The 70,936-nt window shown below is 43.0% G+C and overlaps 8 protein-coding genes across 8 annotated transcripts in view; 2 read left to right on the forward strand and 6 right to left on the reverse strand.

The window, feature by feature from the left end:
- The first annotated feature begins 4,358 nt into the window (after positions 1–4,358).
- LOC128300926 (uncharacterized) lies at positions 4,359–5,507 on the forward strand. The gene is made up of 3 exons (XM_053037179.1): positions 4,359–4,376; positions 4,478–4,787; positions 4,888–5,507. The coding sequence occupies exons 1-3, from the start codon at positions 4,359–4,361 to the stop codon at positions 5,505–5,507; spliced, it is 948 nt and encodes a 315-aa protein (XP_052893139.1).
- A 4,930-nt stretch (positions 5,508–10,437) lies between these two features.
- LOC128300928 (uncharacterized) lies at positions 10,438–14,590 on the reverse strand. The gene is made up of 4 exons (XM_053037181.1): positions 14,561–14,590; positions 14,021–14,125; positions 11,030–11,202; positions 10,438–10,945 (listed from the first exon to the last, which is right to left on the reverse strand). Exons 1-4 carry the CDS (start codon positions 14,588–14,590, stop codon positions 10,438–10,440), a joined length of 816 nt encoding a protein of 271 aa, XP_052893141.1.
- Positions 14,591–17,193: 2,603 nt separating this feature from the next.
- Positions 17,194–18,368, reverse strand: LOC128300927 (larval cuticle protein LCP-30-like). The gene is made up of 4 exons (XM_053037180.1): positions 18,298–18,368; positions 17,670–18,232; positions 17,429–17,594; positions 17,194–17,330 (listed from the first exon to the last, which is right to left on the reverse strand). Exons 1-4 carry the CDS (start codon positions 18,310–18,312, stop codon positions 17,259–17,261), a joined length of 816 nt encoding a protein of 271 aa, XP_052893140.1. The 5' UTR covers positions 18,313–18,368; the 3' UTR covers positions 17,194–17,258.
- A 2,197-nt stretch (positions 18,369–20,565) lies between these two features.
- LOC128300934 (endocuticle structural glycoprotein SgAbd-2-like) lies at positions 20,566–21,157 on the reverse strand. Its single transcript, XM_053037188.1, has 3 exons — positions 21,146–21,157; positions 20,838–21,020; positions 20,566–20,754 (listed from the first exon to the last, which is right to left on the reverse strand). The coding sequence occupies exons 1-3, from the start codon at positions 21,152–21,154 to the stop codon at positions 20,566–20,568; spliced, it is 381 nt and encodes a 126-aa protein (XP_052893148.1). The 5' UTR covers positions 21,155–21,157.
- A 3,351-nt stretch (positions 21,158–24,508) lies between these two features.
- LOC128300933 (endocuticle structural glycoprotein SgAbd-8-like) lies at positions 24,509–27,254 on the reverse strand. Its single transcript, XM_053037187.1, has 3 exons — positions 27,243–27,254; positions 26,930–27,139; positions 24,509–24,703 (listed from the first exon to the last, which is right to left on the reverse strand). The coding sequence occupies exons 1-3, from the start codon at positions 27,252–27,254 to the stop codon at positions 24,509–24,511; spliced, it is 417 nt and encodes a 138-aa protein (XP_052893147.1).
- A 5,314-nt stretch (positions 27,255–32,568) lies between these two features.
- LOC128302629 (pupal cuticle protein 36-like) lies at positions 32,569–34,624 on the reverse strand. The gene is made up of 4 exons (XM_053039495.1): positions 34,565–34,624; positions 33,552–33,855; positions 33,238–33,487; positions 32,569–33,169 (listed from the first exon to the last, which is right to left on the reverse strand). Exons 1-4 carry the CDS (start codon positions 34,622–34,624, stop codon positions 32,569–32,571), a joined length of 1,215 nt encoding a protein of 404 aa, XP_052895455.1.
- A 15,852-nt stretch (positions 34,625–50,476) lies between these two features.
- Positions 50,477–53,281, reverse strand: LOC128300929 (myb-like protein Q). Its single transcript, XM_053037182.1, has 5 exons — positions 53,261–53,281; positions 52,874–53,191; positions 51,933–52,173; positions 51,519–51,809; positions 50,477–50,670 (listed from the first exon to the last, which is right to left on the reverse strand). The coding sequence occupies exons 1-4, from the start codon at positions 53,279–53,281 to the stop codon at positions 51,619–51,621; spliced, it is 771 nt and encodes a 256-aa protein (XP_052893142.1). The 3' UTR covers positions 50,477–50,670; positions 51,519–51,618.
- A 16,563-nt stretch (positions 53,282–69,844) lies between these two features.
- The window catches only part of LOC128300931 (endocuticle structural glycoprotein SgAbd-2-like), a 2,756-nt gene continuing 1,664 nt past the window's right edge, over positions 69,845–70,936 (forward strand). The window contains exon 1 of the mRNA XM_053037185.1: positions 69,845–69,976. Coding sequence (XP_052893145.1) covers positions 69,968–69,976 — 9 coding nt within the window. The 5' untranslated portion in view covers positions 69,845–69,967. The remainder of the gene's footprint in view (positions 69,977–70,936) is intronic.

Here is a 70,936-nt window from a genome sequence, read left to right on the forward strand (position 1 = left end):
CGGTTCACATGCCCGCCCGGTTCCGCCAGTTAAATTTGTCCAGTTTTTCCAGTTTCGACGTTGATGCTGCGGCTGAATTCTTCGCTCGGTTCGCGTTTTTCGGCACGCTAACCTTCGGTGGTGCCCTGGTCGCGCGATGCGCTACGCCGGGGACAGCGCTGGTGTGCCTTTTGCATGCCGTACCGTGGCATCGCATCGTGTTCGCGTTTTGAGAAGTGTGCGTAATTAACAGATTGATGACGGATTCTATCGTTCGGCAGCGTGGACCCGGGTGTGATTGGGAAACATTTCTCCAAACCATCATGCTCCCGATCAGGCCGTCATAGTTTGGCGACCGGCACGCATTTCGTCACCTAGCGGGCGGTCCCCATGTGCAGGATGTGGAAAATTAATTGTAACCTACTGATTAGAAGCTTCGTCGTCAGCGGCTACTAAACGGACACGCGTAATTTATATTGTTTTGACCGAAGAAGTTTTCCGTTTTTGGAGGATATTGCATAAATTAGTGCGACCGATGTGCGAAGATGCTGGCAAATATTTTGCATCCATTTGGCATGGGCTTAATTTGAAATAATATATAAAATATGTTTAATTATTTTACCATACATTGAAACGCTTTTATAAGGTGACATCATTCCGTTCCGTGGGTTCGTTGGTAACAGATACCGCGAAACCGTTTGGAGGATGAGTCACGTAAATGTCAGTGATGATCTACTGAAAGTTTCAACATTTTTAAGGTATAAAATAGTATACCAACGTTATCAATTGTTTCTTTTATTTAATTTTTAAACGACAGAAAAAAAAGTGAGTCTATTGCAAATTTTTTTTACAAACGATTTTTACAAAAACCTCTTCACTAAAACTCCCTGCTCCACATCACACCATTAGCCATCAATCGTATTGCGCTGATCAAACAAATCCAATAAATGTAAATTGATAAAAACCATTCCATTAATGTCGCTCTATCTAATCTTGTCCCGAGTGTGTTATTTGAATATCGTTTCATCATTTCGATTTTCATCATTTATGGTGTGTGTATCTGTGGGACTCGATTCTAGGATGGGTCCCAACCTACAATAAATGACGGCCCGTGCCCGGCCACACTTACGATCGCAAGTTGGCGATGGCGAAAAACCCGCGCCTTCCGAGTACTAGTATCGGACGGCATATACTAAAACCAGTCGTCCAATTATCAAAGGTCATGGAAGTTTCGTGCGAAGAATTCAGCAGATCAATGCCGATCGATCAGGTTACCACGCCGGCCGGTCTGGCACTGTGTACACCCGCATCCGGAACCGCTGCCAGCACTTGACTCGCAAAACATCAGCGGGATGCGCGTGACGCTTCGATAAATTTCTACATGAACCTGCGAATGTTTGCAAAACAAGCCGAGATTTCGAAAGACGCCGGGGGAGCAGAGGGTTGATAGAAATTAGCAAAAAAAACACCCTATTCCGGTCAGCGATCTACCGGGTGCGTGTCAAGGCGAGGGACAAAAGCGATGGTGTACCTCTGGTCGGATGCGAATTATCAGCGGAAAAACTAGTTGGGAATTGGGAAGGTGCACAAAACGAGATGGATGGACTGGCGCCGGTCAGAGTTGGCGAGAACAGTCTCGGGCATTCTTTGCGTTGCCTTTTCTCGATTCCCCGCTTTGTATCAGATGGTGCGGAGGTATTCTTGTCATGAGCTGTATATACCCGGGCGCACAAATAAAGCTGTTAATTATAGATGCAAAATAGCTGTAAAATCGGTTTAGTTTGTTGAAGAGTATTTTAAGGGCTTTAAAAGCAAATCTTCAACGTATTATAAAATGTGTTTCAGTGACGTTAATGTTGTTCTTGTTTGCTTTTGATTGAGCCATAAAAGCATTTCACATTGATACCTGGTGGTTTGGAGGATTCCAAGTCCCATCTGGATCGTTTCTTCGTACTAACTTCGTATTATAGAGCTGCTATCGAGATCAGTCAGCAATGCCTGGTAAAGGCTCTCTGAGGTCTCAAAACTCAAACTTCTTTGAACTCTCAAAACGTGACTTCATAGCATAGCATGAATAAATGTTTGGGAATTAGACAATTTTTCAACTCAATATTCAACTCAATTCATACTCAATATCTATTAGCTACAAAAATGTAAAGCATAATATGTAAAACGAGCACGAAAAGCTGAAATATTGAACAAAATTAGTGTTTTATTGTTAGTAGTTGGACAAAACCTGGCTAGCACACTAAAAAGCTTGAAGAATCGATGTCGTCAATGACCAGAGCTGGATTTGGGAACATTTACAAGTTGGTCTACGATCTTACGGATGAGAAAAAAAACATTGAGTTTTTGAGGATGCGACTTGGATCTCTGGAACAGATAGCTGGAATCATGGAATTACCTTCCAGATTTTGATAAACTGAAGTGATTTCAAAAAATCTCCCAGCCTACTATTATATCTTTCTTCTTCTTTAGCGGCACAACAACCTCAAGTGGTCCAAGCCTGCCATTCCTGGCTTTTTTGACTCTTATTTATCTATACCCGGATAGTCAGTCCTGCGTACGGAGGATTGGTCTGGACGGGATCTTGGAAAGGTCTTGTCGTGTGAAGACCGGTACCACTACCAATATACCACCAGCCCCCTGTATATTTACAGAATTCTTTTCAGCAAAATGTTTTACTTATACGTGATCGAAACCTCAGTAAATGGTCACTTATGAGAGCCGTAACTGGATTTAGATGATCTCGTTTACTTTTCCTCAAGTCAGCGCAATTGGTCCAAAATCCTTTATGGCCTTTATACTCCCTTTAATAAGTACTGTTTGGTGGTTTTTAAATGTCTTAATATCTTATTCTGTTTCTATAATATTCTGTTCTATAATATTCTGTTTCTATTTCTCTCCATGGCAGTTAAATAAATTCTAAGTAAAGGTTAACGAATCAGTTACCATAAATCGAATAACAAATGAATCCGTTCTAAGAGACAAGGTTCAAATACTCTTCTCCTTTTAAAGAACTTTACCAAAACTCTAACATGATCTTATGTTTGTTATTTCGTATTTCGGGTTGGGATATTCAGATGTGCTAGAAGGTCAACGTTTGATAAATATGAACGACATTTTTAACAACATCATTAACACACCATTCCTTCCAGCACAGAATCGGCTTCAACTTGCAACCTTTATGACCGGCCAGCGTTACATCACATCATCGTCCCGAAACGTGTGAACTTGCATCGATCGATGGATGAATGAAATCGACGATAAACGCACGCTAAAATGCAAAACCCGTGTACCGTAAAGTTCAATGAAGCCAAACACCCACTGGTACGGGTTTTTCTTTTTGTTCTGTCCACGTATGCGTGTGCCTGTTTTGGTTTTTTTTTGTTAGCGCATCCAATCCCGTCGAAGATTCCCGACCGCGTTTTGCAGTGAAAATCAAGATCAACTCGCTTCCATCGGTTTCCGTCGGTTGCGGGAGAATTCAGCAAAGCACAAAGAAAAAAAAAATACCTCATGGTTCAAGGACTTGACCGTGGTACGCACCTGGAGGCCGCTCCGGCGCATCCTTGCTCCGTAAAAGCATTCCCGAAATGTAATGGTGGAACCGCCAAAAACCGTGAAGTTGGATTTAGTTTTTTTTGTGCTATTGATGGTTGGTTTAGTTGGTTGGCCGGCCCATTTCCATCCCACTCTCGCTTTCGTTCGGAGCGGGTGGCGCGACTGGACGAGATATAATATATTATAATTGATATTATATGTAGATCAGGTGGCTTCTTCGCGTGCGATCCTGCGGAGGCATTGGAGACAGTTTTTTTTTGGTTCCTCCAACGAACGGACAAGAAAGAGAGTGGGAGAGATAGAGAGAGCGAGCGAGAGATGTACCATTTGGCTAAGATAGTGGCAGGCGAACCGATAGTGGGGTTAAGTTCGTAGCATCATCCCCTTACGGATTTGGCTGCTAAACGATCCAAAAAGTGTAGATATGTGTGGATATTTGCTGCTGCTGTTGTTGCTTAGTTGGTTCTCGTATGTGGCGTGGCTGTTGCCGATGCCACCGGTTCGGTCATTTTATCTGGTTTGATGATGCTGATGTGTGTGTTGGTCCTCGCGGCCGTCGGTCTGATGGGCGGATGGGGACGTAGAGCGTCCAGAGGGGGAACGACGCTGGCACGCAGAATCTTCGCGTCGGAGTTTCGGAGCACATTTCGGCTAAATCGTACTATAAAAGCTACGCGTGCGCGAAGATGCTACAACATTAGTTCTTCTGCTTTCGGCACAGTCTAAGCCTAAGGGAGAAGAAACAGTAAAAGTGTGCAAAAGCAGCTCGAGTTGTCCAACAATCCAACAAGCGCCGTAACTAAATTTTTTGCACGATGAAGTGTGTTGCATTGGTAAGTGGTTCGTGGCAGGATCGTGTTTGTTTAGCGTGTGTATTTTTTTTTTCTGCATCGACTAATTGGCGGTGTGTGGTTGCGTTTCTCTGTCCGTGCAGTTGGCATTGGCCATGTTTGGCTGCGCCCTCGCCCAGGCCCCCGTCCCGAACGATGGCCGTTACTATCCGGAGTACTACGAGACGAAGTGGGACGATGGCCGCTGGCGTCCGGACGGTCGCGGCAAGTACGACGATGGCAAGTACCGACCGGGCAGCCCGGGTAAGGTAGGCGGTTCGGGCGGCTTCGGTGGTGCCGGCGGTGCCGGTGGATTCGGAGGTGCCGGAGCTGGCGGTTTCGGAGGTGCTGGCGGTGCCGGCGGTTTCGGAGGTGCTGGTGGTGCTGGTGGATTGGGTGGTGCTGGCGGTGCTGGCGGTAAGAAAACGGACCTTCGGAAGATTGGCTTCCTGTGGGGATGGTTCTTTGATTGGTTTGATCGACATGGTTTTTTTCCGGGGGACGCCTCTTCCAGGCGCTGGAGGTAGCCGTTTCGGTGCTGGATCGGGCAGTGGCAACGCTGGAGCTGGCGGTTTCGGTGCATCTGGTTTCGGTGGTGATGATGGCGGTTTCGGAGCTGGCGGTGCCGGAGGTGCTGGCGGTGCCGGTGGTGCTGGATTCGGTGCTGGCGGTGCTGGCGGTGCCGGTGGTGCTGGTTCTCGTTTCGGTGCTGGCGGTGCTGGTGGTGCCGGAGGTGCCGGTGGTGCTGGCGGTGCTGGATCTCGCGGCGGATCGGGCTCGGGTACTGCATCGCGCTTCGGCGGCAACAACAACGGTGGCGATGCCGGATACGAAAAGATCAAGGAGCAGGTGAAGCAGTTCAACGATGACGGATACTACTACAAGTACGCCAACGAGAACAACATTGAGGCCGCCGAATCGGGCAAGATCGATGACCGCAACACCGAGAACGAGACGCTCCGTGCCAAGGGTTACTACGAGTACGTCGGCGATGATGGCCAGAAGTACCGCGTTGACTACGTTGCCGATGAGAACGGATTCCAGCCGCAGGGTGCCCATCTGCCAACGCCACCACCGACGCCCGATGCGATCGCACGCTCCCTCGAGTACATCGCGAGCCAGCAGCGAAAGTAAGTTTGGGCGCCACTGGCTTGGAATACAGGGAGGTATCAGCGAGCAGTCAGAGGGGAGCAGTCAGATTGAGCAACAGTCAAGTCAAGTCAACTGGGAGCACATGAGGGTTCCCGTGGGGTGCAACAACAACATTTTCCAACGATCGCACACAACCGATCGATGCCACAAATGAACTGTGTTCTATTGTAAATTATTAGTTTTCAACATCGAATAAACGAACCGTTAAGTGAATTTTTTAACTACTTTATTTGTTTATCATTGTTGCATTTTTTCCTGAGAAATGTTGGAGCCGGAAGTCTGAAAACCAAAACATTTCAGAACAAGTCTCCAAAAACTTCAATCTCCAACTTCAAATTACAATTTCGTCATTCTTGAGCTTATATAAAAGGTGTTGTTGTATAACTTTTTATTGATCTGCATTTTACACACATCAGAATGTTATTTCCTGGATAATTACTTTCTGCAAAAAAACATTTCAAAAATGACTATAAAATGCCCATTACTCTCATCAAATGAGAATGTTCTAAACCATAAATATGACACTATACAACCACAATTTGGAGGCAAATGATTCGTCTAGGCACTAAAGAATCAACCACAATCCAGTACAAAAAAAGAACCTCCACACAGCAATAGCCATTAGTAAGCAAAAGGCGAATGACAAAAAAAATGTATCAAAATCAAAATTTGCATTTATCGATCGCGATGATGTTTTCCGCATTGATTCGGGGCACGGATTTCGCGAAAACCAATGACGATTTGTGCCGGTGATTAAACACAAACGATATATTTCCGACCGAACATCCCGAGCGGCGGTCGGTCGGTGTTATCATCGGCATTTGGACGCCTTGATGTGATGGTAGGTTGTTTTCCGATGAGTATCGATTTAAAAGCACTCAACTGGTGTGGAACGGCACGGCACGTCACATACGACGTGTGTGTGACAAAAAAGGGGGGTAAAGCAGAGCAAAACGTAGCAACATTGTGACACGTTCCGTGGCGAACCGATGGCGTGAAACCGTCGGCAACGAAATGATAATCAATTTATGCGTCTTTGTCTACGGGTCATCCTCTTCTTCTTGTGCCACTGCCTAGGTGACCTTGGAGAGAAAAAAAAAACAATCGTTGCTGGAGGTTTCCTCCTATCCAGCCGATATCATAATTAGCAGGTGTGTTTGCATACACGTCAGGCTTAGCGTGTGGATTAAGGCTTTTGTTGCCATCCACTCCACTCCAGTGCATTGTTTGCTGTTTAGGACAAAAAGGGTTGCAACGGACCGCACCCTTTAAGCTGAGTGGCGAAAGCGAAACGCACAGCATCCCACCGGCGACGAGTCTTGCGATCATTATGAGGTTGATAAGTAATGAACCACGCACAGCGCATCGGCCTGGCATTGTTTAGCGTGTGGACGAAAATGTGGTGCTCGATCGATATCATACCCCAATCCAATTCCGGAACCCGTTTCCGTTCCAAGGTCACCGTGCTATATACATCCCTTTTTCGAAGAAATAGCACTTTTGTCACAAAAGCATCCCTGCCGCGCACGGCTAGAACTGGCATGAATGGTGGCAAGAATTCCCAGACCGTTGACATTTTCTAATGAGAAAATTATTAAAATCTTCCACGCGGTGCGGTTCTGGGCAGCAGCGAATTCCGGCAGCTAAATTTGAATGGAATCCGGCCTAAGATCATTACGGGGTCCGATCGAATGGTGATCGAATTTCGGGGCTCGTACACCACGCCAGCACGGTAGGGCTATAATTTACGGGTCCGAAAATGAAACCTTCCCCAGCATCGCGATGAACCCGGTGTGCCGGTGACGATATGATAATGTGACATCGTATTTTATTGAACCATTTTGTCAGTCCGACCGAGAGAGATCGATTCGACCGGTTCATCGAAAAGGGCTTGCAAGCTCCCCGCCCTCCGTACCAGGTGGTTTATAAGGGCGGGTGGAATTCGGGTGTTTGAAACCGATCTAGTTTCGGTCGCCTCCAGCCTGTCAGGACGGGCCGTAGTGACCAACCCCGGGGGCACATGTAAGCTGTAGCTGTATCTGATAGGTGTTTGTGCATGCATTAGCGTGTGTTGCTTACGGGGAGACGGGTGCGCGATGTACGAGGCCACGACTCGACTAGTTCGACTGCTCTTTGGCTGCTGCTCGTTGACATTGAGCGGTTATTTATGGAGTGGCCAACCCAGCGGCACGGGTTACCCGCATCGTTGGCGCATCGTCTTAAGAGGGATTTTATTTATGGCGTCCAGTTTTGTGAGCCATCCCCTAAAATAAAAAACAAGATGATAGGCCGAATCTTTCCCTCACACTGTTCCGGAACGCAAATAACCGACAGCAGCAACTTTTCCTTTTCCTATGGTGTGCGATTAAAGGGTTGAACACCGCAGTAAATTAGTGCACCCGATCGTACATCATTGGAATGCAGGCTATTGGAGATGGGTTCGGTTTACTACTTAATAGATTACATGACAGCACGGAAATAGGATTAGTGAGCTTTGGAAAATTGGTCGATCGTGTTTGTTGGAAGGGTGTGATCTTTATATTGAACAATATTTTTCATCATTTGACACTCGTTCAAGATATAGATCGTGGGTTATTTATTATGGACAGTTTGATAACAAAGCTATCTTGGAATTTAAGACCAAGGTCATTGCTAAGCATTAATAATAAGCATAACAGTAGAAAATTATAATGAAAAGTGTACAGGTATACATTTTAATTATTGAATTTAATCATAATTGTTTTTTTTTCTGTTAACATTTGAATTATTTCTTACGGCCCTCGGCCGTTATAATGGAAATAAATAAAAAAACAATACAAAAATAGATTTTTTTTATTAAATACCGATTATATATTAACCTCCAATGTAGCTGTTCCAATAATCTGATGAATCTGTGCATATTGATTAATTAAACACACTGTAATTATTAAGTTCATGGTCTGGTAACGATGTACACTACGGATTAGACTATGTGATATTAATTATAGCCCAGTATTTATTGTTGATTTTGCATACCCAAATTATCTATGAAATTCTTTATCTAATTTCAAATTAAATAATGATTTAAGTTGTTTAAGGTAATTTAAAAACTATGCTCCGATTGTTTCAGTATTATTTCTACAATCATTTTATATTTTTTAGATATTTTTATATTTTCATTAAATAAGTCAAATTGTATAAATTTTGAAATAGATTAAGTTAGGTATGAGAAATCAAGCCATTTTCCAATAAACTTTAACGCATTTTTATCTCTTACCATACTAAATTAAGTAATAGAGTAAAACAAAGCGAATGGAACAAAAGAGTTGAATGAAAGATAAGAAACGAACGCTTTTTCTTATCGAACCATTATACACTTTAATTAATCCAGAAATAAAAGCTAAGCCTCATATAAGAATTTTTATCAAAACCCTCGTCAAAGGTTTCGTAAAAATAGAGCAAAACGAACGAGCCGCCCGAATGCAAATAAAGCACTAAAAATGGGTACTATCAAGACCACTAATGATGGACGATGCGGTGGAACAGGATTCTGGACGTTGGCATACACAACGAGTCACTTGGGTCCTGGGATTGGTTGAAAACAGAAAAGGTGAAACCATCCACAGCCGATGCGGACAAAGAAACGGAATGCCGAAAAAAAAACCCGCGTACGGAAACATAGATAACGGCCCCGAGGCAGCGGAATTCTAACGATCGCATATAGACGATCTTGTTTTTCGACCTTTGCTTCGATGATCTTTTCACATTTCTTAGCGCGGAGCATCGTGGGGAAATGCTCTCGCAAAAGGTCAGGTGTCGAGACCTGTCGAGTGAAGGTGGACCCGGTTGAGTGGCTAAATGTGTGCATGCTTAAAATAGTTACCTTTCGGGTGATATTTACGATACGCGTAGCGTTCTTAGCGAGAACCCGCCGCCGGGGGAGCCGACGGTGGCCGAGTGATGAATTTTGCATCACCAATTGAATTTTGATAAGGCTTGGTGCGCGATGGCATGTCAATTGCTTTCACGTGTCGTCCCTGTCAGACGGTGATCTAGTTTGGGCGAAGAAAAGCGAAGAAAAATGCTGATGTGTGTGCGGGTGCGATCTTGACATTTAAGCTATCTGGTGCGGATCTAAGCGACGTTCGGCATCATCGCGTTTCCTGGGCATTGCTGATTATGAGCGCTCGTCTTCGCGGTTAGCGGCGTGCAGAAAAAACATGCAAATCAACCAATATTAACCATAATGATGTAGGCGTATTGTTTGCGACAAGCACGGCACGCAGTAGTACGAGCAAATGGGCGACGATCGCCCGGTAAAGCCGCTCGCCAGCAACACCTCATCAACCATCGTTTCGGATCGGATCGTGCAGATCCTTCGGCAAAGCGTGTCGCGATCGCTTCAGTGCCATCACCGAAACGCTGCACAATGGAGGCACTTCAGGGGTGGATTTGCATAAATCAGCCCTCGAGTCAAATGCGACACCGTTTATCTTGTCGTCCAGTGTTACTCAACTCATTAGGCCACCGCAACCGGAAGCGGTCAATTAGTCACCGTACTTTACGATGCCCAGGTGGCCGTTTTCCCCCGATACATGCACATACCGGGCGATTGGCGCATCTTCGCATTCATTGGTGATATTTTGAGGTGGTAATTTTTCCTTCATCTAAACAAGATCATCTTCCCCTTTCTTTTCCCTTCCCTTCCCTTTCCTGCCTGTCTAAAAGAAAACCATTATGGAGCGGCCCGTGGCGACAAGGTCGTGTCGATCTTTCATCATCAGTTTGACTTTGTGGGGAGATGTGTTTATGTGGGGCAACAACTTTCAAAAACATACAGATCATTCGCTTATCAGACTAACAAAGTGGATCACCGGCGGTAGTCCGCAGACGCGCGGTAATCCGAAAGCTCGCCGAAGCTTTCATTCACACGTCACGCTTTGGTTAAGAGTTTCAGCGGGCCGCTGGTAGCGAAACAGGGTTGGTTGTGGAGCGAACCATCGGTCGTCTGCTCGGTGCCTATATTAGGGCCAGTAGTCGTCTCGATCGGAGGCTGTGTCGTTGTGGCACGCAACGAGCTATCATGGCTCGCCGTCGTCAGGTGGTCGACTCCGTCGATGCTGTTGGGATGGGGCAGAACTTTCGGTCGCTTTTCGGATAAACCGATAGTGAGACTCTGCTCCTCGGGCTTTAGTACGGGAAGGTACGCTGTTCCCGGGCCGGGAAGAAGCGATTTACGTACATCAAGCTCGTCCGACTCCGCCACGGGTAGATACGCCGTACCTGGACCGGGAAGTAACGATTTCCGGACATCAACTACACTGGATGCGGTGTTTGTTTCCGACACAGAGGGAACACCGTACTCGAGGTAGATGGAAGGTTTCTGAATGTCGTACGAATTCGCTCGGTACGGATCGTACGAATACTTGTTCACTTGTTCGCTGTAAATATACCAAAAAAGAATACACGATCAAGAACGACTCCAAGATCTTGAGCTGGTTGTCCATCTCGAAGGATCTACTTACGCGTACTCTCCCGCAGGATCATAAGGTGGGTAACGGTAAGGTTCGTGTCCACCCTCATAGTTCCCAAAGCCTCCATCGTACGGTATGTGTATGTGGAAGTACTTGCCCCGATCGCCATCATCGTAATGCACGTATCGGTACCGGTTCACGTCCTCCACGTAATCTCCTGTCCCAAATGGAAGAAGATATCATATTCGCTCGTTAAACACATGTCGCCTTTAAATTACACGGATTATCGAAGAACCATAATTCATCGCCACCATATATTAATCGACTACGATTTAATTCAATTTTTTAACATTACTATTAACATTAACAACGTATGGTTGTTAGCAGCGAACGGCGCACCGCGCACCGTGAAGGAAGCGAACGGAAAAAAATCCTGTAAACATAAATGTTTATGATGTCCAATCAGAAACAAATTATGCAAATTTTCAGCAGCCGACAGACGTCCGCTCCTACCAGTGTTCACCGGCATACACGGGGCCCGTTCAAAAAAGGGTTTCCAAACGGACCGGGGTCTGCCCCGCCGGCGATCACATTATCTTGATTTGAAACGCTCGGCCACAACGTGGTGGTTTCACATCAAATAAATTCGTAGTTTATCTACTTTGTTGGTTTAGGTGAAATTAGATTGGTTTGCGTATTTCCCGCGGCGGTGGAAGAAACCGGACGTCTGAGTTATGGTTAATAATTTGGAACAAAATATTGGCGTATGATTTAGCATGGGGACAAGCGTCATTCGTAGTTCGCTGCTGAGATGTACCATAGTGTCACCTTTTTGGTGACTGGCAAGCGAAATCACGAACACAATCTTTTGAATGTGATGGTTAATGGTTGCTATAGAATATAAATTTATGTCGAAAGTTCTAATTGAATTTCAATACCACCTGTTGCTAGGAACATCTGCTTGAATTTATTTGATTCTAATCTTCATAGAGTTGTTCCGCATGTGGTTTATCTAATGAAAATATCTAACCGTATTACATACATTTCACATCATAACATGCTTCAGAGTAAAGTTTCAGACTCAATTAAATAGAATAATCCATGAAAAATACAACGACCTTCATATAAGTAGAATTATAAAAATAAAGGGTTTCTAGTCAATAACGAAAAAACTAAAAAATACACCGATTTACGAAACAGAACGTAAAAATATTACAAAAACCGTATCAAATGAAGTATCAAGCAAAGTTTTAAAATTATAAACTGGCGAAAAAATGTGGAAACCATCCTGTGAGGCAGATCGCCGTAAAATTTTAGATGAATCAATATCAGAATTCGAAATATTCAGTACATTACTTTTATTGCTAAGTGTAGGCTTGTCTTGAATAGCAACAGGATGGAACTCGTGAAATTAAAATACCAGATACGCCAGGCACTTATAGACTTTTACAAAACCAGAACCTAAGGTCATAGAACACTAGCGATTAAACGCAGATTAGAGAAACCCGAATAAGATATCGAAAGCTTTAAAAAATATTAGAAAATTAAGAAATTTTATCTTATCTTTTTTAGAAAATTAAGAATTTTTAAAATATCTCAAAGAGTGAGAAATTTCAATTAAATATAGACAAACTACATACATAAAGACATATCCGATACATAACACTTATGTATCAACTTATGTAAAGCGAGTAGAGAAACAATAATATTATATAAAATAAAGTGAAAAATCAACACAGGATATAGTCACTCAATGTTGCTCTTAAATACTATAAGCACGCAGTCCATCGTTGGAGCACGGCAAATTACAAAGTGTTCTTTATCATTAGAGTATCGAGAGTTACCTATATTGAAGGTAAAGCCGTGATGACTTTAACGAACTTCATAAGATCCTTGATGGTCTTCAAAAAATAACATAAGGGATTGTCCAGAAAATTAAGGCTTCCGTGTGTCGCAGAAATCATACAATCATGAGGGCGATAAAAGTATTCAGGGAGAGTGTAGGTTGGCTTCTACATTTGACACCGGTTTCAAAGCAACAATTTGCAGCAAAGTGAATAGTAAAACATATTTTAAGTTACGTGGATGAAATCTATTGAGAATCCTTGCAACGAATGCAACGAATAATCTACAAGATATCTAGCTATAGACACCTATTGCTAAATGCAGCAAAATGGAGCTGAAATGAGTGACAGCGAAAGCTGAGTGAAGTTAGCGAAAACGATTAGCATGGAATACTGGTGACATAATTACATATTTCCATAATTAGTATTAGCATAAAGAAAAAACAGCAAAAGCCGAAACCATTCACGCACATATTGTTTGCCCGTGGGAATCCAACTGAATAAATATGTATGAAAATCAAATGTTTTGTAAATGTCAATCAATCTTTATTAGTTAAATGAAATCCAATATGTTATCTAACATCTCAAATAGATGTAACAAAATGTATCGAAAATTTAAAAAAAAATGTGAAAACATGGTGAAAGAAAAATGATAAGTGGCTCTGAACCTGCAAAATTTTGGACAAAACTAATAATTTGTACCGTCTTTGAAAGTTGTTTTCCAAACTAATAGGTTTTATAACAAATGTTAAACGATACTGCAGTTGGCAGGACATCGCCGAGAAGGTAAAGATAGTGTTTCTGGTACACTAAACTTAGGAAGGAGTTTTCCAACTATTTCGTTCTTTATCAATGTCATTGTTTATCCAAAATTTCCTTTTTTTATGTTACTCGTTACTTTTTCTACTGATTGCTTAAACAGTCTTCGATCAGCAAGGAACAAGAGCGTTGTTTGCAAACAGTTTTTAGTACTATTTTAAACAAAACATGCCCAGTACAGCATCCGTCTGTAGGCATGCTGATTATCTACTCTCCACTGTCTGTAATTGTTCATCAACTTTTTTGCGCTATGAATCACTTTAAGACAAACTTCAGGCACTACCTTTGGCTATTTGATCAATTGCGACAGTTTGCCCTCATTTTATTTTCCGTTTCTTCGCGCTAAAAAGGCTAGCACCAATATTAAACATTACTCACCTTCACCTCCGTGTACATATTTTCCATTTTTGCTGTACTTTCGCGGGTTATATTTTCCGTCATTCGGTGCACCACGAATAACACTGTACACCAGAAAGAGGCAAACCTGCAAATCGAAACCAAAATATCAAACAAAAAAGAAACCCCATCACAAACGCAATTCCGCGAAGACATTCCACACATTCCCGGACACACACTGATCGCATCGGTAGTCATGGTGACATGCAATGGATCTAAACGCCATGCGGGTTCATCAATTCCGGAGGCACATTCAATCAGTCAAACACACAAACACATTACGTAAATCAACAGCGCCACTACGGAGCCACCAGCACAAGGTCGCTCACGCTGAGCTCGATCGGTTTCCGGGCCTGGGTACCCGGGGGCTGAAAGTGCCCTATGACTCGTCCCGGACGGGAAAAAGTTTTCACCATCCCACGCATCCCACTGCCGTTGATTGACATTCTTGATGCCCTGGCATGGACCGAAAGAGGATCGTAAACTATCGCGCATTATTATCGTGCACACTAGAATGACTCACTAAGATCAAAGCTGGACTGTAGTACGGCATTGCGACTGGAATCACGGATAGTCACTGGCACTAGTACGGACGTACGCTCAGTTACACAAACTCGCCTGCCGCAGCGCGTACTTGCGGTGTTCGTAATTGATTAAATCAAACTAAACTGAAGCTGCGGCAAAATTCCTATTAAATACGGCCATCCAAGCCCTGTCTCCGGTGGGAGGCGCCAGTATGGTCACACTGTCACACTGCCCAGGAGAATGCCATGCAAAATAGTGGCAGCACGGGTACGACCTTCCCGCCTTAGGATGGTGCGAGAGGCGCGAAAAAATATGACAGTAAAAAGTTTATGTTTATTGCCCTCCGAAGACCATCGATCGAGGGAACGACACATCCCCACTGTCGACCCTTGTGGGACTGTGCGTTCCCAGGCATTACGCGTCCGTCCGTTTGTGCGCGTAGACTTAAACATGGTAAGGATAATTGCACGCAATCGTTTCTGTCCAAAAAGGGGGCACGGTATTGGTGGCACCGATGGGGGCTTCCTACTGTTCAATTTACTCAATGAAAGTTAGGGCATCTTTGGGACCCAAAAAATATTGCGCGCTCTCAGGAAGATCGGGGGAACGGTAGTTGAAGCTTACCGATAAACCACTTGCAAGGCCGCGCAAGGCCGCCGAAGCGAACGACGGTCAAGGCAGCTATGGACGGATCGACACATCCGAACATCGAAGTAGAAAGTAGTGCCCCTTCACAGCGCCATATCCGTGGCCACCGGGAATGCACTCCGCTTCGGTGTATATCTCTAAAACCTGTGCCAAACAAATGCAGAAGTCACGCGTGTTTAACACTTTTTTATAGCTTTATTTACATATAAGGCAAATGAGCGGAAGAATAAGATGTGTACGGGTTTTATGGGTCATAAAATCGTTCAGAATTATCCCTGGCATCCCCCGCTGGTATGCGCCTCGGTGGGGTCAGCAGCGATAGTAACATTTATTAGATACCCGGTAGCTTTGGCTGATCATTTTGCTCTGCGATTAGATGACAAATCATCGAGGAGGCGAGTGATGAATGGGTTTGTTTTATGCTGCAAAATAGAATCCACTTCTTTACTCACTTTTATTAAAGTACATGGATGACCTTCACAGCGAAAAGATGGGTTCGTTGAATTTTCATACATTGAATGTCCAGAGACATCCTTCACTTTGCCTACCTTCGATCGATTGATTGTGGGAAGTGCGCTCCAGCACACATTAAGCGTAAATGCTGTAAATGGAGGCACATTACAATTGTGCAGAATTTATCTCCAATCCGGGGGAGGTCTTCCTCCGAATGCGTACATCAATTTACAATCCTTGAGCCGTACCTCATTTTCGATGTGACTGTTTCGCGTTTTGAAAGTTGTGTCCCCAAACTGACGCTTCCTTACTTGGGTGATACGGAGCACTCAACAGCTACAGCTGGTGATGTGTGGCTGTATGCGGTGGTATTTGACTTTTATTACGTAAAGATAATACGTATTTCATCCGAAAATATGCAACCTTATCCATTCGGTTCGGTTCGTTCGCTTTCGTCAGGTCAGGCAGCACTTGTTTTGGGGAAAATGATCAGTGTACCTTAATGTGATATTCAACGGCCTTGAATTGATTTTGCTATTAAATATAATGTTTTATTATTTGTATAAAGTAAACACGAGTATCCCATTAGTGCATTTCAAAGTGCATGGACACGTTTAAATGATCGTTCAGATATCTTAAAAATTAACTCATTTGGAAGAAAAAAAAAATTACAATTTAAAAAGAGGATTTTCCTCATTACATTTCTTGTTAACTTAAATATGATCTATATTTCAATTAGTAATATTTTTTATAATATTACTGAAAGTATTAAATAATGCAGCTAAGGAAGCTACCTAATACGGGATTTCCTTTTGTCTGTTGGATTAGAAAGCACAATCGTTTTTCATGTCATGAGAATCTAGCAAATAAAAGCATACATTTAGGCGCAAAAAAGTTTGCTATTGCAGGGGTTGGCAATCAGCGATCGTGGTAAGCTTTTCGTGCTGTCGTGTTAAGCCCCTATTACACTAGTAAATTTTTATAAAAATTCATGAAGTGAGTAATAAAGTATAGTAAAGTAAGAGGCGAGAACAGGAACAGGTAAAAGCAGTGCAATTATTAAAATCCCAAATATTAAATACATTATATATAGCTGTCAAGGGGATAAGCCAGCAGTCTTTCGTTGAAGAACAGCAAAATGCAATGTGTTCTTTATAACAAGAGTATCGAGAATTTACCTATACCGAACCCATGATGTATTAAACGAACTTTATAAAATCATTTCTTGAAGATCCTTTCTAGGATTCTTCTATCCCCATTAAAAAGAAGACTTCAATGCGTGTCACTCAAGGTTTAAATGTCACAGTACCACGGCGATAAACGAGCCCAGGAAGAGTGTGCATTGGCTTCTACGAGTGACACAGGTTCGAATCAAACATTAACAGTCGCGTAAATTGGGCGTGAGTGTTGCTGATCAGTTTAATATTAGTGATAATGGCAAACATGACATACATAGCGATCATAAAACAGGCTGATATGCTTTACAGTTGCTTTCAAAGGACAAAATTTTCAAAATTGATACTTCATTTTGTTCCTTTATTAATAACTTTACCACAAATAAACATTTGTCAGTGTCACTGCTCACGTAAAACTGTTCACTTTGGCTGTTCGGCTAAATATTTCAGCAGTTTTTCGATCGCTGGCGGCACCTTCGGTATATGATCACCCTGTGCGCGGAAGAAAACGGAAACAATTAATCATACATCATTTGCAATCAACGGTGTACATTAGTCACGGAATCGCGTAGACGATTGACTCATCGTACCTGCGGCAGGAAACCATTCCCATCGGCGACATAATCGACACGATAGACGACTCCATCGTCACCGACGTATTGGTAGAAGCCTTGCGAACGAAGTCCTTCCGCGGCCGTGCCCTTGTCTTCGATACGTCCCGCCTCTTCGGCCAAGATTCCGTTTTCTGTCTCAAACCTGAGGAAAAGATTTGATAAAGCGCATTTTTACAGCGTAAAAAATGCTTCCGAATTTAACATCTTGTTTACTCACACATAGTGATAGCCATCATTTTCGACTTGGTTTTCTAGACGAATTATTTTCCATCCATCTGGAGCGTATGCTGGCTTTGGAGCGACTTTAACCTGAGCTATTCTGGCCAACGTAGGTACAGCGGTCGGTGGTGATGTAGATGGCGGCGGAATAGTTGTTGCGGGTTTCGGGGGATTGGAATCAGCCGCATTGGCTCCTCCTGCTCCATTAGCTCCTGAGGCACCTGCTCCACCACCGGCTCCACCCAGCGAACCTTGACGACCCGCCCCACTGCCACTAGGTCCTTCAGTGTGCTTATATCGGTTGTCTACGTGCACGTAACGGCCATCGTTCCTAGGTACGTATCGTCCATCGTTACCCGGATTGTATCGTCCATCGTTTCGGTTGTAATATCGCTGATCGTTCGTGTAACGATAAGGGCTGTACGGATACTGGAGGAATCTTCCATCACCATAGGGCCGATAGCGTGGCCGCTGAGTTGTTATTTCGCTTGGCGATGGTCTATATTTCCCATCGTTCTGTGCTGACACTAGTACGAACACAACTCCTAGAAGAAAAATGCTCTATCACGCAAAAACTAAATAATTAGGGTCTCTCATAACGATCACAGCGCTCTGATAGAACTTACCAAATGGAGACGCATTATGTCAATGACGAGGTTTAACAACGAGTTACAAACCGTACACAACACTTCTTTGCTCCATGAGCAAAGTGAGTTTAATATCCGTTCGAAATGATCTTCTTTTTTATATACTCCCGAGCTCAACTAGCGAAAATTATCCGTAACTAGGAAAATGTCATATTTTCCAGAGTTGATAAATTTATATCATTTGAAGTTTATGCAAATATGTTCGCTGTCAAGATCGGTATAGGTTCTTCCCGGTATCAGAGAACAGCAGCGCCCAGTCGGCCATACTGGCAAACAGAACATTAAAAGGACGTTAAATTTATTACAAATATGCTCGATATTTTTCACCTTTTTGCTCATGCCTCCAGGTGCAAGTATGAGTTATAATCCTGCCACCGAATGTCAATTGACAAACCAGATTGACCTGTTGCCGGAGGCGTCCGTAAACGACTCGTAAAGTGTACTAACTTAATGACGATTGGATAAGACTGGACCACACATCGATGTGCATGAAAGGTATCTGGTGTGTTTACCTAGTACCATTGTGAGTTAGTTACTCTGGAGATTTGATTGTAAACGTACGTGCATTATCATGTGTCCGTGAATATGAGTTTCATTATCGATATAATTTTTTGTAATGATCTTAAAGTGTTAGATCTTCTTGAAATTATCAAGTGCAAGTTTGATAGCTCATCGATCGTGATTGGTTCCAGTGAAAGTTTCGACAATAATGAAAGAATAATGGTGTTATGGATAGTATAAAATTAGTAAATTTTACTAACAAAGGCTTAATATTGTGGCCTGGTTGGCAGGAAGCTTATTAAAGTTTAGATATTCTAGACAAGACTTGCTTGCTTGTTTTACTGAATATTTATGAATCAAGATTGTGCCAAATTTTCCTAGAATTCAAACATATTTTACCCCTGGTTTATAAAGTAACTCAACAGATACTTGAATAAATAAAAAATACACTTTATTTCTTTATCTGCCCAATAAAACAAAACTCAAAATATGAGATTTATAGCAAAACTTACCTTAAACTGAAAAGAAATGTTATTCCACCATTTCTTTCATGGTGTGTGTTGCCTCAAATGACCTCATAACACACCAGTCACTGTATGTCCTATCCAAAATTGGCAATCTTTTCGCCAACTCAAACCAGTCAGAATTATAAATAATTTTACGCTACACAGCTCACTTTCTCTCCCATGTACTCTCGCGATTCTTTCCTCCGTTTCTTTCCTATGATCGTAAGAACATCTTTCAGGATCTATTTTTAATCCCCCGGGGGCTCATACGATCGAGCTCGTACGATAGCCGCCCACGAAAACACAAACCAAACAAAAATCTCCCGCCATAGTTTGCAGATGAAGAACGGCGAACGAGGTCCGTTGTCGCGCCACCATCATTCACGGGACCGGATCTTTGGCCGAAATTCAAGGTTGGGTAAGAAATTCATGGCCTCGCGTCCTCCATCCGTGTGGTCCGTCGAGCCGCATCTTCGGCCACTCGTTTAGCATACGACGTATGATACGCGTCGATATGCGCGGGACCGGAAAATCGAAGGCCACCCATTTCGTCATCATCGTGATACGCATTATTATTACTACCATACGGTGTGTGTTTTTTTGGATGCTGTGAATATAAATCTTTGTGGGTCAGTTTCGGACGGGGGGAGCATAAAATTAAGCTCCGATACGCGCAAGGTCGTCACCCGATTGCATCGTCTTCTTCTGGATCAGGGGATTTAAAATCGAAAACTCATCTGCATCGAAAAGCACCCAAAACGACAACCACGTCACGCAGCCATATGTTTGCCGAAGCGATCACCATTTTAAGCGATGCTCAATGTCAAGTTCAGGCGGGTGGGTTAAGCGATTTTTTCGTGTGTGAGTAGAAATTCTTGTTTTTGTTTAGCCAAAAAAACACAACAATATAAACAGCTTACAAACACCGAACAAATTAAATCGGGAAGTAAAGCTTTACTTTCTTCCAGTAATGAACAAAAGAGTTCAACGATCGTATCGTAACGATCGTATAAGCGACGAACCCTGTTATTTGTTTGTGGGAGCGACAAGGAAGCGTCTGACGTAGTACGAGCTGTTTATGAAAGTTTGTAAGCTTGCAAATCATTAATCGAATGGTGGTTTTTATTTCCTTGTCACTTTACGCTTCAGAAACATGACTAGTTGCTGCCAAGTGCTCGGGACCTGTATCACTAACCTAATTCACTATTTACGGCACACGGTGTGTGATTATTGCTATTTACTATACGGAACCACGCTTGTTTCGGCTGAGGTTTGCCAACAGTCGAAGCGCCCGTTCGATGGCCTCCGGGATTGGTGGTGGCGTTGGCAGATGTTCACCTTGCGGCTGGAATCCATTTTCGTCTGCGATGTACTGCAGGGAGATGCGGTTGCCGTCTGGATCGGTGTACGAGTACTGTCCCTGTGCAACCTTTAGGTCGATTGATGTAAAAAAAATAGGTAAATCCATAAGTGAGTGTTCTGATGCTTAAAGGTCTCGTTAAAAGTATCTACCTGGGCCTGTTCTTCGCCAAGATTCTTCAGCGTACCCTGTTCCTCGGCCACGATTCCGTTGGAAGTTTCGTACGCGTATTGATACGTACCATCTGGATTCACTTCCGAGTCTTGCCTTAGCACGGTAGCATCCTTGTCAGCCACCACAGACGCAATTAATGCAAGCACGAGCACATAAGCGAGCTAAAATATCCATGGAGAGAACAAACATTCGCACAGTTAGTATCATTTCCGACACGCGAAATTGGCACAAAAGTTCTTGGAGAACAAATTCTTCAGAGTCACTCCGCACTCACAACACTACGCACCTTGTTCATTTTGTTCACTGTGGGGTTTTTTGGGACGCGGAAAAGGTTTCTATGCTTTGCGTCACGCTAGGAGAGATCGAGCACAAACACACTACTGTTGATCGTCGGGCTTGGTACAGAAATCTGGCAGCAGCCCCAGCAAGGCGTTGGCTATTTATATTGCCTCGTACGACAACGGTCAGTCGGGGTTTTTTTTGTTTCTATGTTGTGTATCTTCAATCTTTCGTATCGTCTACCTCGCTCGAACGTCGGGTTTTTGGGGTTGTATTTGGAATCGTTTCAAACGAGCCAGCGTCCGGTTGTGTGTCCTAGCAAATCACCATTAGGCGCATCTAACGCCCTCCTACCCGGGATACTTCTCCAGCCAGATCCATGAGTTCGCAGAGAGAAAGAAGCAAAGCCGAGTGTGAGAGGAGGGAGGGGCCTAGAAACAAGCTGTTCGTTAGACAAAATTTGCATAAGTTTCAACGACACCCTCCACAGTCGGAAGATTTGATTACCACCGGATCAATGGCAGATGGACCATCACCGTCAGGGGCTATTGCATCATTGACAGGTAGTTGTAGTAGCAACAGCACCAACAATAGCGCCGATAGAAGAAGATCACACAAGAAGCCAAACCGAAATCGTCATGATCTCGGTCACACGCACATGTGAGCATGAAGTGGTTGTTTGTGGGGTTAAGCTATTCTGAAGTTGATGTGTTGTCTGCAATTGGAACACCATTTCGAGGGTATGCTGCCAATGAATAGCATAGGAATGCAGTTTTCTTCACTGATACACAAAAGGCCATCATCATGTGATGTCCTTGGGCAACTAATTTTAGCTTCTTGAATGCAATCATTCAAGGGCACGCAGGTAAAATATGCGTGCCGGTGCCATTTTTTTCGCTGAACCATATCGATCGGTTCGGTTCGATAGCGCCAGATGAAGCCGTGTTGAAGTCAATTAAGTTAAACGATGTAAAATATTTGCCGATTAGCGGATGGATCGGAGTACGGTGGTGTGTGGTGTACCTGTACCTGTGTCCAACCACATCCTGGACGAGCACAAACGCGCATCATCGTTAAACCAGTGCAGGATTACAGGGGGTTCGGAAATACGCAGGTAACGCCCAGCCGTAAATATTCTTTAGGGCTCATGAATATTCATCCCACCAAACACCAAATGCGGCGGATGTACAGCCCCCTCGTGGGCATAATCAAAACAATTAATAAACACCGCAACGATTGGTGCCGCTAAATTCATCACGCTTCTAAGAATTTTATCCGAAAATGGTGTTGAGCCGGTGGCGGCGGTGATGGGCTAAATTTAGTGAAGAAATATTTCTTATAGAATAATTCTGTTTTCACGCGATGCCAAAGGTGCACAATGGGAAAAGTTTTGTGTTTAATTTGTGTGTAAGTTGTCTGAAACAAAGGTTTTTTTCTCAAATTTATTTATGCTCAATTGTTGTTAATTATGCATATTTACGATTTATTCTTTTACTAGGATAATGTTACGGTTGACGCATTAAAACATATCAACCAAGATCTCAGAATTTCTGGCGAGTCACAAACGACGTGTGTGATCAGCCATTGTCTTGATGAAACTTCACTTCTATTGGTCAATTCTGATCGTTTCTGGTCAAACGCTTACTGCATACAGTCTAGTTGTTAACTGAAAGGATCTGAATTTAATGTTTGGCCACATGAAAGCAACTCATAATAAATGATTTCATTTTATTCCCACCAAATACCAAGTAGAACTTTCCTGAACGACGAAGTTGAAGTTGATCGTTTTTGCTAAATATTGTCGTATATGACGCATTTCTTATTTTATTTTTCTTGAACTCAATGGGCTTTATGTGGCCCCTTTGAAGCGTTTTTTTTAAATTGGTTTAAAAAACAAACAATTTTTTTTTTTTCGTTAGAACGGCCTGGCCGTATCGACTTATTTTACCACGTAGCCGGATAGTCAGTCCTTGCTACGGGGGATTGGTCCGGATGGGATTTTGGTCCGGTCCGTTCGTGTTAAGACCGGCTCCGCTACCATCATGCCACCGGGCCGCCCCAAAAAATTACAAACAGAGAAAAATAAACAGTAAATTGAATGAATGAATTTGATGAACAGGAAAAAATTACAAACAGAGAAAAATAAACAGGAAATTGACCGCACAGCACGGATACAATTTAATAACAAATAACAGTTTAATATAACTTCGATTTATTTGTGATGAAGTTTCGACGATTTCTTTTCTGAAAATATAAATTGTATAATCAATCAGTATAAAACTGTTACTTGCGATGAATTAAACACTTGCACTAAAAATTTGTCACTATAGCTGAAATATTAGTCCTGCAAAACTAAAGAACCCCTGTAAAGGATATTTTATTCTCTGTTATATCGAAATAAAACGACTGGATAGTTAAAAAGTTATACAATACAAACATTAGCGTTTGGATTATATATCCTACATCACAGTATATAGACGATCCGCAACCTATTGATCATAACAATGTTTTGAGCATTATTTAACTTTAACTTCAAATCTATGTACAAAAGAGAATAGATCAAAGCAAAGCACATCAAAATCCCATAGTGCTTCCTAACAGTCCACTGTGTGATTAGCAGTTAGTGCCGATAAAGGCACCTCATAGCAATGTTTCCACAGGTTCTCACCCCTAATGAAAACCACAGAGAGGTACGAAAATCGATACACCTTCCAACATAAAAAAGAACGAGCCAAAAACCACATAATCTTAACCATAGTTCATTCATCCACCAGCGCGATGCCCGATGCTACTTGCCTTGAGATTAAAATGTTCCTTTTTCGCTTCGCCATGCTTTATGGTGTGGATTGGGCGAACCGAGGGCAGGTTTTATGGGCAGATGGAGCAGAGGGAGTCCACACGAGAACAAAGCTTGCACAAGCGCGCTTAGAAGCACGCGCACGAATCGAATAAAGGATGCTTGAGTGTGATTAGTTTGATGGGCAACCGCAAGCCTATCGGTCTGTGTCAGGAATTAGTTAAAAGCTTGGCACGGTTGAAGGATAACGCAAGCGCGCCGAACCGGACGATTGATACGCACTGTTCGATAATGATGAAGCCATGTTTCGGTCGAAGATTAGCCATTTCATATCGCTTGATTTGTGTAAAACAACGTTTTATGAGAAGATACATCGTGCGGAGAATAAAACTAAACGATTATTGGATATAAATAAAACGAACGTTATGATTTATTTACATACCTCGGTGTATGTGAATGTATTGAGTGAGCATTACATTACTCAACTGTACCTGTGGCTAACGCTGTGTAACGCGTTTGATGAGTCTGTTTTAGGTGCTAGTTGTAGTTTGAGCGTGTTTCGCCTCTGTCCGATCAGTACCTCCGCGACGCATCATCGCTCGGGGGCAGACTGGCAAGGTACTCGAGCGCACGCTGGATGGCCGGCGGGATTGGTGGGGGCGTAGGCAGATGGTCACCAAGCGGCTGGAAACCATTCTCGTCCGCGATGTACTGCACCCGTATGAGCTGCCCGTCCGGTGCCGTGTAAGAATACTCTCCTTGAGCGACCTGCAACACGAAGAAGTTGGTTAGTGGTCAAGCGACAAACCCGTGCCACCATTTAACCTTCCCAGCCCAGGACTAGGCGCGTCTCACGTTCGAAGGACGAGCCTCTGGTTCGGATTGAGCGCCGACACCGTCCGATATCGGCAAAAGCCAGCCCGATACGACAAAGTATCAATTAATTACTCATCCTCACTCGTGGCGCACGCATCGTACCGGTTCAAGAGGGTTGTTCTTGTCGTCGCGATATGCCACGCAATTGCAATCGATCTTTGACGGAGGTTTTGCGTGTTCGTACCGCTGAAGCGCTGAAGTGTGTGTGCATGAGGCATTCAATAGCTGGTAAATAAATGTGACGACGGAGCAAAAGAGGCTTTCGCAATTCATCGACGGCGATAAATGCCGACCAACTTCACCTGGGTAACTGTTTCATTTGCACCGGTAAGATTGTGCAATTAAATATCAGCCTTACGCTTTGGGCTATCGAATTGGATGCTTGAGTGTGAGATTTTGTCCAACCGATGGTTTCATCATCTAGCATGAGAATCAAGTGGATAGCAAATAGCAAATGGGAGACAAAACATCAATCAGCTTTCGTTGAAAAAAAAACGACTTTGTCACAAGCCGTCGCGAGCTTGTTGCACTAAATTTGCAACACCACTTTTATTGGCCGGTGCCCAAATATCATAACAAGATTGAACCGTATCGTTCGCTTCGGGCGTTGCAGATCATTGTCCTCCCTGCTCAGGGTGGCAATTTGGATCATCAAAATATTGTTTGGCCAATATTTGACACTAAAACGACAGCAACTGTTACACAAAACCTAAATAAAAACCCGCCCGCATCCAGGCATCTTGCTCGTCTCACCACGCACGTCCCAGCAACAACAGAAGGAAGCCAATTAACCTTTTCCGAAGTGCTGCTGTCGTTTATTTCGTTTATTTTTGCACCAACCCACCATCCCGTGCCTCCGATACCGTGCTGACGGGTCAACAACGAACTCAGGAAAGAAAACGTAGTGATCGTTGCGCAACCAGAAGCAACCCCTAATCCGTGCGACCATACGGATCTGGATCCTGTTCGATTGTGTCTCGGTTGTGTGTTGCACGATCGAAAAAGGGAATCCGTCCAGGCAAAGGCATTCGGTATCGGTTAGCTCGTCAAAAGCATGTCAGCTGATGGGGTGGCGTGTCACCGGTAAAAGCGTCACCATCACATTTTCGCCCGCGGGACTGGCAGTGACATCCGTGACCTAGGAACGCGCCCTCAAACAAGCTCAAGAAATTCCAGCGCAACATGGCAAAGCGGAGGATGGCCGGGCCAGGGGGGGTTTGAGGGAGTTAGAAAAAAAAAAGTTCACCTCCACTGATGAGCTTGCACTCTTGCGGTTGGGTCACAGGGCAACTAGGGGAGACTATAAATATTTGCTTCGTAAAGCGGATTTGATTAATGGACGGCGAGCAATTGAGGGTGGATTGCGCTTTGGTGAGCGTTTTGGGGCGGGGGTTTCGGGGGTTTTGCTTTAATCGATGCAATCAGTGGTGCGTTTCAAATTTCCGATAACTCTTACATAAAGGCGCCAGTGTCGTTGCCAGCAAAAAGGGAAACTAGGTCGTGCAAAAGTTTATTTTCTCTTCTATTTTTGATCTTTATTTAGAGAATGCAATCAAAGGTGATTATTAAAAGTGAAATGTTTGAACAGGCAGAGATGGAAACTCGATATTTTAGACGAGATATTATAATATCCAATATTTTTACCAATATCACTGCACAGCTTCTTGTTTAGAGATTGAGCAAACAAACCGACGGAGTTCTTTTTCAAGAATTTGTTTTTGTCTAAAGTATAAATATATTATAAACTTATCGAAAATTTTCCAGCTTTCCTACATTTCCTTCGTTTAAAATAAAGGCATTATTTTACAATAATTTTAATAGACATATTTCGTTATTGCATTTAACACTTTTGAAACTTTGAACTTTGGGTTTCGATTAAAGCTCAAAAATATTCAATAGAAAAGACTCTACAGTTTCAAATGAAACTCTTCGAGTTCTCTTTCATCTGAGTACATCATGATTTTCTTAGATTTGTAAGGCACATTCGTGGTACTATATGAGAACCCAACTTCATGAGCCTTCCCTTAGTAATTTACTGATTGGGCAAGCACTCCAATACCTCAAGGATTCCTAGGATCGGCTACAGAGGCCGGGAATATGTGGCCATTTTCATCTTACCTGAGCTTCTTGTTCGGTTCCGGCATTTTTCAGAAAGCCCTGCTCCTCTGCCTGAATACCATTTCCCGTCTCGTAGCTCCAGCTGTAGCTACCATCCGGATTCACCTCCTGCTCCTGCCGAATGATGGGAATGGGCTCGGTAGCCGATCCTTGTGGTGCACAGTCCACTTCACTACCACCGAACGCCAACAGCACCACACAGACGATAACCTATCCACGAAAGGGAAAAATATGCAACCAATCCAATTATAAACACTTGGATACACTTGGATCCTGATCTGATAGGTTGTTTTGCTCCCTGCACAAAACTTACAATCACTTTCATGTTACTATTTTCTCGGGTAGGTTTTCCAGTCGTTTAATCCTTGTTGAATTTTTTGCTCACACACTCACTGTCTGTTTGGTACTGTAATATCACACTCCGTTTGACGAGCCACGCTTGAGGCACACGCTGAAGGCGTCGAAGGCTGCGATCCTGCTCGGACGTGGTGACGTTTCGTTCTGTCGATGGGAGGCTTCTCCGTGGGAGATATATATATATCCGCACGCTGTCTGGCACGAGGATCACCGCCGAATATCGCCGCTGTTCGTGCAGTATGCGCGGTATGGTGTCGTTGATATACCTCCACTACCTGGTGCTGGTGATGTCTGCGCTGTGCAAGGGCAGGGATGCTGTGGAGTGGCCCGAATGGAGTCCCTTCAGCAGTGTGGTCGACGGTGTGATCTTCACAGTGACTCTCGTACAGTGACCGGTCCCCCACACCCCAACTGACCACGAATTCTTCCACAACTCCAAACCAAATTCACGCATACACCGTACCACTTCCACTTACTTCTGCACCAACTCCAACTTTTGCCGTAGTCGCACGCGAACCGGGAGGTACTTGATTATTGTTATTATTACCATAGTCGCATCGCGTCATGAAGATGCCGGCCCAAGCGACAGCAAACTGCAGCTGGACGGAGCTGGTGAAGATGATCTTTCCCACCTCCCGTTTTCGGCGTTTCTCTTCAGCGTTACAAAGCTCACTGGGGCTGGTCGTGGCATTTCGGCGTCATCGTTTAGGTCGTTTGCAGTACGTAGCGCATGAAAAGTGGGCGCTACCCGATGCCATCACCGTACCGTATCCCACCATACCGACCGGTATGGCGCTTCGGTGCGATGCCGAGGGGGTTGCACCTAGGGGACAGATTGAACGATACAAACGGGTGCTACTCAATGACGGTGGACGGTTAGGGAGGTAGGGAAGGGTGCAGGGCACTAGTAAGTTAAGCCACTTTTATTTTCATTTTGGATGATCTCGGCTGTTTGGGGGGTCATGATAACGGGTTCATGGTGGGGTAAGTTGCAACCGGTTCAGTGGTAGGGATGGCGTCAAAATATAACCATTATCGATTTTGTTTTATTATTTTGAGGGCATTATTACAATAACCTTTAAACGATTATGCATAAAAATTAGGTTATGGGGAGATTAATTATAATAATTAAAAATTTCGTGCTGCATTTCGTTTTGTTGCTCGTTTTTATTATTTAAATATTGTTTCACCAATTACTTCATACGTATTTTAAACTGAATTTATTATAAATTTTAATTTCTTATAGCATTATTCACCTTTTTCCTATATTTTCAGATTGTTAACTGCAAGCTAATAAAATTTAGCAATAATCAAATATTGATTAGCGATCAGGAAACCATTAGTTTGTTGAAAAGAAATAACAAACGATTATCGCACTGTTCTCGCACAATCATGTGTCCCATGCCATATAAAACATTCATATCTAAATTAATGATGAATTCTAATGGACGTTTTCCAAGATGAGGCCTTATTTGTCCTTCCTTGTGCGAATACAATTCGGGCCATTCATGGGGAAATACCATCGGCTCAACATCACCATCAACATCATCGTACGACAAATTATTGCCTTCCGTTCGTTCCGTCGGGGGAATTCTAATGCCAAATAGGTGTTTCCATCCGACTAATAGACTCACCTTCGGTATGCTCACAAACCAATGCTCCTAACGGTAGCACACCATGGTGCGAGTCAAACGGTGTGCGAATGTGAGAATCTTCCAACCGAAAACGGATGCTGCTTGTAGCCGGGCCGGGCCGGGCCAGAAATCAAGTTATCAATTACGATCGTTCCGTTCCAAAACGTTATGAGTGAAGCAGCCCGACGCCCGCTGCGAACGATCGAGGCTGGAGATGTCAAGGAAGATGCGCGTACTGAGCCGATTGGACGAAACCAGTTTCACCTTTACCAGCCTGCCGGGTAAAGAGTTTGTCTGCGCGATCGCTTTGCAAAGAACAAACGGTGTTAACATGCGTTTTGCTCCGGTGCGGTTGTGAAGATGCTCCGGACATCTGCGAACTTCGAACTCGTTCCGATCCGGCCGGTACCGGAATGACCTTATGAAGTTGTGACTCAATGCAGAGGTATAAAAATCCCACATGACTCCATCGTGCGCACTCGTCCACACGCGTTCGCTTGAAGAAACAAAAAAAAAACGAACTAAAGGATGTCATCTTGTCGGTGGTAATCGGAGGCCGTACAGTTCTGGAAGGCGTGTATTTTGCCGACTCCATGTACTCCATGGTCAACAGAAAATGATCATCATTGTTGCTTGTGCCATCGACTACCGATCGGTGGAACGCGTTCCTGGCTCTCCTTCGGTGTTGCAGGGATCGTTCGATTGTTCGTTCGTTCCACGAAGGTACGACAGCTCAACGCTGCTACAATGAAGAATTGATTTATTATCTTCAACATAATTGACACCTTCAAAGACGTTTGGCTGATAAAGAAACGCCTCGCTTCCTCCGCTGTAATATGCATCGGGCGTCACAAAAACCCATATGTGACGCGATGTGTTTGTAAAAAAAAACGAAACGTACGTGGCATGAATGAAATTGTTTACAGCGATTGCAGCGGCAAACGGTATGCGGCTAAGACGGCTGCTCGACGTGTAAAAGGTCCCATAATGCGAGCGGAATAGGGCACACGAGTCATAAAACGGATTAAGGCTGAGAAGAGAGAAGCAACACAACAAATGTCCAAAGCTTCAGCAACTGGATTAACGGTTCGCACAGGGATGACCTATGTTGGGTAGAGCGTGTACTAAAGGGAGATGGTTTTATGAGGATGTGCTGTTGTTGCAGGAGATAAGGTAGAGTAATTATGCGAAATGGGGTGAATGTTACACCCGTGAACTTTGCATATTTTTAGCCCACGGGTGTCAGGGTGGTTGTAAATGGAGACGCCTTACCAATGTGTGTTGCAGTGGAAACAATGATGCGTGAGGTATCTCTTGAAAGTAGACATTAAAAGAGGACTTGTTCATTGTGGTGAGTGTAACTGTTGCTTTTTCATAAATATTACTGCATTTGTTGGATTTACGCCTGAATGCATACAATCATTGGTTTTAGGAAGATCATAGGGAGTGTCCAGCACTACTAGACAACAATGTTGTAATATAATTATATATAATATAATAATTAATCATTTTAAACATTCGTCCTCCAAAAGTCATTATTCGATTAGTCATTAGTCCACCAATCGATTTATTCTGGACAGATCCAACTCTAACCGGAAAAAAGACAATATGGAAATAGTATTGCATACCTTTAGGCGTTTATTTCTCATGGTTTATTTTAGCGGCAACTCCTTAATTTGGACAATATCAATTTCATTGTCTACTTGATATACTGCAACTAAATTTTTCCTAGAGGGGATTTGAATCACACTATGTTGTTTGTTACAGTTTGTTTAAAGTGAAATATATCTATTTGTGGAATTAATTACAACTTTATTTTATATTTTAAATTATAGTAAATTTTTGTCATCATATAGGATGAAACATGAAACGTTGTGTTTTAAATGAAAATGAAGTCAGTTGCTAAGAATTGCGATCGTATCATGGCCTTGGTTGTCTGGAAGAATCATATCTGTTGCTGAGTATTTAGATGAACTAGTTTAAATTTCTTGGAAAATGTGTCACATGGAAATAATTCGGTGGGAAAATCCAACTCAAAGTCGAGTTGAATTCAAATAACTCAAATAGGTTTACAGTTCATGATAAACGGATGCAACAAAATCAACATTTCATATGTAAGAAAAATGTATTCGTTTACAGCAAACAATCGACATGTGTATCAAAATAGTCGATTATATTGAACTAATGTTTTAATAAATCACTTAACCACTCATAAAAAGATTGAGGTTAATGCTTAAAAATAAGATACGATGTTTGTTGGCAATTGTAAGTCATATTTACATCGATAAACAATATGATCGAACTCCTTATCGGGTGCTACAAGTACGATTCCCAATAATGCGAAGATATTACTCTCGAATGCAAGCACAGTGAGCAAGCGATAATGAATGCCTAATAAATATCGCTCAATGTAAAGTTTTGCCCAGTTAGCTTCCGCCACCGATCGATCGGTTGCTTTAATAGTTTCCTTTTGCAGAGACCTACCCTAGATTTTCTTGGCACGGTACAGCCGTGTCACGACTCTGTGTCGGGGCGGGTGGTAATCTCGGTGGGCAATAAGTTCCGATCAACAAAAGCATACACAATCCACATGCGGATGACATTTCAAAGCCATGGTGATCGAAAGCGCTAGCATCCTGAAGAATGTTCGTGGAGCTGCAAGATGTCATGGGATTCCGAGGGTCAACCGAGCGTCTTCCTTTTTCAGTGCGCAAAGTGTATTGATGTGTGCTTTGCAGGCGATTGAATCTGTCACGACTTTTCGACTGATCCGTCGGATTAGATCCAATATGCGATGATCCGACGGATGGTACTTCAAAATTGACTTGTACAAATTATGCTCATACCGTCACATAATGTGTTCGTCTGCAAGCCGCGAGTGAAGTGAGCTTCTATTCAGACACTTTATCATCACGCCGCTGTTGATGGGAGGGATTTTCTACTCGATCGGTGCTGGTAGCATTAAACATAAATCAATCCGCGTGGTTGGTACGGAGCGTGGCACAGCAATTAGGGCCGCGGCGATGACATTAAATAGACGTGGCCATAATTTATGATTGAGTTTGATCGACTTATGAGGACCGATTTCGTACAACATTACTGCTAAAGAAGGTTAATAAAGATACGTAAAATTGAGGTTAACAAGGCGTCCAAAACAAACATTTTTATAACGTAATTTAATTTATTTCAAATAAGTGTTATCCAACCAAATTTGTTTGTCGTTCAACCCCATAGTAAATCACGCAGGCGTAACCCTGCATGAGCTTTTTTTTCCAACAGATTGGTGAAGCTTTTAAATCGACTCCTCAAAGTCGACATCGGCTACACTGACCGAGCTTTTGCTGTTCATTCATCTCCAACGAGATCTCGTTGCACTTTACACTCCGCCGGCCTTCATTTCAAGATCAAGTTCAAACCAGTTTTCCTCCCGCAACTACATCCATTCATACTGTTTTGCAAGCCCACATCAGAACTGTACTCGAGGTGGTTTCTGTTTTCACTTTTCCTTTTTTATTACAACCGTTCACCATTTCACCTTATTTACAGCGAGTGAACCTTTGTTCCGTTTGTTTCCATCTTCTTTTTTTGTATCTTTTTCTGCTTAAATGCATGTGACGTTTGCGGCCTTAATGTGGTAATGGTGGCATTTTAATACTGATAACCGGACTGTGGGTTAAATGACCCATTGCCCGAGGGTCTTCCGGGGGCGCTGGGACGTGGGGCAGCGGGTACTCCTGGACCACCGGAAGGATAGCCAGCGGGACCGCCGGGAGCGGCCGGACCTCCAGCAGCAGGATAGCCAGCAGATCCACCGGCTGGTCCACTCGGATAGCCTCCCTGACCAGGACGAGCGCCCGGACCGGTAGCGCCTGGTCCACCAGCTCCCGAAGGATATCCACCAGATCCGGTTACCGAACCCGGATAGCCTTGGGATGGTTTGCCGCCTGCTCCAGGATATCCTGCCCCACTGCTAGGACCTCCAGGACCGCCTACGGCAGTACCGGCAGCCTGAGCCGCAGCGATCGCGTCCAGCCCCTTCTGGATCTCTTCCGGAATCGGTGGTGGCGTTGGCAGATGATCACCCTGCGGCTGGAATCCGTTCTCGTCCGCGATGTACGTCACGGTTATGACCTGTCCGTCGGGTGCGGTGTACGAGTAGGAACCCTGCACGCTTGGGATCTCGTTTTCGGAGCCCTTGTTTTTGATCTCACCCTGCTCCTGGACCTTAATGCCGTTAGCCGTTTCGTAGCTGAAAGTGAGGTCAGGACCTGCAGGAATTGGGCGACCAGAATTTATCAGTGTTTGGGGAATACTCACCTATATTTGTAGGTTCCATCGCCATTGTTCATGTTTTCGTAGGAGATAATTTCGATCGGTGGTTGACTGGGACCGGCTGGTGCAGCACCGGGAGATCCTCCGCCGAATCCACTTCCACCAGACGAGAAGCCACCCGAGGGAGCTCCAGCTCCGCTGCCAAAGGATGATGGAGCACCGCCTCCGAACCCGCTGGATGGAGGACCGTAAGCTGGGGCAGGAGTTCCTGGACGACCACCTGCTGGACCACCCCCTGGAATTGGAAATCAATCAGACTCGTTCCAATATGGCTTCCATTCGTGTGCCGAGGAACTTACCAACTCCACCCGGTCGAGGTGCCTGACCACCGAAACCACCAGCACTGGGACCCGCTCCACCGAATCCAGCACCGGATGGTGCACCACCTCCAAAGCCTCCACCACCCGGTGCCGTACCGGGACCACCGAAGCCTCCCGCTCCACCCGGACCACCAGCAGCCGGACCACCCGGACGGGGACCTCCACCTGGCGATGGAGCCGTCAGACCGGGACCGCCACCGGCCGCAGCCGCACCTGGCGGTGGCAGATAGTTGTTGTCCAGACGGGCGCACGAGCACGCCGCCACCAGCGTCGCGAGCAGTATCTACAATGAAAGGGTGCAGAAATGAAGATACAATCGACCATAACCTTAGCCCGGGCACGCGCTCTCGCAATGATACACTAGCGCTAGTGCCGCAACCGAGTGACCCATTAAAACTGGAGCATCTATGCTGCGCGAACCCACGGTTGAGTGGTCACGAAATTATCATAAAAGCATCTCGACCAGCCGAGGCCTTTGAGTGTCTTTCAATGCGAACATTGTTGTGCATCCAATGGTGCTTCCCCGCGTTAGAGCTTTCTTATCGTACCCCAAGAATGGTCTCGACCGGGATGGTATTGCAGCGTCAATCGCACGTTGCACAAGTGGTGGAGTGTACCATCTCTGGGGGGAAACGCTTTGTGGGAGCTTCGAGTGCAGTAAGTCATGCACCGCAACATTGTGCCCGTCGGTGGGCCGTTGGGGTTGCGGATGCAAAACTCGAACACACATAGCCCGGATCGAGGACAGCAAGCGAAACGAGCAATGGCACAAAATGGCAACCAGAGTACCGCCACCACCGTTCGGAATGTTTCGATTGAATTGAGAAATGAAGACGCTCGAAATCACGCCACGAGGACGCAGGATTTTTTTTTGTTGCTGTTGTTTCGTTGCTGTTTGTTTCTCTTCCAGCGCACTGATGCTGGAAGTCACGCTTGGTGACGAAATTGTGGTGCTAGTACGAACAGCACAACATAATTATCGGCGACCTTACCCTTAGGACGTTGGACGGGGAGTGTTGTTGTGCGGGTCGCTTAACTGATAAACCTTTCATGTTTTACTTCGGTTTCCACGTTCTGCGACACCTCGCTGGTTGAGAGATGAGCATGGGAAAAGAACAACCAAAAGCAAATAAAAACCATCGAATTTTGTGTGTTTGTGTGTTGATTCCTCAATCAAATCTTTCGAGCAATAGAGGCAATTGCAAAAATGGCTCACTTTCGCAACGGTTGGATGCATTCTATTGTAAGTGGGAATTTCCGATAAGCGCCCCCAAGATTGCTGCCAAGAAACCCGATACAGCGATAGCTCTGTTTCAATTTGGATCATTTACATAGTGCTCGCGGACGCTTTGCATACCTTCGTCCGAAGTGTTGCAAATAAATCATAAATATGGTATTATGATCACATGAACCGGTCAGAACGATTGTTACCGTTCCGAACAATGAAGCATTGCCATTTTATGTTACAGATATGCTTGCCTTTTGTTGTGTGCGTGTGGCTTAGAGCAAGCAACACTGAATCTGCTATTGTTTTGTTAGGGAGTTTTGGAGTTTTTTACAAGACTTTTAGCAGTACATACTGATGTACATGTATGTGCTTCTTATAAGTTAATATACTGAACTGTACATGGCTTCTTTCTTATAATCATACAAAAGCGTACAGAATATTAATAGTAAAGAACGTTCTGATCACGTATTAACCTTTTAACCATGTAGTAACCTTGGTTTTATGTATGAGAATCTGTCAATTTAATTTATTGTACAAAGTTTTATAAAAAAAAACAAAGGTCAAATTATAACAGAAATTTCATAAAAAAATAGTAGAAAACATATATTTCACGTAGAAAATTTAGAATAAACTCAGTGCAAAAATAAATTATTTAATTGTAAACCTTTAGGAGGCGACCCGGTGGCCAACGGACCGGAACAAAATTCCATCCGGACCAATCCCCTGTAGCAAGGACTGACTATTCGGCTACGTGATAAAATAAGCCGATACAGGCCAGGTCGTTCTAATGGAAAAAAATGCAAGCCTTTATTCCATACTTTTATAAATGTTTAATATAAAGTGCAGTATATGTCATTTATTTATGCTACTAAAAACTGGTAATCATTTTTGTTAGCATTAATAAATATAACTTCATGAATATAACAGTTGAATAGAGCCATAGATCACCGTAAAGAGTACATATCTACTAGACACACCTTAGTGCATATAGCAACAGTAGCTGTAGCAGTAGCTTACGGTAGACATTATGTTGACCTCTGGGGTAGAGAACCTCCCTTCTACTCCCCATATACGGAGTACTACAGTAGAAGATTCTCCCATACTCAAAACCATCAGCTCTAGGAAAACATGCACGAATCGTGCAAAGAAGCAAGCAACACACATCGAATAAGGTGACCTTTTTGCAAAGCTGGCGGTACATCTGTATTTCTATTATTGACAAAAAAAAAGCAAAAAACAGGACACATTTGCCCAGGAGGGAGGATCGTACTAGAAGCTGAACCCGAGAGAAGCAAATCGGTTTAATCAACAATTTTACAGCTTAATATCTCAGTTACCCAACAAAACGATCGGAGAGCATATCGCAGAGAAAAATGCATCGAAAAGAGATACAAATTTAATAACATTACCGCTTCGGTCGACCGACAGTTGAACACTACGGGCCGCAAGACAATCGGATTATGTGTGCCTTTCACCACCCGCTGCTTTGTCTGCGATGCCAAAACCGACCAGAGAACCGAGCGGCGGTTCGTCGATGGTGGGTTATGTTTTAACTTTGCTTCCCTCCCCCATCAACATAACTGCACAACTGCAACCCCCCGGGGGATTGCAGATTTGACCCCGAGGATGGGCATTCGTGGCGGTCCGCGACCAAACCTAATCAGTGTGTTTAATCGCGAAAAAACGCCTAACCGGGTGGGATATCTTCATAAAAACCGTGCTTGACAGACTTATACAATCGTTTCATCATAACACAATTTGGTTCGCAAAAACTTATTCTAGCGAAAGATTTAAACATTCGACACGATGCGATGACCTTTGCGCGGCTGCAAATCGTCAAGGATGATTATTTGCTATCATTACAATCAATTAAATATAAACATCCCCCAAACGAATGGAACCAATCGGTGAGTGTGTGTGTGTGGAGGGCTTGTTTTCGGTGCAATTGCAGTGTGTAAACGTGATTCGATGGGCTTACGTGAAGATAATAAGACGTACTTCGCGAGGAAGGACACGAAGGTTTGCTGTTGCGCGAATCTTCGACACCCGTTTTTGGGAACGAGCATAACGCCACACCGAACCGTTTCCCAATCAAGCCACAATCATAATTGGTATCGCAACCCGGTGGGAGGGTTTGCAAACAAGCACAATTAGGTGGCCGGCCACAGTGTGCCACCGTGACCGGCCACAGGTGTGAGAACGATTCTTAGCCCTCCCAAGCCGGTGACGTTCGGGGTGCTCATTACCTCGGGATTATGGTGATCAACGCCTTGCGATTGCTGGCGATTAGCGTAAATGACATGATGAGTAGCTTCTGCCGCAATTGATCGTACATAATGTTATGGTGGCAAAAAGGCGATCCCGAATTGTCAAGGTAATATCGATTTTTTTTCGTGATCGTGTAGTATTATGCTAAAGCGTAAAATTATGCAAATTAAAGGGATCTCCGTTGGTATTCGTTGAAAGGACTGGGAAACTGGACATAGTATTTGTGTTTGTTTGTGTCCGTGCAGAATGCCAGTGATTTAAAATTTGCCTAGGAAGATTTATGCGAACTTTTTCAATATTTAATTGTTATAAATTTAAAATAATTACGCTAAGAATTTAAATTTAAAGAATTAATATTTTTTTCTTATGTTCGACAAATTGACATATACATTAGATAATAAATGTAGAATGCTTTAATATTAACGTTATTAAATTATGTTGATTGCTCTTAAATGTAGCTTATCACTGATAACTTCTTTGAATACTAAAAAATTTACGTAAAACGTGCGCAATAAACAAAATATAACATAAAAATGGTGAAAAATTAGAAACTATAAGGAATATATTTATAGAAATTATAATCTCTTTTCTCAGAAGCCCAATGTGATTGAATTAATTTTATGTAAATGTTGAAAAACAAAAATGTAATTTCATTTACTTGTTTTACATATTTTACAACTTCATAGAAATAAACTTTTAAATTTAAAATATTGACCACCGTAGTACTGGACACCACAAATTACACAAACAAACTCCAGTAATGGGATCTATTTTAATACGTCAACAATGGCAATTAACACACCGTAAATAATTGCTCAAAAATAGATCGAAAAATATGCACCAAGAACGATGAAACAACAATGCAAAACACTTCTTAATGCTACAACATAACGATTCTGTCACTTACAATTTTCATGATGAAGAACGAATGAATCACAGAACCAACACACGCGTCTGCCAACAAAATATGTATCACAGATCCGGTACTATGTTGCACATGCAACGGGCGAAGGCGAACACTGCACGTTGCTGCAGTTGTCAAACTGTGTTAGCACCAACTCGCAGCACCGGGCACCGAGAGCACTTGTACTTGGGATGACACGCTCCACAGTAGGAAGAGGCACAGATCCGAATGTGTTGCTGTGAGCGGTAAGTTCTGCCTTATATATAATCCTGCATTACCCGCGCAATGGGTCGCTTCGATTGTTTAATGCATTCGGGGTCTTACGGCCGTCCCAAAACCGTTCCTCTTTCTCTAGCGCATTGGGCACCCAACGGCAACGGGCCGAGAATTGCCGCGCGGTGGTTCGCTCCTCTTGGCCTCCCGCCACCGGTGAGTTGATATCGAACTGGGCCGAAACTAGCGTCGGTTCGGGCAGGGTGAAGAGTTGAGGTTCACACCGGCGCATCGTTTTGTTCGGGGCGCATCGTTCGGGGGCGCAATGAAATCGAGAGTCAATTCGGATTCGGAAAGCGAAAGGCAAGGGAGGTCTCTCGACGCGATCGATCTGGGGCGTTGGGAGATGAAAGGTGAAGATGGTTTGCACGGGAAGATGTGTGCGACGCGAGGAAAGAATGGAAAGTGTCAAACAAGATGCGAAATTGATTCCCATTTTGGGGAAGATTTTTACATGATGTTTGAATAAGATAATGTCAAAGAACGTCAGAGACCGATCTAATAAAGATGCTAAAAATAAAGTTAGAAAAGTCATTTATTGCAAAAAGTTTTAATTTCTTAATTAAGTTTTGGCATTGGAATTGGAGTTTCGATCGTTTCGAGGACGAACGTGACAGTTGCTCAAAAATGTTAAATTTTGTTAATTTTGGCTGATTTTTGCTGACCAAAGGATACCCAGTTTTGGAAATTAGTAATACGATCTAGAAATATAAATACATTCTTTTCAATAGAATTGTATTTAATAGTTATTACCAAAATTTTTGAGGTTTAATATTTATTTGGTAATTTCCATTTCCAAAATACATATAAATAAACAAAAATTAAATTTAAATGTCATAAAAATGATTGCTAAAATCTAACTCTTTGTTAAACTCTCACTTTTAAATGAGTTACGATCGCTCCCACTCCGAAAGATCTCCGTGTTTATATTAAAGAATGTTGTGTTGTACAAACTATTTTGTTTGTTATGATATCAATCAACATTATTGATAACGTTTTAATAATCACAATAATTTTGTGATAACGAAAATCAAATTATGTAAAGTGCAACACAACAAAACACGTGCGTTGGGAATAATTTCTCGTTAACGATCTGCTAACGTGTACTATTACCACCGATAGCACCAGAATGACAGATGCTTGCGTTAGAACAATTTGAATACAATGTGCACAACAGCGAACTGCCATCAATTTAACCACGAAGCATCACATTTGTTTCGCTCGATCGATTGGCGATCATTAAATAAATAACGCTTCGAAATTTACGATCCCCCGGCAGTGTGTTTGCTTCCTCATTTCCGTCACGCCCAGCCCCCAGCCGTCCTGGGAAGCTGCAACTCCCCCCGTCGGGACATGTCGGGAGATGTCACTACGGTTTAATCTGCCGGATTGATGGATCCAACTCGGGCGATAGTAAGTACAAACAAACGTAGTAAGTGTATTGTTTTTTTTTGTGTGTTCCTTTTCTAATGTGCGTCTATGTGTCGTTCAATTGAAGTTCAAGAATATTGCTCACCGCCTAATGTGGGGTTTGCATCCGCTCAGGGTTATGTGGGTGAGCGGAAAACGAAACGCTAATCATAATTCTCCCTTTTTCGGTTTAGGTCTAAACCCTCGCCAAAAGGGCAAAGGAGTAGTAGTTGCTTGGCGCGCTGATGGAACGATGATGGTACGCTGATTTAGTTATGGAAATGAAGCCACGCAGCTTCATTGTGTCGTCGATATTGTTTTCGAGTGCGAGCCTTTTAACAGAGCGGTAACAATTCACCCCTCCGAGGACACGTTGATCCTTGGCGGGCGATAAGCAAAGATGATCGTTAGACATTTGCCAAGACCGCTAAGCACGTGGCAAAAGTATCAATGAAAAGGGGAAAGAAAAAGGGCATCTAGAATGCACCTGAGCGAGGAATTAAATGGCGATGGGAATTAAACAGAAGCTGAAGGAAAAACGTTCCTTCTGAAGTGAATGTAATATTTTAGAAATTTCCAGCACCAGAAATTCAAGATCTGAAAAACAGTAAGTCACCCAACTGTAACACTTCTTGTTGAGTAAACAAACACACAATCATGTAATGCGCAACAACTCGCGATACGTACTGCAAGCGGATGCTATTGATCGTCTTGTCGATTTCCTGCCGATATTGGTTCAATTTCGGTGTCGAAATGTGTTCGCCTATGTTTGCTCCAATTTTCCATTGCTTCCCAACAGCAAGTGCCACCGGAGACATCGCATCCTCTTCGGCAACCTCCCCGTCCAGTGGTCTCGATTCGAACCGATATGCAAAAAGCCGCTTTTCCGACCGCGTTGCCCAATCGTACACGTTTCCATTCTCGCTCGGTCGAAGCTTTTCGGTGCAAGCTTGTTGCAATGCCGGGGCTCGTATTGGAACCAAATTGTGTGTGAAATGGAGCAGACGAGGTGCGCGATCGAGCGTGCACTATGCAGTTCGCGCGCGGTGCATCACGAATCACGTCGCTGCCAGCAATCGGATTGCGCAGCCTGCCCAAATTTATCGCCCTCCCCCTCTCGGTGTCGTATCAGGTGGCGCTACCTAATCCTGCCGCAAGATCGTTATCAATGGCGATTATCGTCGATCTCTTGCCACCTTTCGCCACCTTAGACTTTTCCAACCCGGGAGCATTGCAATCGTGTCGCACCCACTAGTTGCTAGACCCGCATTTTTATCGATTCATCGACGCTTGATTCGCCGCACGTGATTTGAAGAAGATTCGAGTACCGTCGCCTTTGTTCCGATACGATTGATCCGCGCGGATCGCAATGTGTCGATGATGACCTACATTTTTCGGTCGGTGGCGCTGCATTCCGAAAACAGCAAAAAAAACCAAGCGGCATGCAGGCATGTGGATGCGAAAATTAAGAACCGTTTCAGGGAAGGTGCAAGCGCACACCGGAGCGCACGGAGCGTACATGCCGAACAGCTTTTGACATTTGCACCCATGCGCGCACGAAGCGCCGAGATGCGAAAGGTTGCTGGATTGATGCAATAATTACTCCCCTGGCGTTGGATGCCGTTGGGCCGAGGCGGTGGGCGATGGACGGATTTGATAGGATAATGATTTAATTGATTTCCAATCAGGATCAGTGAGCGTCGCGAGCAAGTCAAGGAAAGCGGCCGCATTGCCAACGGGCTGATGGTACTGTCTGACGTTCGCGGCTCCATTTCCGTCAGGTTTGTGCATTGGTCACAACCATATTGGGTTGGTTCTTGTGTGAGTAGGAAATAAATGGACCGCATGCGTGGATTGGACGGATATCCTTGTGCGTGTGGTCAACGTTGATCCCTGATTGAAGCCCCCGCAGGCAGTGGAGGATCAATCCCCTTGGAGGCCCAGGGCGGAATTTTTCAAGGGGGGCCCATAATTTTGCTACGGCATTATCGGTGTTAGGGAGATGTACTTCAAACATGATGTAACAACTCCAGCAAAGTCTCGGAAAGAAAGCTCCCTTGCGTACATCTCAGAGTTCTGTTGCGTAGCCCTGTAAACGGGTCTAGTAAGCTAGTCTCTATAAATAAACGTTTGTATGCGCTAAGGAGAACCATAACGCCACTACTTGGATCGCCATTAGCTGGTACGAAATTCCATACAAAACCAGCTGTTTTCAGATTGCCGATACCAGGAGAGCATCCACGGAAGAGGTAGCACCTAGTACAGCAATTTTGGTCGAAAACCGCCGAAAGGTATGCAATGTTTAAACACTAATTTTTCCGTTGGTCGTGAAAAATTTCTTCGAAAACTACCAGTTTCCGAATTTAAAGTACCAGGAGAGCATGCACGGAAGAGGTAGCTCCTGGTACTGCGCCGTAAGGTATGCAATGTTTATACACTAACTTTGCAACCAACCTGCAACGCAATGCGCCGTAAGGTATGCAATGTTTATACACTAACCTTGCAACCAACTTGCAATGCAAGTTTGGTGCAAGCAAGAAACTTGAAGCAAGATGGCGCGCAAGATGGCGCCCAACTTCGTACTTGCATGCAACAAACTTGCATGCAACAAACTTGCATGCAAGCTTGCATGCAAGTTCTTGCAAGCAAATTCTTGCATGCAAACTTGCATGCAAGTTTGCATGCAAGTTTGTATGCAAGTTTGTATGCAAGTTTGCATGCAAGTTTGTTGCATGCAAGTTTGCATGCAAGTTCTTGTATGCAAGTTCTTGCATGCAAGTTCTTGCATGCAAGTTTGTATGCAAGAATTTGCTTGCAAGAACTTGCATGCAAGTTTGCACGCAAGCTTGCATGCAAGTACGAAGTTGGGCGCCATCTTGCTGCAAGTTTCTTGCATGCACCAAACTTGCATTGCAAGTTGGTTGCAAGGTTAGTGTATAAACATTGCATACCTTACGGCGCATTGCGTTGCAGGTTGGTTGCAAAGTTAGTGTATAAACATTGCATACCTTACGGCGCAGTACCAGGAGCTACCTCTTCCGTGCATGCTCTCCTGGTATTATACATTCGGAAACTGGCAGTTTTCGAAGAAATTTTTCACGACCAACGGAAAAGTTAGTGCTTAAACATTGCATACCTTTCGGCGGTCTTCGACCCAAACTGCTGTACTAGGTGCTACCTCTTCCGTGGATGCTCTCCTGGTATTATACATTCGGAACCAGGTAGTTTTCGAAGAAATTTTTCTCGACCAACGGGAAAATTAGTGTCTTGGTCCTGGTGCAATTTCGTTTATACTTTAAAGTCACAAAGTCGATATTCTTCTCTGCATTTAATTTATCACATAGAAACAAATGTTTTATATAACCAAGGAAGATATTTTTGATCAATTTTCTTTGTTGTAAAATTTTCAAAAATCGCACAATAGGCACAAATTTTTTGGGGCCCCCAACACAGCGAGGCCCTAGGCGACCGCCTACTCCGCCTACCGTTTGATCCGCCGCTGCCCGCAGGGGATGGATTAGTGATTACACGAAGCATCATTAGCCGCATGGTCTAAAGTACTGGAAGACTGTTTCATTACTGATGGTAGGTTAGGCAAAGATACCCAGAAAATTCCTTGTTTTTTAATAATGCTATTTTTATTAGTCTGAAACATCAGGCGAAGTAATATTATAAATAAATTAAACTGTTCACTATATTTTCAAAATGAAAACCTGAACTATAATGCGATAATCAACAAATGGTTTCCACTACTTTATAACAAATTGTTAAAATCAAATTAAGATAAATTCAGATTAAAATTAGTCCTAAGGTTTTAAGCCATCAAACAGAACATCAAATTGAGTACATTAGTGCAGCTTCATCACAACTTCACTTAATCATTCAGAACTCGCTGTGGAGTTATTTCTTGAACACCTCATTTACACTGCATCTAGAATGAAGCTTAACCCCATTATTTCGGTTGCAGGAAGCAAGCATCAAACACACATTTAATGGTGCTCATTTTAAGAAACGATCATCAGACTGGGTGAAGGCCGTGAGTAAGGAAGTTCCGTTTTGGTTTTGTATTTCTTTGCGTCACAATTTATGCACGACCGTACGTACCGAAACGGTATGATTAACAGCATGTGTGAGCACCACCATCATCATACACGCGGACATATTTGGGTAATATTTTCATGAAAACTCAAAACCGCTGTACCTTGGCAAAGGAAATATTCACTCGCCCCCTCCCCCCTGGTGGCTATGAAAGCTCAGTTTGGAAAGCTTCTGATTCATGCATCAGAACTCAAAACTGACCATTATTGTGTGTGTCGGAGCAAATAAATCAATTCATCAACTCATCAAACTCATTTACTAATTAAAGCCACATCAAACAGACTATTAACTCTGTCCGCTACGGTTGTGCGAAAGAACAAACAAAAAAACTTGCACAGAGATATTATTTCCACAATAAAAAGATTCCACCGTGAAGCGGTACGCATACGTGCGATGGTGCACGGTTGACGGTGTGTGGTTGTGTTAAACAGCCAATGCCATCTGCACCAAACAAACGGACTCCGGACCGTACTGGTTGTTGGAATGAATGGCAACGTAAAGTACCATCGAGCGATCATTAGATTTGACGTTACACGATCGCTACCGATCATGAGCACCATGATCATGATGACCGGTATCGTTTAGCTCGCTTAATCACGATCGCTCATCCGCTCATCCGGTCCCGTTGGTTCGCTATAAGTGCAGCTGGATGCACTATCTCGTAGCGATCCCATCAAGGATGCACACGTGGAGTCGGCCCTAGCATGGGGAAAGGATCATACGATCGGTTGTGATCAGTGGTGGCATGATGATACTGATACCTCTCACCCGATCCCAAGGTTCGTACGCATTCGAGCATGCCAATCTGCTTTGTGTGCCTTCGCACATTTCAGCTACCTTGAGTTGCCGATCGGGTGTTTAAGCACTCACAGGAAGAGAGTTCCCTTTTGTCGATAAATAAAGCATGCAGCGCGTTAAACTGTCGACCCAAACGGCAGGGTATTAGAATGGAAATTTCGTACGTTACTAACATGGATGGTTCAATTTCAGTAATCCGTTCATTGGATGCGATCTTGCGAGCAGTCAAATGCGATGCCAGGTGACTACCATCACCCTTGGAGATGCGTTCCGTTGGCAAACAAATCAAGCCAGTCGGTGCTCGGCCCGCCATTCTTCGGTCTAGCATTTTGCACAGCGTCAACATCCTCGTAGCCCTGTTGCTCTTCAAAGAGCATCCCCCCCCCACACATACATACATCACTCACCTCCATTCCGTGCGTAGTAGCCTTCACCCGCTAAGGGATGTTTTGTTTCGTGCGATTTCGTTCGACTAGCATTAATAAGATCACCTTGGCGATCGCGGTGTCAGCATGTGCGCACGTTATTATTACAAAACCCGGCCACTGCCAGGGGGAGGGTTGCCCTGGTAAAATAGGGATCCGACTCCAGGTGCACTACTGTCACTTTAGCACACGGTATGGCCAAACTGGCGCATGCTGGTAAGGTGTTGGAGTCCGGACGCAAGAAAACATACCCGCGCGTATGACCTTGGCTCTGAAAACCACGGCAACACTAAAGGTTGGTGAGATTATAGGGTTGCTCCAGCTGGTACGGGAGGGTACGGGGGAGGAACTAAGGGGGAGTTTGCTGCTTCTTCAAAACCTGCAGCATGCACTAATATAGCCGCGGCTAGGTTCACCCAAAGTTTCAGTGCCAGCATCGACAGGGAAAGGGAGCATCGAATGGATGCGCCAACAGAGTCAACCGCCAAACTGCAGCATGCGCATCGTAGCTCATCTTCTCTTCGGGCGGAACTGGAGCGCCACAGATGGAGATAGAACTAATTTTAGCAAATTGAAGCAAATCAGCTTCATGCTTTAGCGCATCATCAAAATGAATGATTTGACATTTGGGGTGGCTTTTCGGAGCATTTTTTTTGTTTTATTTTTGCGAAAAGAAGCCACGGAGTCGGTGGTGATTCCGTTGGATTTGGCTGTCAGCGCATATTGCCGGAGTGTGTGTGTGTGTGATTGGATTGTTGGATGTACAGCATAAAAGGTCGACATTTGATTGATCTGTCGCTGTCGTGGATGCGTTGCGTGGTACGCTGAATGCTCTCGCGCGTTGTGATTTGTGGCATGCACTTGAGCAAACAGTTCAATCGCACACGATTTGCCTTTTGGAATTGGATGTGCAAATCGATTATTTTTCCACTGTAGGAGCAAAACATCGGTTAAGTACCCGTTACATATTTTTTATTTATTACGCAATGTAAATGACCCCGTACCAATTGTAAATTATTTAATGATTGTTATAATATTAATAATAATTATTAAATTAATTAATTTGAAAAGATTAGTTTTCGATTATACAACCATATTTCCAAAAACTTTACACTAATAATAAATGAAAACTTAAAGATAATCGACATTCCATAACTTGTCATAAGAATTATCTGATTTTTCGGTTTTCCTTCGAAACGTTTTCAACCGCCAATTTTGCAAAGGTTCGTTGTCTGCTTTGGCGTTGTAGTCTTTAGTTTCTAACCATATGAACCATCAATATACTTTGGGTTGTTTTGGTTTAGATTTGGATATTTTGTTGCTTTTTTATGTTTATATTTTTGTCGATGATGTGCTCTTATTTCTGGTTGCATATTCGTTAATTTTCTTGCGATCTTTTAGAGTTCAAAAACTTCTCAAGGTGTTAGAATAGGTTTATATTTGGTAAGCAAATTTTTCTAAAAGAATTTAGATGTTATAAAAGTTTTTCTATGAAGAATTCTAAACCTTAGACATTAAAACCAAAATTACATTCCCAATTTTTCAGATTGATGTAAGACATCCTATATCGACCGTCTCCTAACTGATTTCAATCTTTGTGATGTTTTGCATTCTCGAACCCGGTGACACCCGGCGCTCCATTCATATTTCATCAAAATAATGCTCCCTTTCCAATAGAAAGATAAAATGTCAATTGAACCACCCCGTAACGCTTCCCAATCCCCAATGCCCCAGCTAAATTTTGGGTGATTGAGCAACATAAAGCGGGTGAAACACAAAGCTTTCGCCTTTGAGATTTTAATACTATCTCTTTTTATTTCACAGCACCAATTGATGCGCTGCCATTTGCCGGCTTGCGATTGTCGTTGGCGCATAAAATGATTTCATAGCGGCGCAACAAATTAAGCAAGCACCTTCTTCACGCACCGAACTGCATTCACCACCGTCCACTGAGGCTATCTTCCCAGTAATTACTTCATCGCTGACTAAAATGGTTCGACAAATGAAAGCGAAAAATTCTTGACCAGACTGACCGAAACTGTTACCTCTCTCGTTTGCGTGTGGATATATTTAGCACTGCCGTGTACCTCGCCCTGTAATAAAAGTGACGGTACTGCATGCGAGAGGTGACAGCGTGTAACGTGAGCTGGCGTACGAATCATCTTTACGGATTGCCTTCGTTAACTGGGAGAAGTGATCATCTCGTTACCGTGCGCCCATATGTGACAAAATGGCAATTTGCAACATCTGTTTTCAGTCGGCCGATTGTTGGATGGACTGTCGTACCCGTGCCAGACTGGGACAACCTTGCGCGTGTGCTTATCGTAAGTAGTGAAGGGATGCTGATAGCTAAACGATTACGATCGTAGCGCATCATGAGCATAAGAAAGGCAAATAAATTTTGACCAAAAATGTCATGCCGTACAACTAGCCTCAGACAATTCTTCTACCGACGACACCTCATTCTACCAACCCGTTACTCGCATTGTAAATTTGTAATCTTCGAGTCGAAATGACTCCCACAGATAAATCCAAATTCCATCCCTTTTCCAGCACCCAGCACCTAGAGGAAGCGATGATCGTGTTCTTGCACGGTTCTCTTGCAACGAGCCACTTTACAAAGCGAACGACACGATCACCACCAGCTGTGGCACACTCGTGATGATGATTGTCCCGACTCTGGTTGATTAGAGCCGATCGATTCGCAAAACGATTTTTGCCCATTACAACAATGTTTCCCCGCTAATGCGAGGTGAGGACGCGATTGCAAAGCGAATTAAAGTCGGAACGCGACATTAAGAATCGGATCTCGTGTTTGTCGCACGTTTCGTCCGCTGACTCATCGGATCCAGCTCGTTATGGTCCTGGGAAGCAGGTGTTTGAACCGTAAAGGGCAAACCGGAACTGTTTATGCTGCACAACTTATGGTTGCTTAAAACAAAGCCAACGTAATTGAGCATCAGATTGGACAGGGGTTCGATGGGAAACGTTCTTTACACGTGGCAAACAAGTTGTACACGGGTCGTTACAGGCTTGTTTAAAATCGTGTAGGTTATGGTACTTATTCTACATTAAACAGTATCTGATTGTGTTTCTTTGATAGGTTTGAAGGAACTCAATTGTTTTCTTAAAGTATCATCAAATAAAACTTTTCTACGTGATTGATGCTTTTGTTATAAAGAAAATGCATACAATTTTAATTTTGTATTCCATAATTTCTTATCAGGATCTTGTTGTTCCAAATAACGTCTAAAAGCGTTATTTATTTCATGTAAATTAAAGTATAAAGATAACATTGAAGGATTAATATATTTTGAATGGGTATACATCTAAAGGATACATTTTTTTATTTTTAAATTAAATTCAACAAAACTATAACTGATACATTTAATATCTGTGTATTATTACATTTAAACATTGAGATACGTGAACGTAATACAAAAAATGTTTAAAAATGAAAATAACAGGGCAAAATGAAATACAGTCAGAAAAAATTAAGTATATTTCTAAAAAAAGGTCTTACTAAATCATGGATTCGTTTCACAGTGCACGTAATCGTCGGCAGGTATGCAATCCGCATTCAATATCACAGTGGAAGAACCGACGGCCATTTCTGTTTCACAAATGTATTGCATAGTAGTCTGGAACAGTCAACTGCTTTGGTCAATTTTTGCACAAACATGTTCGAATCAAAATTAATTAACATTAACCATACGGCCCCAGGCCGTTCTAATGGAACAAAAAATATATAATAACTTAAGGTAGATTTCCATAGTAAAAAAACAATTTGTACTGCAGCTAATAATTTTTTTTTATGATAGAATATTGCACCAAGATTTCCGAATGTATAGTACCAGGAGAGCATACACGGAAGAGGTAGCACCTAGTACAGCAATTTTGCTCGAAAACCGACGAAAGGTATGCAATGTTTAAGCACTAACGTTCCCGAAGATCGAGAAAAAATTGTTCGAAAACTACCATTTTCCGAATGTATAGTACCAGGAGAGCATCCACGGAAGAGGTAGCACCTTGTACAGCAATTTTGCTCGAAAACCGACGAAAGGTATGCAATGTTTAAACACTAACTTTCCCGTTGGTCGAGAAAAATTTCTTCGAAAACTACCAGTTTCCGAATGTGTAGTACCAGGAGAGCATCCACGGAAGAGGTAGCTTTTGGTACTGCGCCGTAAGGTATGTAATGTTTATACACTAACGGGTATGCCGGTTGCCAACTTCCGTGTGTAAATTTGGTTGACAATTCTACGGTTAAATTTTACTTAAAAATTCGTGTAACTTCAACGCTGGCTATCCTATTTAAAGAACGACCTTTAGCGTTGCCACATCGGCTGCTTAAGCAAATCTGGTTACTTAGGTTTTGCATATCTAAAATCTATTTGATTCATTATGTTTTTTTTATGTTATGATAAAACTAACGATCCATTTTAAATTTTAAATTCAGTGAATTTGACTCGAAAATAAGCACAATAAGGAAAGAAGCAAAAGAGAAACGACATGCTCCATACAAAATGTATGGAATACCCGGGTATGCTGGTTGTCAACTTACGTGGCAAAGTTTAAAATGAATCAAATTAAAATACTTACTGCTTGTTGAAAATTACAATGTATACACCAAAAAAATTAAAATAAAAAGTTGGGAGGCTACTGAAAATTTCAGGCCAATACAAGCAATGAATCAAAAGTAATTGCAGTTTAAAGTTTGAAAAAATGCACGGGTATCCGGTTGCATACATAAAGGTTAAAAACACCTGTACGAACTGGCTTGGCCTATCTGGTGCTTTAACAGTATTTATTTTAACAACTATCATATTAACTTAGGACCATCTCTTTTATTAACTCAGTTGTGCGTATCAAATTAATAAAACAACGCTACATCTGCACTAAACCATTGACATTAAAAGTTAATCATTTTACACTGCATTACATCTGGTGAACTATACAAATAAGGACTTTTAGTATTATTTAGTCATGTTTAATGTTAACATGACATTCGTCTGCTACGTGATGACAACATCATGTTCAAAATCAAATGTAATAAGCCATTATGAAAGGTCTGAAAGGAAAATCTCAAATAAAATAAACAACAAAAAATGGAAAAAATATACAAGGATTAAAAATAAAAAGTAGCAAACTTATAAAACTATTCGAAAAGTTAAAAAACATTACATAAGTGATGTCTCTATGTACATATGCTTTTTTTCGGAGGCTCTTGCAAAAAAATATTTGTTTTATTTTTTCTTGTATTCCTTTTGTTTACGAAGGATTTCTTCTTTGTTGTCTTCTTTGTTCTTGAAGTTCTTTGATTATTATGGAAAGATGGCAGACAAATCTTGTTGGTCTATTAAAAAAATACCCATTTCATAAAATCAATTTACCACTTTGGAAGTTTTAAATATATTTAATAATGAATCATTAATTATAAATAAACAATCGTACCAAGAAACAACATAATTGTAAGAAGCATTGTTCTTTATTTGCAATCGATACATCAATCTACAACCTATGTACAAACAAGATTATAAAACGATGAGTTAGTTCCGGAAGTCTTAGCAGCAATCAAGCAGAATCAGTGATGAAACTGGAAGATCGCTGAGCTAGTTGTACTAATTGCTGTTTCCTGTGGCCATTCCCGTCGATTCAAGTTGATAAAAGGTTGATCCAAAATGCGTTTAATTTCTGTAAAGAAAAAAAAAAATGAATAGCTTACAGCAAAAGTTATCGCGTTCAACATAAAAAAGGCGATAAAGAGATCGATCAGTCAGCTAAACATCCTCACCACCTGGCAGCGTTGCACCATCGGGTGCTAATGTGTGGAACGACAATTACAACGTGTCAAACATGCTTATCGTGCGGTATGGAAGTAACATAAGCCCGGGGCGCTCTTCGTTACGATCGCCATCAATTTATCTGTGCACAGGCCGAGAGCGACAATGGCCAGAAAGGGGGAAGGTATGTTTGAGACAAACAAACAAACCATTTACATTGTTTCTTAATCAATCGACGATGATGAGGTTTTATTTCTGCCTGCAACGCTACATTGATGGGAGTACGCGCGGTGTGTTTTACTCTCTGTTTCGGAAACGAGCCTGAAATCAATTTGCATATTAATTGCGCATTTTAGCGAAACCGATGCCATACAGCAAACGTTAGCGCACGGCGAGATGCGAATGACAAGTGGAAAGAGATTTACAACCGTACGTTCGGTTGGCGTATCGCATCGAATGTATCGTGTACTTTACGACTGAATGGACAGATTGCATCCCTCCATCGGTGGGATGATGCTCGGGTGGACGAGGAGCGTTGCAGTGTGCCATGAAGATGAGAACGGATGAGTAACTATGTGTTGTATGTGAGGATTGTTTCGGTGCCAATCGGAACAAGCACGTCGCTATGCGTGGAATCTCCATTGTTGTGGCAATGGCGCTACGGGGCGATCCAGCCGAACATCTTCCGGTGGAATGTTGTGTATGAATTTGACGGAGACGATGTATTTAACTTATGCTGCAACAGCACATATGGGGTACCTGTCCATGCTGAACACGATCGACGGCCGCACCAAGGATGTGGGGTCAGTCAGTGGGGAACGTTGCGTTGCATTGCTTGTCGAATTCCGGCTCGGTACATTTAACCGTACCGGTTGTAGTTGTGTCCGCTGGCCGACGGCACGTGGCCGGTCTGGTGGAAACGGGGCTGGTTGTAGGCGGCGTTAAACTGTGCCGAAACCGGTTGCGTCTGCGCAATCAGGGCGAGCGATTTCTGGATCGCCTCCGGGATCGGTGGCGGTGTGGGAAGATGGGCACCCTCGGCACGGAAACCTACCGGTGGAAGAAGAAGTACGGGGGAAGCATTTCGTAGCATTAGCCATCAAGTCGGGATGGGTATGGCCCGGCGCGCAAGAGTGTGTGCACGCATTGCGTAATGGGGGTGGGTGATCGTACCGTTCTCATCCGCAATGTAGGTCACCGTGATCAGCTGGCCCTCGGGTGACGTGTACGAGTACGAACCCTGCACGGACTGGGCCTCGATATCCTTCAGGCCGGCATTCTTCAGGTATCCCTGGGCCTGCTGCTGCTGCCCATCGCCAGTCGTGTACGCGTACGAATAGCTACCATCGTACGAAACGTCATTACTGTACGAGGTGATCGGCACGAAGGGACGGATCGCGTTCGGGAAGGGTTGCTACAAAAGGAAGATAATCGACACATTTAAAGGTCAAATTATTAAATTAGACTAAGGTTTCTTTTGGGCCAAAATTACTCAATTTATTTGTTAAAACTGAAGTTGATTTAGAATCCTCCGGATCAGGAGCGACACACAAACAGTTATTTTAAGGGAGAATTACCGTCACTATGTTTGGGAAAATTGGAATAATTGTATTTAATTTTCAAGATGATCTGGTGATAAATTAAATTTTCTTGAACATTTCCTTGATGTCTTGATGTCCTTGAATACCTGAAAACCGTCGGACTTCAAATTGTCACTAGATATTCTTCACAAAATATATTAGTCCTTCGATAGGATTTTAAATTAACACAAGTAGAAATCTACTTCTGTTATGAGCAAAATAGGGACAAATGTTTAAACAAAAATCGCTTGTTCATCTTTAAACTTTTACCAATTTGTCAGAAATGAGAAATTTTAAAATCAGCTACGACAGCTACTCGATCTAAATATCTCTAAGGATTTTGAGTATCTTAAATAATATTTTTACTGTTGCTTGGATAAGTAAGCTTTTTTTCTTATTCTATTAAAAAACTTATTCATGTTGAATAAATCACAATAATGAATAATCATGGATGAATAATTATTAAAATCAAATTTTTTGGAAAAGAAAGTAGAAAGCTTAAAAAAATGGACATAAAGTATATCAACTCCATACCTGCAACCGTTGGCTGAACTGAGCAGGATTGTGCGGTGGTAGCAATGGCGCCCGTAAAGCTTGGGGCTGGCGCTGGTGTGCGAAATGTTGCTGCGACTGGTGTTGTTGCTGATGTTGCTGATGTTGGTGCTGATGCTGCTGCTGCTGATGTTGCTGCTGTTGGTGCTGATGCTGATAATGCTGGTGCTGATTTGTCAGCCGATGTCCTACCGATGTGTTGCGCACACCCGTATTCTTGTTGTAGCTATTGTGCGCATACTGATTCTGTGGTTTAGCCATAGCACCACACGCCACGATCACGAGCACCAGTGTAAACTGCTAAAATGAAAGCGAATGCAAATACGCTGATAATCACTTTCCATTCCGATCCGCTTCTCTCACATTTACCGTAAAGCTGAAGCTAGTCATTTTGGAGTACAGATTTGCCAAACTCGATGTTCGTTGTTTAATTAAACAATCTATCCTTTAGTCCCTAAATACCACTGAAACACTCCAAACTACTTCCTCAACACCGTTTCCCACCATTCACCGGAACGAACTAATCTGCACGGAGCGAACCGATCGATAATCTTCACTATCCAAACACCAACGACAAACTATCATCGGTGTTGCCGTTGGCAATTTTATTTATACAACCTCTGCTGCCTTCCAGCTGCACACCTTTTTGTCCGGAGCTCGGAAAGGAAGGTGTGCGGTGACCACCCCCAAAAAAAACCCCACGGAGTCAAATAAATAAAGAAGAAAAAATCGGCAACATTACACCGAAATGCGGTCCACTAATCACAATACCTTCGCGAACGGAACGCACAGGTGCGCTGGAAGCCTAGAGTAGAACGGCCAATAGATGAGATGCACGGCCGAGGAGAAGCTGAGACCTTATAGTCCAACGAGAACAATCACAGAATGATAGCGTAAGATCACGAGAGGGCGATAGTGGCGAACGTGAAAGGAAAAGCGAGATCCCCAAAAATGGGGAGCAAAAAAAAATAGACAAACGTCCATCCGTCCCTTCCAGTCGGACATAGAACGCATTGCGGGTTTGCTGTTGGGCTGGAACAGGGGCAACCCATCACTTTAGGACGGTAAGGGCGGTAAGTTTGAATGTCATTACGATCGGTCCGTCACTTAGCAAAGCCTTTTCCATTCATGTTGAGATTAATGAATTTGCACCTAGCGCAAAACGGATGGGTAAGGTGCAGCAAAAACGAACCACACAAAACAAAACACAGTGTGGTACGAGACAAATGAGCATTTCTTTTGTAGTTTGATACTTTTCGCTTGTTTTAGTTAAATTTTAATTTTTATTATAAGGGTATTAAATTGTATTAAATTACATTAATGATATATTACGTTGAGGTGCATAAAATTTTATGAGTAAGTATTTTGAAGTATTTCTAACCCCAATCAAAGAATTGGGGCGGCCCAGTGGTGTATTGAAAGTATTACCAGTCTTCACACGACAGGACCGATTTATTCATGCGAATCAAACCCCCGTTCGCAGGACTGACTCTCCGGTTACGGGTAAATAAAGTTAAAGAAAGCCAGAAATGGAAGATGTAGACCTCTTCAAGTTGTTGAGCCCATCAAGTAAAATAACCAAAGAATTAAACAACGTTGCATGTACCTTTACAGCAACGAACTGGATCTTTGCTAAACGCCTAAAAGTATGCAATTAATGTTAAAGGATCACATTTCTTGTTGTACTTAACGTTTCTTTTGACCCTTGTTGTATAAATTTGCTGACAATTTCAAATCATTTTCCTCTTGTTTCATTTCATGAAGAAGGGCCTGGTTGAATTATTATTGTGTGATTGTTTGTTTGATAAAAAAATTCGAAAAAAAAATTGCATGCATTTAGGCGGGTGCACTCAATAATGCTGTAACCGAGATAAATAACTATTATTAAAAATTAATTAATTCCATTTTCTACTATCTATCTTCGTTTAGTCACTTAAAGTATTTCATCTTACACAAATTCACCAATTTCCAATTCCAGACCAATTTCTTACAAATATGCACAACTTGTAACCATCACTGTAAGCCAAAGCATGAATGATGGCGTTACTATGTTGTAAAAGAAAAAAAATCACACTTGTGCATAAAAATAATAAACCCTACTCCCGAGAGAGGAAAACAACAACCCCATCTCCAAAAAACGAAATGAGAAAAAAAAACCAACGGCAACGAACTGCAAAGTTCTTGAGACGGATTTGAACGCACCCACACGACTGCAATAAAGCATGTTAACACATCTGCGTAGTGGCCCTATGCATCGATCCGGCAAAGCAGGCAAGGGAATACCACAGGGAATACCTTCCACGCCGAAAGGAATCACACAATAAACCAACAAAGCCCACAACCGTTCGTCTTCACCGGTCGATTGCATTTGCATTTGTCCGCGACGGAGCAGACCGGACGGGTGCCGCGTCGACCCAGTCCCAAGGTTTCGAGGTTCGCACCAGTGGACGTCAAAATAGACGGACTTCCATCACTCATCATCTCCATCCGTACCGTGCCGTCAGTAACATCTTCAGATGCTGCACGGCGCCGGCGCTGGTGGATTGCATGATGAAGACGGCCTACGACTCCCTCGTGGATGTGGTGTGCATTGTTTCAGCCACACCGAGCATACAGAAGGGATGCAATGGGGCTCCGTTCTGTCAAAAGTGGCCCCGCCAAACCTGCAAACCGTATCGATTTCAGGTGTTCAAAAAGGCCACACCGTGAACTGTTTTTGGTGGACAGAGAAGATGAAAAAAAATCCGACCCAAACACTCGCAAACCACAAACGATTGCCATAGATCGGGTTCGTGTCTTATGCGGCGCTGAAGTCACTTTGTTCTTTGACCGAAAAAAAAACACCCAAGAAGCAACGCAAAAAGGTGCTAAGGGATGCACTAGCCTAGTTTCTTTTTTTGGGGGGTAAACCGAAGGGATTGGTCGAACAAAAACAAGCATGTTGGTACAAATTGTAGCCGCGTGCGAAAGGCTAAGGTGTGTTGAAAATTAGTTTTATTATGCCCTTATTGGGTAAAGGTGAGCAATTCTTTCGTACCTTGAAAACTATTCACATCATCTCACATGATGGTAATGTTTAGCAACTATGGGCGAGTGTTTGTTTTTGATATTACGATAAACTATGCCAAGATCTTTCAAACTGATGCTGATGATAGCTTTTCCAACCAAACACTCTTTTCTATACTCATTCCATTCCATTCCTGCCATTAATAACAATCGTCGACCGAGCTGAATACACATCATCAGTATTTCTTTCACGACACAACTTTGTAAATTTCAACCGGCAATCGATGCTTGAACAACTGACAGCACGACGGAGCATGGTGGAAAATGTTAGAATTTTAAACAAACAATCAAAAAGGCAGCTTCTGAAGACAGCAAACGCGGCACAAAGCTATGCACCGTAATGACCCTCAATTATATCTTCTCCGCGCGCGGTAATCAGCACCCTGATAGGGGGTACTGAGTTATTGCTCTTCAAAGCGATATGATTTAAAAGACACGAACCGCCGTTGGCCATTTCTTTGGCCATCGCGTACGATCGTGTAGATCCCGTGATACTTGTACGATCGATACAGCCAATGTGCACGGGGAAGCCTTTTGTTGGTGGCAGCCGATTCGCGAACTGCGCGTTTCGAAAGATACGAAGGTTCAATGTCAGGAAATGGTGACGGTATTACAACAGTTGTTCTTCTTCATTTTGTTTCGGCATGTGCAAGAAGCGAGTGAAAAAGGTCAGTGGCCCGCGGGCGTCTGAAGTTTGGTACCGATGTGGTTGAGGATGGGGACCTAAATTTGGTGTTGGCCGATTGTCGCTTTATTAAAGTTGCACACATGTCAAATTGGGACGCCGTATTGGGGCACATGGGAAGATGAACGATGGACAGCTTTATCAAGCAGGCTGAATGGTGAGAGAACATACGTTTGACATCAACGCAATATTTATTTCATTTTTTGTTTGGCCTTCTCTTGTTGTTTGTAAATAAGTTGCTATGAATAATGTTTCTAATGAAGGCTAGTTTTTGGATACTTCTTTAAAGGTTACATTTCAAAACGTTTAAGCTTTAGCACAGTAAACATGCAAGAAGCACATTTGTATGCCTGCTCAACTCACATTGCCTTCTCAACTTTATTATGATTGATTAATTCAATTTCTGGCGGTTCGGTGTGGAATGCTAAAATCGTCTAGCCGCATCACTTGACATTCCAACACCATTCAAGGCCTTTAAAAAAATAAATCTTTAATTTTAGGCACATCCTCAGAACATTGTTTAGGAGTAATTTATTCAGAAACTACATAAATAAAAAAATAGTTCCTGTTGTGGAATCTTGTCTAGCTGTGATACCGTTTCATTTAATAGTATAAAATAAGCAATAGATTCCAAATAGGGATCATTTGAGGTTCTTAGCATACTTAGTATCGAATCCAACAAAAGAAACTCTTAATTAGTGGAGTTATCTTTTTTTATTTAAATTAATATAAGAAACGTAAAACAAACGGTTTGCGAACTTGAGCTTTCAAAACGGGCCACAGTAAGACTATGAACGACAGTTAATCTATTTATGAATCAAGCCATCATCAACCATAGATTATCTTCCTCTCTGATCAGAAAGATAATCGTGGAAACGTTTGCTCAAACAAGCATTAACTTCCTGAGCATCTAACTTCCAAACAGGACCTTGATTTCAAGGCGCCTGAATGTATGCCACATCTTTGTTTCATTTATTTACTGGCAGTGAAAAGTTTAAAAACACAAAAACCTTCGCAACTAAGAACATAAACATGAACACCAAAATATCATTTATCAACGATCCCAAAAAGACATGTTTTATCATTTTACATAAACGAACTATCCCTTGATAATAATAATAATAGTAATCTTGCCAATTCTTCCGAAGAATTCCTTGAAATTCTATTTTAATCTATACAAATAGAATCCGCCTTCATTTACCTATGGCTCTAATGCAGTGACTATTTTAAGATCAAATTTTCTTTAGAAGTCACACAGACGAAAAGATCAATAATATTAATAAAAAACTGATTTCCACAAACATAAATTTCCAGAGGTCACTCGAAAGTCTTCGTCTTGTTAAAGCACTCAGCAATACTCACTCTCGTAAACTGGTTGACATTTCAATTTCTGCAGCTTGAGTGCTCGTTCTATCACTTCTAAGTGGAGTTTTATATTCATTATCCACATTTATACTTTGCTCCTAATTGGTTTTAAAATTGAAACGATTATATTGGTCAGGGTAAACATTGCTAAATGAGTTAATTAAGTCAACTGCTTGTTCTCGTTCCAATTTAATAATTTAATTTAATTTATTTTAAAATATTTGCTTCCATGGAGCTATTCAAGGCGATTTCCGCTTCAAACAATGTTTGCATCGAGTAAGGTACTTGAGTGAACGTATTTCCTACCGATCACGAACTAATGTGGGTTTGTGCGATCACACCCTTTTCGTATCGCGACACCGATGGCATTTGATCGATAAAGTGCGAAAATTAATTTGTCATCGAGCCGTACTTGAACCGATGCGGGGGTCGAATACCAGTCACACTCCCTGAATCGTCGCTTCATTCTGCGCTCTACCATTAAGATCTTCCATTCGCTCTTATATGTTGGCACACTAATAAAGAGCCATGTCGTGTCTTAATATATCATCTTCAGCTTCGTGCCAATTCGCGTCGAATTGTGTACAATTTTGTCTAAAAGCAATTATCCACCACAACTCACACACAAAGCAACCAAAACAAATTCGGTGGAATGCTTCATTGGTTTAATAGGTCATCGTTTAGAGTACATTCTTGGCTTCGTTTGTGCCCCTACTGGATGCGGGCACTTTGGAACTAGAATATCACACTCAAATATCATCCCCCGAGGAAATGCAAAGATCCCGAAGATAGTGAACCACATAAATTTTCTCTCCCCATCGTAACCGAGTCCGGGGTGTGTGTGTTTTCATTGTGCCGCCGCCGTGTACCGACATTCGCAACATGATGCGAACATGGCTGCAGCGAAGTAAAAAGTAATCGGCGCGTTTTATTTTTTCGCAAACACTAGCACCCCGCGTTTTGAGCTTCGCGGGGCTGTTTGGCTAAAACGGGGAAATGAGTTTTTCATTTCTCACGCTTCTTCACGAAGTTGATGGATATTTATTTAGTTTGTTGTTTTGTTGTGTAGCTTGTGTGGCGGGAAGCGCGATGATCCGTAGGCGACTCCGCTTTGGGGCTTTGTATCATAAGTAAGGGTGTGAATGGATAGAGCATGAAAAGGGATGATTTGTAAAGCGATTGCAGAAGGGCTAACGTGGAAGAGGTAAATTATGTTTTGTTAGAATGAGAACATTAATTTACCTCGAATTCTATTGCAAAATAGACGTGTGAGCAAACTTTATAAATGGTTGAATATTTCGTAAATCCATACTTATATTTTATAGCGAAACATTATTATTTCTACTCACCATTATCGAACTCAATCGGGCATAGGTATGGTAGGAGCAGAATCGTGCCACCAATTCATAAAATTATTTGTAAAGCTCAAAAATTCTCTCGCTACCCATCGTCGACGAGGCGTTTGAATAGCTCGAAATGGATGCTAATAATAAGCCGTAGCTAATGTTTCCCTACCCAGCACGGTGGCAATTGCAAACGATGCATCGTAATGCAACAGTATCACATTACAGTCTGCACTCTATCAAATCCGAGCTGCTCGTTTGACACGCTTTAATACAGCTAATGGCCGTACATTACCGTCTTTTGTGCAGTTAAACAGTGGTTTTTTTTTGGTATTGTAAAATAATGCTCTAATGTTTCCACGATCTTTACCGCGCGAACATTAGTGATAACATAGCTGCCCTACAATGTTGCATTGATTATGGTCGCTAGTTTTGCATTATTAACCGTCTCATTATCAACCAACCGATCGGTTCAGCTGGGACCGCAAAAAAGTTCCTTAAAGGAATCGTGAAGTGTTTATAAGTATTTCTTGAGGCTTCATTTTTGACATACATCGTTTCATACCGATTCAACGAAAAAATGCAACGATGTTCAAAGGCACCAGTAGAGGCGGTCGTGCATCGTTTGCCTTTCGAAGTCACCGAGGTTAAGTGTTACGATCCAGTTGCGCGAGCAGATAAATGTTACGTAGAATTCAGCCATTCGACCCTTTTTTTGTTGCCTTCCCGGTAAGCATCCAGTCTTGGTGCCCTTTTTCAGACGAGAACCACTACACCACTGACCCACCCGTACCCGGGTGGGTGGGTGCAAATGGTGCAGAAACCCCCGCCGAAGTCCATGCAGCCCGCGCTGAGCTGATAATCTTAGAAAGTCCCGGACAGACTTCTGGGATCATAAAATTACTCTATCGTTCGATGGAGGTGTAAATTATTCCACCACAAATCCGATCGCCTATAGCCGTGAGGAAGTGAAGCTGTGATTCATCAATGGTCTCCGTTTGGGGTGTACATTTTTCTCAACGGTTTAACTTTCAAACAGCACCAAATCACAATATTGCGACCGTAAAGTATGCACCTGTAAGGCCAACGAATTCCTGTTGAAAACAAAAAGGCAAGTACTGAAAACTCCAGCAAAAAGGTGTGATAAAGCTGTGACCCATCATCAATCATCGCTGGGTGTATTGCTTCCAGCACTGTTCGTACCATTCACACGGTTGGAGGTGGTGGTATCTCACCACGAGGAGAAGCATAAAGGTAGCTCGAATGTTTTAATGGTGGCAATTAATTTTCGATTACGGAGACACGCAAGTAGAACATTTATTTCCCAGGAAAAACCACCGCTGGTAGGAAAGTGAAAAATGGAATAACATCGAGAAGCCGAACGATCGTGACCTTGAAGGTAACACCCACGACAAAATTCTTCTAATCGCTGTCTGTTTGCTTTGCTAGAGAACGGAAAGAATAGCACAGCTTTGGCAAGGTTTCAAATGACTTTCAAATGATGTCACATTAAAGTATTATTTTACGATGAACATTCAATTTGTGAACTACATGTTGGGTCTAATTGGAGAATAGTAAATGAGTAGAAATATTATATTTCTACATAAGAGAGATTAGTGGTTTTACTGAGAAAAGTTAATCGCTATTAATTCGTGTCCAACCTCATATCTAAATTACAGTACCTGAACAAATCAGATGCAGAACCGGTGTATATTTACATCGAAAGGCCAAGCAGTCATTCGAGAACCTTCTCTTATCTATGCTCAGTTTCTAATAATGTTCTTTGGCAAAATGAAAAATTTTCTATCTTAGGGCAACGTGAATTTCAACTTTTTCTCTTCCAAAACAGATCTCAAGACACTCGTACTATCAACAAAAATTCCAAAACCCACAAATAGGACATGAGCACTCGCCTCAAGTAGTGAAATAATGTCCTCGCTTATTAAAATTACATCTGAAAATTGAAGCGCATGCATCATTGGACATGCCACATCAACAGTCCTAAGCATCAAATTTTACTTAGCGGTAACTTCAAAGTAAAACTCAAACGATCATTCCTTACGATCAAATAAATTTAACTTAAGAATAGCAAGATTAATGATTTAACCGTACACACATCAGTCCTCTGTTCGAGAAAGCATATCAATAAACCTTTCACGCTTTCTTTATTGGACGCTTTAGAAAACATTCCCCACAACAGTTGTGGCGTATGCAAATTGATTTCGATCGCCATGCATAGGACTTCCCACCTCCCCAATAAACCCCACGCACACAACTTATGCAATATTGCACCAGTTTCTCCGTGTTGGTTCATGATTACTACTGCCGCAAATTGCATTCCTCCGAAACGGTGTTTCGGTTGATTTATGGGATCACACTGGCCATAAAGTAAAGGCATTCAGGAATGATCGCTAAGTGATCGTAGCCGTGCTAGGCATGGGGAGAAACATCCTGCTCCCAAGAATTACTGCTCCAGAATGGGTGTACACTGAGCAAACGCAGTGTGGCAAAGGCAAAGATAGAAATTGAAGCATTACACTCCGGAGATTCTCAACTGCCCCCTAGCGTTGCGACAGTGACGGTCATAAATCATAGGTATTGTAATGACGTTTCTGAACTTTCCGGTACCGTACGCAGGCTCGGTCGGGCACGTCGAGGCTCGCGAGAGTTTTGAGTGACAGATGCACACTCGGCTGGACTCGGGCACCAAACAAACATGTGCTGTAATGGCTGGGTTTTGATTCGTTTCCGATGCTGTACTGTATCATTTCCCCGTTTGTCAAACAAGCGTCACAGCGCGATCACATCTTTTCTGAGAAGTTGATGAATTAAAATTCCCCAAAATAAATCATGCCGCAACGAGAGCTCCCACAGGGATGCGCTAGAAGCGGGGGTAAAGATCACTACAAGAGAAGAACACTACATTTACTATTCTACTTCTGCGGGGGAAAACACGTCAAAAGCCGGACAAGTTGCTTCACTTGACATTTCAATCGATGGAGACGATCACACGATCAACGATCGGACTTGCAAGCGCGAACAGATGGACAAATGGACCTGATGGGAAGCCACCCTTACCGGCTACAATTAGTCGCTACCATCCAGTCGGGTTGGTGGTGATGTCTTGCGGTGCACTTTGTTGAAGTTTATGGAAATTGTTGCCCCTAATGTCGCACGTTGCTCCTTACGGTGGGTGAGTGAGAAGGTTTCTGCAAGGTCACTGTGTGACCAAACCGGAGCTAGAGTTCGCTCTTTGGGTGATCTTTCGATTCGCTGTCCGGGCGTTTCGAGCGCACCGTTGCGCATCCAACGGTTGGCGATATGGTTCTAATGAGAATTTAATAGGTTCCCGAAATACAAGGCTTGCCGGTTTATTTCGGAGCATGCCCACCAAGCCTGGTGCCAACATATGTTGATCGTATTTTTTCGTTTTCACACTTCAAAATAGAACCCCAGCTGGTGGAAGATTCACTTGCTGGTCAATCGGTTGTTAATTCGCTTCACCTTTGATATGGCCAGTAGCTAATTCATCTTCATCCGAGGCACGATTTTACGACGCCGTGCTTATGGCTGACATTTGACGTGAACCCATCCGTCACCTCGGACAGACGCCACTGGCCGGTGAAGATGTTGGCGCAACAAAACGATCCAGTCGTCCATTAATCTTCACCCAACCGCAACTCAAGCGCAAACGCCTTTAAACGCTCATACCGCCCATAATATACGAGCTGCGAACTGCACGAAGGTGACGACGACCAGGCTCGCTTAATTAAAACAATTTTCAGCGAAATTTATTAACCAGATGCGGCACAGTTTTATGGCACCCGGTGTACTTACGCCACCGTACTACTCGAGTGCGAATAGGGGCTCTGGCTTGTTGCTTTCTCTTCCCACTTACCGCCGGCGCGGTAAAGTCAACCGGTCGGGTGTCGAAATTTCATGTTCACACGCTTAAACGTTGTGTCGGTCAGCATCGTTTATGTCAGCTACCGGATCGTAAAGAATATGTGTCCAGCAGGTAATTTGTCCAAACACAACAAGATCAAGTTCGATCGCTTCACCATTCGGGCGGCTGGTGCTTATCGACGATGATCACAGAATCATTACACCTGAAGGTATTGGTTCAGCCTAATCGTTGCACTTAATCCCGAGCGTCTAGAATCGTGTAAAAACCGTTTAGAGCATTGCAACATGGCGATTTTTATGCAAAATTGCTCTATCCAACCAAATCGGACGCTCCGGTCCGGTCGTATTCGCGCGAAGAAGCTCGGATGATGCGGCTGCTGCTGCTGTTGATGATGATGCAATGTGCAATATTTTCAGCCCAGCTTGGGAGGATCCTCCTCCGTTCGCTGTAAAAAACCCGGCGCCATTTGGAGCTTTGGCACGCGGCCGATCCTAGATTCGCATGGCCGGAACGTGCAGCACACCACCTTGGGTGCGAGTGCGGACGGGCGCGTAAAATTGACTGACATTTAACGGTTGGCAGCGGAATAATAAACTAATAATTTGTAATCTTACAAACCAGCGTCATTGTACCATTCATGAGGTACCGATCAGCGGAACCGGTACGACATCATTAGCAACAGGCAAATTATTCTAAATGCGGAGCACGGCATGGGCAAAAGCCAAACCGTGTGTTGTGATTGCTATGCAGCAGCTAAAAAAGCATCACTTAACAGCTCCATTCATGCCCTGCAGACGGTGCTTTTATTTGCATTTGCCCGAACAAAAACAAAAGGGGCGAACAACCAACAATCTTTTAGCGAAACTGCTTCAAATCAGTGCAGCTATGCACAATTAAAAGCATCGCGGTTTGTGGCCTTTCGATCAATCATTTCGGATCATCGGGTAAGTTTTGATCGGTATCTGGGCAAAAATTAAAAAGTCAACGTTAAGTTTATTTTAAGCCAGTTGGTTTCACACCTGCCCGATAAGCCGTATGGCACGACCGGTTGTTAAGCTACCAGGTACGGGAGCGCCACCATTAAGGGACGATAGGGCCGAGGGGAACTCTGTTTGCTTTAGTTGGAGTGACCGGTGTGAGGGTTGTCACTTCACGTATACCAGATCATACCAGTTACAAGCAGTGAATGGTTTTTACACTGTTAATAATGTGACGATTAGATCCTCCTAGTGATAATTTTTTTAAGAAAAATAGACAAAAATTGTTTCATATCTAAGTCTCTGGAAGCAGCGTCGCCTTGGGATTATAATTAGTTCGTGTTAGCAGTATAGAAAATTACTAGAATATTTGTGGAACCCTAATGACCCTATGTTTGAATGTTGGATGTTTAAAAATCCTGGATCCTTCAATATAAAAACTTTGTATTAATGATTTGGTGGGACCAGTTCGAAATATTATACTATGAGCACTAAGTACTATGAAATTATATCTTAATATCTTGAAATATGAACACCACGCTATGAATTGAGTTCCAATGGAGGATAACAACGTTTTGAAAGAAAATGATGTTAGCATACATCTGGTATTCATAATGCCATCAGGCGAGACGTCAGAGTATGTAGAAGTCCTCTACTTGGGCAGCTGACAGTAGTCGTCACCGTAAAATGCATTCAAATCTGAATTCAGATAAGGGATAGAGTCATCTCTTCGTTTTCTCTGAAGGTTAAAGCAATCCTCCAGATAATAAAAAAACACAACAACATACTTTTTATAGTTCGAAGTCGTCAATTTCAACTCCACTGAGATGACGAAGAGTTAGCAAATGTTTGCAGTAAATATTCTTTTTTTGTTATTCTATTACAATAAACGAAAAGCGATTGAAAATATGTTTAAATAGTTTTTTTTTGTTTCGTTAGAATGGCCTGGCGGTATCGACATGTTTAAATAGTGTTTCTGAAACAATTTATAGAATTGTAGTACATAAAAAGATCTTAGAGAAATGAAAATATTAATTTATCCTTAATTAATATTAGTATCTCCATTTTACCAATATTTGCTTGGAGCTATAAAATAAAATTAAATGCAAATCACGTCTTAACAAATATTTTTCATAAGTTCCTTACAAGGACCAAATTTCATATAAACCAAATTACGTGCCTTTTGACTCGCTCAAATGCCCAGTTCGGTATGCGATGGGGATGCACACACTAATCGACATCGGTGCGACCTAGAAGGGAAGCTTAACAGTTTACGCCCCTTTGAGTTACGCCAAACCCATCGCAAGAAAGATTGGGTCCTCCAGACGCCGCTAAGCCGTTCTAATAAAATGTTGAAAAATGTTCCACAAACGTGTCCTACCGATTGACCGAAACGATCATCATCGCCGTTCGCGTTCGCTGCCCGTGCGGATATTAGCATACGGAGTCAATTAATTACGAGGATGAAGCTCACTTTTCTGCTGCGCTCGAAAATGACTTGTGAGAAAATGCACTGCACCACGGATGACGTAACGCTACTTAAACGGAACTGCAGCGCACGGCGGTGATACGGTGCCTTTGGGGCACGTTACAAACTCATCCGGACCGTGGATGGGATGACGCTTGAAGGCGTTGGCTTTGATATCACGAACAGACGGATGAGCCTGTCAACGAATTCATCTAAATCGCGGCAGGGTATGCGAAAGGCCACCCTGATTGGAAACTGCATGTTCTTATCGTAAAGCAATCATCAGCAGTCAAGCGTCCATTAAGACAGGCGACACGGAGAAACACATTTTAGGAAGTCTGTTGCAAGAAGCTGACATGATTAATGGGCAATTATTAGAATGCACACCCGACTCATTAATAACTTCCATCCAAACGTGCGGCCCACGACCATCGTGATCACAGCTTTATTCGATTGCGCCATCGTCGGGCGGGACGATTATTACGAACCCGACTGCCGTAGAACAATTCAATTTAATTAGTTCACTCACAGCAATACACTTTCTTTCGTACAATTTTCACAGCATTAACGAGAGTGTCACGAGTTTACCATTCCAACCGCGGGGCAGGTAGTGGGAAGTGCTCCAAAACTCGTTCCGCTGCTCGATGGATTTTGCATTAAACGCTGCCGTGCAAAGATTAAACCGACCGGTCGCGAGTAACCTTTTTGCCTTCGACATTGATAGGGTTTTGGGCTATTAATTTAAATTACGATAGCTGCTGCATTCGGCTGACGGCACGCTTATTCCTCGTACACCTCACTCAAACGATGCACCCCGGCAAAGCACCGAAGAATGACTTAAATGTCGAAAACAGAAGGATGAGTTACTACTTTGTAGCACACAAACCCGTGTACTGAGTGCGTGGGAAACGCTATCTGATCTAGAGTGGGATGACGCTTGTTCTACCGATGATGCGGGCTTATAGTTGCTGCAGCAGTACTAGTGTAGTAGTAGTAGTAGTAATACGCATACTACTCATCATTTAAATTGACTGCTTACTCAAGCACTGGAAAACCGTAGGCGGTCCGAAGATCAGGAATGCGGACGCTCGTAAACATCCGGTTTAATCGAGGCTAATTGAAAACGGCGTTTGTAGATAAGTAACACTACCCAGCAGTGTAACACTCCCTGTCCAAGGAGAACTTTTCGTAATTTAATTAAATAAATGAATGATGAAGTTAGAACTCAATGTTGCGTAGAAACGAAACGGAAAGGATTCATGAAAATAAAAGTAGTCCTGATAAATTAAACTCTTAAGTGTCTGGAATAATATCTTCTCTTACAAAAGTGGGAAGCTTACGTAGGCAGACGCGATGACGTAGATGTGTCCGAGAGATAAACCTGATTTGTCATCTGAAGCAGGGTATCAATACTTCGCAAGCAGTTCAAAAATGCAGCTATAAAAAGCAGCTGGAGGTTTTGGTATTATTGAAGTTAAAGTGGTTGGTTAGACATGGTTTAGACATCAATTCTTCACTTTCATTATCTAGAACATGTACTATTCTTCATCTAGTAATACGTCCTGACTATACTTCATCAATCCTAATACTTAGACGAGAAAATACCTTTGCTGATACAAGTACTATATCAACAAGATCATTAGTTCTCACTGTCATGAGCCCTGATATATTACTCACCATTATTGGATGGTACCATTGGCTGAGCTGTTTGCCGGATAGGTGATGGGTATTCCTGCGAAATTCTCGACACAAGTTATTCAGCCATAAATGCCAAGACAAAGAGCTGCATTAGTGCTGCCTATATCAAATAAAGTTAAAGTTATTAGACCTTAAATCAGGGAAGGATTTATCGTTGGGAAGATTGGAAGAAATTAGTAATCAGTTCATATATCCATATATATATCACGTGATTAACCCAACAGACCATCCAGACGTAGGCACGTTTCAGCAATGTTTCGTTAAGGATGATACAAGACGTAGTAATCCTCTTCAACAATAATGTAGTTTAATTCTTCCATGAAACTTCTATGAAACAGTAAACTCCGGACTTTTTCTTATACGAGTCCTAATCTCCTGACTCTTACTAGATAGACTAGACTAGATAGAAAATGATAAGAACGCTGCAGAGATTTAGTAGATCAATAAGATCAGCAATGACAACTCTTTCGTGTTCTAAGTAATTTAAAACGATACGGTCCAGTAACCTTAAATACCCTGCTCAGGTGGTCGGTTTTATGATGCAGTTGCTTATGAGACTTGTTGACCAATAATTACTCGCAAGAGTTCTTTGATTCAACATCAATGTTAAAACAAACGCTTAGTTCGAGCTGATCTATTTCTTTACATTACTAAACCTCTAAAAAGCATCTAGTTTCTCACATTGTCTCACATCTGGCCAATGAAAAATACCCACTACCCTTTTGTCGTAATAAAAGACAAACTCTCCCCACAAGCACAAAGTAATTACAGTTTCGCGTGTTGTCCCAGCGGATGCGTCCAACGCCATGTTGCGCCAAAATGAAACCGAAAGCAAGAAGATCGTCGATCGCTGGAGCACGGCCGGGATTAAAATGCTACTCCAATACCGCGGGCGTTGGGTTCTCGGTTTACCACCTCGGTAGCCACCTGCCAAATAATGGATGATTAATTACGGTAGCATCGTTGCCTTCCTTGTTCCAGCATCGTGGGCCAAGCTTCTGCACTACTGTCACAACTGGCGGAGGTAATTAGAACGACATTTGCGGGTGGCATACGACATGAGTTTTGTTTGCTTTTCATGCGAGCGGTGCGCAGAGCTCGGGGTGGCTACAGCCAAAACTCCCATCGCTTCGCGTGTCCCACCGCGAACACGGCTATTTTGATCTAATCTACTGACCACCGCTGGCGCAGAAACCTTGAAAACTGCCTCTGGCCACCATTCAACTGATGATCATCGCAGCAAGCGGGAGCGACGGAACGCGTCACACTTTGCGCCGAGTGACCTTTCGGCGGGGGTGTTTCGCTTTGCCATCCTTCCACCCTTAGTTCCCTTAGTTCTTAGCCCGGCGTGGTTCGATTATTTTCCCGGGACTGAGCAACGCGCGTAGCGACTGTGTAAATAAAGAGCACCCACCTCTTGGGAATCCAACCTGATGTCCAGCGTGTGACATGTGTTTTTTTGCGAGCTGGAAGCAATGGCAGGAAAATGTCCGAAATGATTTCGCGAGTAAGAAAAACCTCCCTGTTCGTTTTGCTGAATGGCGTGTGATTTCTCATTTATCGTAACACGTTGCAGGTTTTTGCTTATGTAAGAGAAGCCGCCAGCTTAAGAGCAGGCCTGGTTCGGTATGGGTCATCTAATTAAAGTTCTTGTCCAGTTGGCTTTAACTGTACGGTACCGCCCCGAACTGGGAGGCTCCACAAGGGGCAAGCTAATGTTACGCTGCAGGTTTAGGCTTCACAGACAGAGTGGGGAAGATCTCGCACTACTCGACGGAAACCTTTCGGCGATAGCTCCCTTCTCCGAACAGCGATTGGGGAACCCTTTTGGGCAGGCTAGGAATCTTCCAAACTACTCGCTCACGGATCTCTGCCATCACCACGATCAGCCACACCGGAGCGACAGGCGGCCGGGAGGAGGAGTGCAAGAAATATTATGATCCCTCCGACACGGCCTTTTAGCAGCTCTCCGGTACCGGGTCGAGTGTGATTGGTTGCCCGGGTGGGAGGTGACTGGGGTGGGTATCGATGCTCCTTGCAGACGGGTGCATCTCAGCGGGTACCGTGCACTTGCACTGTTACAGTGCGGGTTTATGTGAGCGGGTTTACGGATTCGCACACGCTGCGCACCTGCGTGGGGGAAGGAGGGATGTTCAACAGAACCCGGGAGGGGACAGGAAGGTAAGAACACGTGCGTGTGTGTGTGTGTGTATGGGTGTATTAGATGGACGGAGGGGTTACCCCAGCCGTGGCGCATTTAATAATAATCATATACCTTTTTTTTTGTTGTTGCTGCTGTATCTACATCCACTCCCGCTCTCGCACGTTCAAGCATCAGCTGTGCAGAGTCTTCAGGAGGGAGTTAGGAAATTGAAGTCAAAGATTCGAGTATAAATTCACATCGGGTGACCCATCAGCGGTATCATACCTCAGCCAAGCATCCAGTGTGCAGCATCGCATCCACAGTCCACCTTCGCAAGCGCCCAACCATCCAAACCGGCCAGGATAACCGTTTTCGTGCAGTAGTGTTCGTCATCAGTGAACTATTTTTTTTTACTAAAACAATCATGAAATTCGTAAGTGTCGACGGGGCTGTAGTGATAAAAGTTTTCGACAGTGCAATTGTGGCATTATCTTAGAAAAAAACTGAACGTGTATGTGCGAACGAATTCCTAAAGGACATTTGACCACTGTGAGCATGTGAAGTTTTTTTTCAACATGAATTGTTGAGTGGAAATGAGCATAAATCAATATCGCAATTGTGTTAAAATTGTTGTTAGAGTGCTGTAAAGCAGATTGTATAAGCGGCATGACTAACATAAATATTGCGTATTAGAGCTGGCAAATAATTAATATTCCCAAAGGGTAGTCAATCAAAAGAAGGGATTTGTGACTAAATTATTAGAAAAACTATAATATTTAACCGTGAAATGGAAGAAACTATCAAAAGAGATGGTTTTTCTCTTGTATGTTTTATATAAATCTTTCAAGATTTTATCTTTTTCTTTGTTGGAATATAACACAATTTGTCGGATTGTTATAATCAATAGTTGAAAAGCTGCAACTTGATTTTTCTGCAGTCTGCAACTATGGCGTCTTTTCGAGATTTGAACCTAGACCCGACTTGTGGTTGAGTCGTGCATCACCAACCACACCAGTTGTCCGGCTGTTTGGTGTTTAGTTAATTTTCTATGTCTATCAAGAGTCAGAGTACTTATTGGACAGGATCAATAAGTTTTATATAGATTTCCGACATAATCTTTCGGTGTAAACTTCACTTTAACTAAATCTTTGAACTCAGTTTGTTTGAACTTTATTATTAAGAAATTTGCCAATTTGAAGAGTCAATTATATTTAACAAAAAAAAGAACCCTCCAAAGCATAGATCTAAATGAAAAGCTCAGAAATAAATTGAGCATTGACTCGGTGAAATTATGGCGCTAATATAAAAGCAACCTATAAATTGCTCACTAAAAATAATAGGAAAAAGCTTACCTTGAAGTGTTATGGTGCTTGAATGAATCACTGTCCTTACG

This window comes from Anopheles moucheti, chromosome 3 (genome assembly GCF_943734755.1).
Source record: "Anopheles moucheti chromosome 3, idAnoMoucSN_F20_07, whole genome shotgun sequence".
In the NCBI taxonomy this organism is placed as follows: domain Eukaryota; kingdom Metazoa; phylum Arthropoda; class Insecta; order Diptera; family Culicidae; genus Anopheles; species Anopheles moucheti.

Coding starts and splice junctions, on each gene's coding strand:
- LOC128300926 (XM_053037179.1), top strand. Junction 4,788..4,887: donor GGGTGGTGCTGGCGGTGCTG/GCGGTAAGAAAA, acceptor CGCCTCTTCCAG/GCGCTGGAGGTAGCCGTTTC.
- LOC128300929 (XM_053037182.1), bottom strand. CDS start 53,281: ATGACTAGCTTCAGCTTTACG. Junction 53,192..53,260: donor TGACTAGCTTCAGCTTTACG/GTAAATGTGAGA, acceptor CTTTCATTTTAG/CAGTTTACACTGGTGCTCGT. Junction 52,174..52,873: donor AGTTCAGCCAACGGTTGCAG/GTATGGAGTTGA, acceptor TTCCTTTTGTAG/CAACCCTTCCCGAACGCGAT.
- LOC128300934 (XM_053037188.1), bottom strand. Junction 20,755..20,837: donor TTGGCGAAGAACAGGCCCAG/GTAGATACTTTT, acceptor ATCGACCTAAAG/GTTGCACAGGGACAGTACTC.
- LOC128300927 (XM_053037180.1), bottom strand. Junction 17,595..17,669: donor AATGATGGCTATCACTATGT/GTGAGTAAACAA, acceptor TCTTTTCCTCAG/GTTTGAGACAGAAAACGGAA. Junction 17,331..17,428: donor GGAATGGTTTCCTGCCGCAG/GTACGATGAGTC, acceptor TTCCGCGCACAG/GGTGATCATATACCGAAGGT.
- LOC128300933 (XM_053037187.1), bottom strand. Junction 24,704..26,929: donor GAACCGAACAAGAAGCTCAG/GTAAGATGAAAA, acceptor TTCGTGTTGCAG/GTCGCTCAAGGAGAGTATTC.
- LOC128302629 (XM_053039495.1), bottom strand. CDS start 34,624: ATGAAAGGTTTATCAGTTAAGCGACCCGCACAACAACACTCCCCGTCC. Junction 33,856..34,564: donor CCCCGTCCAACGTCCTAAGG/GTAAGGTCGCCG, acceptor CTTTCATTGTAG/ATACTGCTCGCGACGCTGGT. Junction 33,488..33,551: donor ACCTCGACCGGGTGGAGTTG/GTAAGTTCCTCG, acceptor TTCCAATTCCAG/GGGGTGGTCCAGCAGGTGGT.
- LOC128300928 (XM_053037181.1), bottom strand. CDS start 14,590: ATGCCGTACTACAGTCCAGCTTTGATCTTA. Junction 14,126..14,560: donor ACAGTCCAGCTTTGATCTTA/GTGAGTCATTCT, acceptor TTCGATTTGCAG/GTTTGCCTCTTTCTGGTGTA. Junction 11,203..14,020: donor AATATGTACACGGAGGTGAA/GGTGAGTAATGT, acceptor CTTCTTCCATTT/GGGACAGGAGATTACGTGGA.